This window comes from Procambarus clarkii, chromosome 51, assembly GCF_040958095.1.
Source record: "Procambarus clarkii isolate CNS0578487 chromosome 51, FALCON_Pclarkii_2.0, whole genome shotgun sequence".
In the NCBI taxonomy this organism is placed as follows: domain Eukaryota; kingdom Metazoa; phylum Arthropoda; class Malacostraca; order Decapoda; family Cambaridae; genus Procambarus; species Procambarus clarkii.
In genome coordinates, this window is record NC_091200.1 from 30801993 (window position 1) to 30874081 (window position 72089).

Genomic DNA, 72089 nt, shown 5'->3' on the forward strand with positions numbered 1-72089 from the left:
AGATCCCTTTCGCAATTCGACTTCGCAATCTCAACACCATCTAGCTCGTATCTTGTAACTCTATCATCATTACCTAGCCTCAGAACTTTACATTTATCAGCATTAAACTGCATTTGCCAATCATTTGACCATTTCAAAACCCTATCTAGATCAACTTGAAGTGATAGTGAGTCCTCCTCAGAATTAATTTCCCTACCGATTTTCGTATCATCGGCAAATTTGCAAATGTTGCTACTCAAACCTGAATCTAAATCATTTATATATATTATAAACAACAGAGGTCCCAGGACAGAGCCCTGAGGTACTCCACTAACAAGATTATCCTACTCTGACTTAACCCCAATAATACTAACTCTCTGTTTCCTTTGGAATAGCCATGCCCTAATCGAAGTTAATATAGCACCCCCAATACCATGAGCTTCTATTTTTTTAATTAGCCTTTCATGTGGCACTGTATCAAAAGCTTTGCTAAAGTCAAGGTACACAACATCACAATCCTTACCACTACCAACTGCCTCAACTATGCGGGAATAAAAAGTTAGCAAATTTGTTAAACATGAACGGCCATTTGTAAAACCATGTTGCGACTCATTTATTAATTTATGTTTTTCAAGATGGAGACGAATTGTATTTGCAATTATTGATTCAAGTAACTTTCCCACAATAGACGTTAGGCTAATTGGCCGATAGTTTGACGCAAGTGATCTATCTCCTTTCTTAAAAATTGGTACCACATTAGCTACCTTCCATGACTCTGGCACTCTGCATGACTCTATTGATCTATTAAATATGGTAGACAGTGGCTCGGAAAGCTCTACTTTGCATTCTTTAAGCACCCTGGCAAACACTTCATCCGGCCCTGGAGATTTGTTTGGTTTGAGTTTTTCTAATTGTTTAATTACATCCTTCCTGGTAACTGCTAAACTAGTCAATCTGTTCACATCCCCACCCACATAGACTTGTTCGACTGAAGGCATATTGTTAAGTTCTTCTTTAGTAAATACAGATATAAAATATTTGTTAGAAATACTACTCATCTTGTCATTATCCGTTATTTGACCTACATAAGAACATAAGAACAAAGGTAACTGCAGAAGGCCTATTGGCCCATACGAGGCAGCTCCTATTCTATAACCACCCAATCCCACTCATATACTTGTCCAACCCGTGCTTGAAACAATCGAGGGACCCCACCTCCACAATGTTACGCGGCAATTGGTTCCACAAATCAACAACCCTGTTACTGAACCAGTATTTACCCAAGTCTTTCCTAAATCTAAACTTATCCAATTTATATCCATTGTTTCGTGTTCTGTCCTGTGTTGATACTTTTAATACCCTATTAATATCCCCCCGGTTATGTCCATTCATCCACTTGTAAACCTCTATCATGTCACCCCTAACTCTTCGCCTTTCCAGTGAATGCAACTTAAGCTTTGTTAATCTTTCTTCATATGAAAGATTTCTAATTTGGGGAATTAACTTAGTCATCCTACGCTGGACACGTTCAAGTGAATTTATATCCATTCTATAATATGGCGACCAAAACTGAACTGCATAATCTAAATGGGGCCTAACTAGAGCAAGATATAGCTTGAGAACCACACCAGGTGTCTTGTTACTAACGCTGCGATTAATAAATCCAAGTGTCCGATTTGCCTTATTACGAACATTTATGCATTGATCCTTTTGTTTTAAATTCTTACTAATCATAACTCCCAGATCCCTTTCGCAATCCGACTTCGCAATCACAACACCATCTAGCTCGTATCTTGTAACTCTATCATCATTACCTAACCTCAGAACTTTACATTTATCAGCATTAAACTGCATCTGCCAATCCTTTGACCATTTCAAAACCCTATCTAGATCAACTTGAAGTGATAGTGAGTCCTCCTCCGAATTAATTTCCCTACCGATTTTCGTATCATCGGCAAATTTGCAAATGTTGCTACTCAAACCTGAATCTAAATCATTTATATATATTATAAACAACAGAGGTCCCAGGACAGAGCCTTGAGGCACTCCACTTACAACATTTTCCCACTCTGACTTGATTCCATTTATACTAACTCTCTGTTTCCTTTGGTATAGCCATGCCCTAATCCAGCTTAATATAGCACCCCCAATACCATGAGACTCTATTTTTTTAATCAGTCTTTCATGTGGCACTGTATCAAAAGCTTTGCTAAAGTCAAGGTATACAACATCGCAAACCTTACCACTATCAACTGCCTCAACAATGCTAGAATAAAAAGATAACAAATTTGTTAAACATGAACGGCCATTTATAAAACCATGTTGCGACTCAATTATTAATTTATGTTTTTCAAGATGAAGACGAATTTTATTTGCTATTATAGATTCGAGTAACTTTCCCACAATAGACGTTAGGCTAATTGGTCGATAGTTAGACGCAAGTGATCTATCTCCTTTCTTAAAAACTGGTATCACATTAGCAACTTTCCAAAACTCTGGCACTCTGCCTGACTCTATTGATTTATTAAATATGGTTGACAGTGGGTCACAAAGCTCCTCTTTGCATTCTTTAAGCACCCTGGCAAACACTTCATCCGGCCCTGGGGATTTGTTTGGTTTGAGTTTTACTATTTGTTTAAGAACATCCTCCCTGGTAACTGCTAAACTCGTCAACCTGTCCTCGTCCCCACCCACATAGACTTGTTCGGCTGAAGGCATATTGTTAAGTTCCTCTTTAGTAAATACAGATACAAAATATTTATTAAAAATACTACTCATCTCTTCATCACTATCTGTTATTTGACCTGTGTCAGTTTTTAATGGACCTATCCTTTCCCTAGTCTTAGTACGATATAACTGAAAAAACCCTTTAGGATTTGTCTTTGCTTGCCCTGCTATGCGAACTTCATAGTTTCTTTTTGCTTTCCTTATCTCTTTTTTAACATTTCTAACCAGTTGTACGAATTCCTGTTCTAAAGTGACCTCCCCATTTTTAATCCTTTTGTACCAAGCTCTCTTTTTACCTATAAGGTTCTTCAAATTCTTTGTTATCCCCTTTGGGTCATTAGTATTCGATCTATTCAATTTGTATGGTATACTACGTTCCTGTGCTTTGTTTTGAATATTCTTAAATAAGTTATATATTGAATCCACATCGAAATCCCCATTTAAGTCACCTATCGCTGGGTTCATGTCTCGCTCCAAGACCGGCCCACACCCCATACCCAAGACTTTCCAATCAATTTGACCCAAAAAATTTCTTAGGCTATTAAAATCAGCTTTTCGAAAATCTGGCACTTTAACAGAATTTTCTCCTACTGGTCTATTCCATTCTATGCTAAATCTGATTTCTTTGTGATCACTGCTCCCTAGCTCACTCCCTATTTCGATGTCATTAATTTGCGTTTCCCTGTTAGTTAATACTAAATCTAAAATATTATTTTCCCGTGTTGGTTCCTTAATGTGTTGCGTAAGAAAGCAATCGTCAATTAATTCTAGAAAATCTTCTGCTTCACTATTCCCTGTTTTGTTCAACCAGTTTATTCCGCTAAAATTAAAGTCACCCATGACATAAATACTGTTAGATCTAGATGCTCTAGATATTTCATCCCATAGATGCTTTGCTTCCATTCTGTCTAAATTTGGTGGCCTATATATTACTCCTATTATAATATTATTAGCTTTTTCGTTTAATTCAATCCAAATAGTTTCTGTGTGTGGCTCTGTTTTGATTCCCTCTTTGAGACTACATTTCAAATTGTCCCTAACATATATGGCTACTCCACCTCCTCGTCTAATATATCTATCTGTGTGAAATAGTTTAAATCCATATATTTGATATTCAGCTAATAGTTCTCTATTTTCTACATTCATCCACGTTTCGGTAAGTGCAATAATATCTATTTTTTCTGTGCAGACAAGAGCATTTAATTCGTTAATTTTATTTCTTAGACTTCTACTGTTAGTGTAATATACCCTAAGTGAATTGTTATTTTGCGGACCTTCTCTTTCCCTGATCGTTTTGCCAATTCCTTTCTCCCACAAACACATACTTTTATTACCTCCTTCCTCCAAATCAATTCCCATACCTCTATCTACTAACAGTTTAAACCCAAACAAACACCTCTAACCACTTCTTCTAACGAGTTCGCAACAGCAACAACCCCAGCTCTCGATAGATGCACCCCATCACGAGCATACATTTCATTTCTTCCATAGAAGTGTTCCCAGTTGTCTATGAAAGATATTGCATTTGATTTGCAATATCTTTCCAGCCGGCAATTGACACCAAGTGCCCTCGATATCCATTCATTTCCCACTCCCTTTCTTGGAAGAATGCCACATATGATCGGGATTCCTCCCTTGCTCCTAACTAACTCTATGGCTGTTTTATACCTCTGAATCAGTTCCTCACTCCTGACTCGACCAACATCATTTCCTCCCACGCTAATGCAAATAATGGGATTGTTCCCATTACCAGCCATAATATCATTCATGTTGTTTATAATATCACCAATGCCAGCTCCGGGATAGCAAACCCTTAACCTGTTCCCCCTATCTCTAGCACAAAACGTTCTATCCAAATACCTTATCTGGGAATCTCCCACAACTAATGTTTGCTTAGGTACTTCCTTTACTTTCTGAGGGGCCTGCGCTTCCTTTCTCTTCGTTGCTTTCCCTTTTGCGCGATCCACAGTCTCTCCACAGCACTCGTCCTCCAAAACGTCAAATGAATTAGAAGTTGCTATGGCGTTTGAAGGCGGCTTTATCAAAGTCTTCTTAAGGCCCCTGTCTTTCACAACTCTCCAAGACGAGGTCCCTTTACTGCTGGTCTCCTCCTTCGTTACTTCTCGTTGTTTTTTGAGCTGACGCACCTCCTCCCGCAGAAAGTCCAACTCTGTCCTCAGGGCTCCCACTAGAGTCACCAGGTCCTTAACTACAACTTCCATATTGCAATGATAATAAAACAACACTCAGGAGCTCCGGTTAACACAACCTCTCACTGTGACTTCACCTGACCGACTGGACCTGTCTCAGATTTTAATGGACCTATCCTTTCCCTAGTCTTAGTTCGATATAACTGAAAAAAACCTTAAGGATTTGACTTTGCTTGCTCTGCTATGCGAACTTCATTGCTTCTTTTTGCTTTCCAAATCTCTTTTTTAACATTTCTAACCAGTTGTATGAATTCCTGTTCTAACCTGACTTCCACATTCTTAATCCTTTTGTACCAAGCTCTCTTTTTACCTATAAGGTTTTTTAAATTATTTGTTATCCACTTTGGGTCATTAGTATTCGATCTATTCAATTTGTATGGTATACTACGTTCCTGTGCTTTGTTTAGAATATTCTTAAATAAATTATATATTAAATCCACATCCAAATCCCCTTTTACGTCACCTCTCGCTGGGTTCATGTCTCCCTCCAAGACCGGCCCACACCCCATACCCAAGACTTTCCAATCTATTTGACCCAAAAAATTTCTTAGGCTATTAAAATCAGCTTTTCGAAAATCTGGCACTTGAACAGAATTTTCTCCTACAGGTCTATTCCATTCTATGCTAAATCTGATTACTTTGTGATCACTGTTCCCTAGCTCACTCCCTATTTCGATGTCATTAATTTGTGTTTCCCTGTTAGTTAACACTAAATCTAAAATATTATTTTCCCGCGTTAGTTCCTTAATGTGTTGCGTAAGAAAGCAATCGTCAATTAATTCTAGAAAATCTTCTGCCTCACTATTCCCTGTTTTGTTCACCCAGTTTATTCCACTAAAATTAAAGTCACCCATGACATAAATACTGTTAGATCTAGATGCTCTAGATATTTCATCCCATAGAGGTTTTGCTTCCATTCTGTCTAAATTTGGTGGCCTATATATAACTCCTATTATAATATTATTTGCTTTTTCGTTTAATTCTATCCAAATAGTTTCTGTGTGTGGCTCAGTTTTGATTCCCTCTTTGAGACTACATTTCAAATTGTCCCTAACATATATGGCTACTCCCCCTCCTCGTCTAATATATCTATCTGTGTGAAATAGTTTAAATCCATTTATCTGATATTTAGCTAATAGTCCTCTATTTTCTACATTCATCCACGTTTCTGTAAGTGCAATAATATCTATTTTTTCTGTGCAGACAAGAGCATTTAATTCATTAATTTTATTTCTTAGACTTCTACTGTTAGTGTAATATATCCTAAGTGAATTGTTATTTTGAGGCCCTTTTCATTCCCTATTCATTTTGCCAATTCCTTTCTCCCACGAACACATACTTTTATTACCTCCTTCCTCCAAATCAATTCCCATGCCACTATCTACTAACAGTTTAAACCCAAACAAACACCTCTAACCACTGGTTCCAACGAGTTCGCAACAGCAACAACCCCAGCCCTCGATAGATGCACCCCATCAGGAGCATACATTTCATTTCTTCCATAGAAGCGTTCCCAGTTGTCTATGAAAGATATTGCATTTGATTTGCAATATCTTTCCAGCCGGCAATTGACACCAAGTGCCCTCGACATCCATTCATTTCCCACTCCCTTTCTTGGAAGAATGCCACATATGATCGGGATTCCTCCCTTGCTCCTAACTAATTCATTGGCTGTCCTAAATCTCTGTATTAGTTCCTCACTCCTAACTCGCCCAACATCATTACCCCCTGCACTAATACAAATAATGGGTTTGTTCCCATTTCCCGTCATAATATCATTCATGTTTTCAACAATATCACCAATTCCAGCTCCTGGATAGCAAACCCTTAATCTGTTCCCCCTATCTCTGGCACAAGATGTTCTGTCTAAATACCTCACCTGGGAATCTCCCACAACCAAAATTTCTGAGCAGCCTGAGGGGCCTGCGCTCCGCTGTTCCTCGCTGCAGGCGCACTACAGCACTCGTCCTCCAACACGGCAAATGAATTTGCCGTCCTTAGGGCGTCTGTAGGCGGCCTTGTCAAGGTCTTCTTAAGACCCCTGTCTTTCACTACTCTCCACGATGAGGTCTCGTCAACACTGGTCTCCTCCTTCGTTTCCTCTCGAAGTCTCAGCCGTCGTACCTCCTCCCGCAGGGAATCCATCTCTGCTCTCAGAGCTCTAACCAAACTCTCCAAATCATTCACTAATCCTTCCATTATTGCAATAATAATGTTACTCCAGAGCTCCAGCTAACACAACCTCTCACTGTGACAGCACCTGACTGACTGTCCGATGAATGGACATAACATAGGGGATAATAATAGGGTATTAAATTAAAAGTATCAAAACAAGACAGAACAAGAAACAATGGGTATAAATTACATAAGTTTAGATTTAAGAAAGACTTGGGTAAGTACTGGTTCGTTAACAGTGTTGTTGATTTATCGAACCAATTAGTGCGTAACGTGGTGGAGGTTAGGTCCCTCGATTGTTTCAAACGTGGGTTGGCAATGTATATGAGTGGGATTGGGTGGTTTTAAATAGGTGCTGCCTCGTATTGGCCAATAGGTCCTCTGCAGTTATTTTTGTTCTTATGTTCTTATGTAAGTAATTTTCTTCTTCATATACATAGTGAATTATGTAGCAAAATATATGTAATGGGTTGCACTACAGTATAATTATTATTTTGAGTGCATATTTCTTGTGAATAATGTTACTATAAATGTTGAACATTTATTGTTTCTTAGGTAGACTGGGGAACTTGACACCATTAGTACTACATATTGTATCATAAAATAAAAATATTCTATTTTGTTACACCATACATGAGGTATGGTGTGGGATATGAGTGTTAAATAATGTTTGGATTCATACGTGTGGCTCTTACTATCATTATCTTCAGCGTTGACGTCTGCTCCAGCGTCGAGGAGGACCTTCACAGTGTTGTCGTGACCACCTTCGGCTACCCAGTAAAGGGCTGTCTTGCCTGTTAACAGATACCACAATTGTTATTATTCATTAACCATAACGATTCTAAAGGTTTCTAAAGTGTTGAAGTAAACCGTCGTTGATGAACAACTTTTATACTATTGAAGGGAAATACCAACTTTAAATATTATGCAAATCGATTTTCCATTGTAAGTTTAATAGAGGATAACTGTGTTAAAAAAATCAGAATAGATATCATTAAAGATATCTAACATCTTACCAGTCCTTATTTGATAATTTATTGCTTGTAACGAGAGAGCCAGTGGTAGTATTATTATGTAAATCTATTACCAACTTTATTTTAAAATGGTAGTATATTCATAATTTGAAAAGTTTACATAAAAAGTCAGGTACATTAGTTATATAACAACAAGTAGATATGGTCATTAACTGGATCGGGAACTTAACTGGTAACAACTTTTTCAAATCATTTCAATGCTGGCAATACTAAACAGATGTATAAAAATCTAAATACAAAATTAAATTTGTGACATAAACTAAGTGACAGTTATCTAAATATTGTAAAGATTATATAATGTTAAGATAATATGCATTTTACAAAAATAAGGTGACGAGACAATGTGTCATAGAACTATTATAAATTAATCATACCATGACATTGAATATATTAGCACACCCTCAGTATTTAACATCAACACGTTCTAGGGCATTGCTGCCTCAAAATCACCCCAAATGCACAGAGCAAATAGCCTCGGTCTGACTAAAGTTGGACTAAAAATGCTTGCCAGTAATCCACCTCTCTGTGACATTATTTCTTTAATCATTACATATATCCAGCAGGGGGTCTCCCAGAATGAAGGTATTCAGAACCCCACAATAGATGAACTTACTAGGGTGAGTCGGTAGCTCCAGCCTTGTAAAACGACCTTTATAAGTGTCCTACACCATAAAGGCTCGGCAATACAAGGTTGGTAATACTAGTCTGTAGAAAGAAAAAACATTGTTGCCATTATTTATCCAAAGTAACTATTATTGGAATCTAAAAGTTGCTATTTGACGAAATATGATGGAGGAAAGATAAACATTGTTGCCATCATTAGTTAACAAAGATAAAGGTTATCTTTGTTAAAGATACCCTAAACCTAAACACCAACATTCGTAAATTTGCAATATTAGCTATTTGCACGAACAAAAAGATGTTATCTTTGCCAATTAATATTACTGTAATTTATGATATCCTACTTTACACTAGTTGACATCTAATCATACTGATTTGAGAGGAGAGCAATATTTTCTTACCATTGTCAGTTAGACAAGATGATCGCTGAGGATATCATTCCTCAACCAAGTTGATATATGATCACACAAGCTTGAAGTAGGGAAAACAAGGAGTTGACAATGTTAGGTAAACAATAATACTAACTAAGGTATTATGCATCCCACCAGTTGTTATCTGAACAAAATGGCTTGAGACTGAACCAAACATGTGTTGACTACGTACTCATAATATCATTACATTGTTCTTGAATCTCATCATTGTTAGCTGACCATAATATATGAAGACAAAAACAGGAGGGTTTCACTATTCTTAGTAACATATGACGTAAATATTTTCTACGCAACACCAGTCACTGTACTAACCTGCAACTAGACCATTAAGGTGTTGTTATTGTTGCACTTTCATTTAAATAGATAAATGAAACTCCAGAAGACCTGTTGTCCTTTTATATTCACTCTAGCTGTACCTGGCCTCGCATGGCTGTGGCTCAGCAACGCATGTGTGTTGCTGAGCCACAGTAACCTTCCCCTGTCCCCCCAATCCTCCCCCACCATTTCCCCGTTCCCTCGACCTCCCTACCATAACCCTTTTCCCCGTCCCCTCGTCCTCCCCACTATCCCCGACTCCCCTGTCCCTTTGTCCTCCCCACCATTCTCCATTCCCCGCTCCCCTCGTCTCCACCATCCCCAACTTAACTGTCCTCTCGTCCTCCCCCACCATCTCTCACTCCCGTCCCCTTGTCCTCCCCACCATTCCCCACTTTCTTGTCCGATGCATCCCAAATGATCTGTTCCCATCAGAAAATTGGGAACATCAAATTATCTGATGTTCCCATCATTGAAAAATAAGAACAGTTAATAAACGAAATGAAAAAAAATTAAAAAATTAAAAAATAATCTATACTCACAAAATGAACGGTATGGTAAACAACACAACTCAATTGAAAGGCATGTCACACAAAATAATTAAATAAAAATCTAAATAAATCGAAATCTATGAAAATTCAATTTAACAATGCAATAGGAAGCATAGAAATGGAATCATAGCATATTTAGTATAGGGTTTGTTGCTTCTACGTACAACAGATGGTGCTGTTAAAAAATACAAAAAAAAATTCTCCTGTGGCAGGTGTATCATCTACATAGTAGGTATATAGAAAGACGCGCCTATTTGAATGCAACGTTGTGTCAAAATTTCAAAGCAATCGGTGAAGAACTTTCGGAGATTACAGCGTGTGTTGCTCTTACATCCAACAGATGGCGATGTTTTTAAAAAATGGCATGTTTTTCTTTCCTGTCGCAGATGAGGCATGTATATAGTAGGTTTATAAAAAAAACTCGCCAATTTGAATGTAAAGTTGTGTCAAAATTTCAAAGCAATTGATAAAGAGGTTTCGAAGATTTCCCTCACATGAAAAACGCAGTTTTTCAGAAAAGTATTTTTTTTTTTAGTCACAGACGTAACATGTATATAGTATGTAAATAAAAACCTGGCTGAAGCGAATGGAACGTTGTGTGAAAATTTCAAAGCACTCGGTGAAGAACTTTCGGAGATTAGCGATTATGCACAAACACAAACATTGAAACGGAATTGTAACATATCTAGTATAGCATGTGTATTGCTCTTTTATGCAACAGATGGCGCTGTTTTTCAAGAAAAGCATAGTTTTACGTGTCACAGGTGTGGCATCTAAACTTATACCTATGAAATGAACGGTATGGTAAACAACACAGCTCAATTCCAACACAATGTCACAAAAAATAATAATAATAAAAAATAAAATATATCGAAATCTATGGAAATAAAAATTTTCAATGCAATCGGAAACCTTGAAAAGGAATTCGTGACAAATTTGGTATAACGTGCATGTTGCCATTATGTGCAACAGATGGCACTGTTTTTCAAAAACGCATGTTTTTACCTATTACAGATGTGACATCTATATAGTAGGTATATAAAAAAACGCGCCTATTCGAATGCAACGTTGTGTCAAATTTCAAAGCAATTAGTAAAGAACTTTCTGAGATTACAGCGTGTGTAGCTCTTATGCCCATCAGATGGGGCTGTTTTTCAAAAACGCATGGTTTTTCCTGTCACAGGTGAGGCATGTATATAGTAGATATAGAAAAAGACGCGCCTGTTCGAATGCAACGTTGTGTCAAAATTTCAAAGCAATCGGTAAAGAGGTTTTGAAGATTTCTCTCACATGAAAGACATGAAAAAACACAGTTTTTCAGAAAAAGCATGTTTTTTTTACCGTTGCAGACATGACATCTATATAGTGTCTATATAAAAACCTGGCCGGATGCGAATGGAACGTTGTGTGAACATTTCAAAGCAATCAGTTAAGAATTTTTGGAGATTAGCGATTTTGAACATATGAACATTTCCATTTGTATTTATATAGATATACTAGCTGTACCCGGCCATGCGTTGCTGTGGCTCAGCAACACATGTGCGTTGCTAAGCCATAGCTGCCTCCCCCTGTTCCCCATTCCTCCCCACCATTCTACCCTCCCCCATCCCCTAGTCCTCCCCACCATCACCCCCCCTCCCCTGTCCCCTTGTCCTCCCAACTATATCCCACTCCCTCGTCCGATGCATTCCCAAATGATCTAATGTTCCCATCAGAAAATACGGAACATCAAATGATTTGATGTTCCCATCAGAAAATACGGAACATCAAATGATTTGATGTTTCAATCACTGAAAAATAAGAATAACAGTTAAGAAATTTAAATAAAAAACAATGAAAAAATAAAAAAATAAACAATACCCAGGAAATGAATGGCATGGTAAGCAACACAGCTCAATCTCAAGCAAATATCGCACCAAATAATTCAGTCAAAATAATAATAAATCGAAATCTATGAAAATTCTATTTATCAGTGCAATCCGAAACATTGAAATGGAATCATAACATATTTAGTATAATGTGTGTTGCTCTTACGTGCAAAAGAGGGCGCTGTTTTTTTTTTTAAATTACGGTTTTACCTGTCACAGGTGTGGCATGAATATTTATAGTCACAAATTAAACGGCATGGTAAACTACACAGCTCAATTGCAATGCAATGACACGCAAAATAATTAAATCAAAATGAAAATAAATCGAAATCTATGAAAATTCAATTTATCAATATAAATGTAAACATTGAAATGGAATCATAACATATTTAGCATAGTGTGTGTTGCTCTTACGTGCAGCAGATGGCACTGTTTTTCAAACAAATATGTTTTTATTTGTCACAGGTGTTTCATCTATATAGTAGGTATATAAAAACATATGCATATTCGAATGGAACGTTGTGTCAAAATTTCAACCCAATCGGTAAAAAACTTCAGGAGACCAGAGCTTGTGTTGCTCTTACGTACCACAGATGGCGCTGTTTTAAAAAAATGCATGTTTTTACCTGACACAGGTGTGGCATCTATATATTAAGTATATAAAAACACGCTCCTATTCGTATGCAACGTTTTGTCAAAATTTCAAAGCAATGGGTAGAGGGATTTCGAAGATTTCTCTCACACGAAAAACACAGTTTTTCAAAAAAAAGCATGTTTTTTCTTGTCACAAAAGTGACATCTATATAATATGTATATAAAAACTCGCTCGGATGCGAATGAAAAGTTGTGTGAAAATTTCAAAGCAATCGGTGAAGGACTTTTGGAGATTAGCGATTTTGGACAAACGAACATTTCCATTTTTATTTATATAGATGTATATATATATATATATATATATATATATATATATATATATATATATATATATATATATATATATATATATATATATATATATATATATATATATATGTCGTACCTAATAGCTAGAACGCACTTCTCGGCCTACTATGCAAGGCTCGATTTGCCTAATAGGCCGAGTGATTTTCTTTATTTTCGGTCATATATATATATATATATATATATATATATATATATATATATATATATATATATATATATATATATATATATATATATATATATATATATATATATATATCGTACCTAGTAGCCAGAACGCACTTCTCAGCATACTATGCAAGGCCCGATTTGCCTAATAAGCCAAGTTTTCATGAATTAATTGTTTTTCGACTACCTAACCTACCTAACCAAACCTAACCTAACTTTTTCGGCTACCTAACCTAACCTAACCTATAAAGATAGGTTAGGTTAGGTTAGGTAGGGTTGATTAGGTTCGGTCATATATCTACGTTAATTTTAACTCCAATAAAATAAAATTAACCTCATACATAATGAAAAGGGTAGCTTTATCATTTCATTAGAAAAAATTTAGAGAAAATATATTAATTCAGGAAAACTTGGCTTATTAGGCAAATCGGGCCTTGCATAGTAGGCTGAAAAGTGCGTTCTGGCTACTAGGTACAACATATATATATATATATATATATATATATATATATATATATATATATATATATATATATATATATATATATATATATATATGTTTCATTGAATATGACCGCATATTCTGTATTAATTATTTTCTGGTTTAGGGCTTCTATCCCTCTAACTATTTTCTTAGCATCAGGGCTTAATTGAAATAGGAGTTCTCCAAAACTCATTTTCGTACTTTTAAGGTGAAGAAAAGAAGTGATTTACTACAGAGTGTATTACACTTATTTGTATAATTTGCACGACGTTTCGAACCTCCATGGTTCATTCTCAAGTGAACAGATCTTACAATACTAGTTGATTTTATACCCGCATTAGGTCAGGTGATAATACAATGAAGGTGAAAACATGGGGGGATACATAAGGGATAAACATAGGGGCTGCAGAAGGCTTATTGGCCCATACGAGGCATCTCCTATCTAAACACAAAGATTAATCCAGTGTAATTGGCCTGTTATGTTGGACATTGTCTTCTGTGTTGGCATCGATATGTTCTTGTCTTGTCCTTACTATATATATATATATATATATATATATATATATATAACTTTAGAACACTTTCCCACCAGGAGACTCGAACCCTAGCCAGCACAGAAGCCTTCCAGCAACTGGCATAACAGGTACGCCTTAACCCACTCCACCACCCGCTCAGACTCTTAAAAGAGATGGTAATTTCGGAGTATTTAAATACACCAAAGATCATCACCTCCCAAGAGCACCAGAGCAAGTGAGGGGTCATTTAGACGTTAATTTCATCAAGTCCCTGTTAATATGGGAAGACACAGTGTCTATGCTTAAGGCACAACTCTTCTAAACACGAGAGTGAAGTATACAACTTTAGAACACTTTCCCACCAGGAGACTCGAACCCTAGCCAGCACAGAAGCCTTCCAGCAACTGGCATAACAGGTACGCCTTAACCCACTCCACCACCCGCTCAGACTCTTAAAAGAGATGGTAATTTCGGAGTATTTAAATACACCAAAGATCATCACCTCCCAAGAGCACCAGAGCAAGTGAGGGGTCATTTAGACGTTAATTTCATCAAGTCCCTGTTAATATGGGAAGACACAGTGTCTATGCTTAAGGCACAACTCTTCTAAACACGAGAGTGAAGTATACAACTTTAGAACACTTTCCCACCAGGAGACTCGAACCCTAGCCAGCACAGAAGCCTTCCAGCAACTGGCATAACAGGTACGCCTTAACCCACTCCACCACCCGCTCAGACTCTTAAAAGAGATGGTAATTTCGGAGTATTTAAATACACCAAAGATCATCACCTCCCAAGAGCACCAGAGCAAGTGAGGGGTCATTTAGACGTTAATTTCATCAAGTCCCTGTTAATATGGGAAGACACAGTGTCTATGCTTAAGGCACAACTCTTCTAAACACGAGAGTGAAGTATACAACTTTAGAACACTTTCCCACCAGGAGACTCGAACCCTAGCCAGCACAGAAGCCTTCCAGCAACTGGCATAACAGGTACGCCTTAACCCACTCCACCACCCGCTCAGACTCTTAAAAGAGATGGTAATTTCGGAGTATTTAAATACACCAAAGATCATCACCTCCCAAGAGCACCAGAGCAAGTGAGGGGTCATTTAGACGTTAATTTCATCAAGTCCCTGTTAATATGGGAAGACACAGTGTCTATGCTTAAGGCACAACTCTTCTAAACACGAGAGTGAAGTATACAACTTTAGAACACTTTCCCACCAGGAGACTCGAACCCTAGCCAGCACAGAAGCCTTCCAGCAACTGGCATAACAGGTACGCCTTAACCCACTCCACCACCCGCTCAGACTCTTAAAAGAGATGGTAATTTCGGAGTATTTAAATACACCAAAGATCATCACCTCCCAAGAGCACCAGAGCAAGTGAGGGGTCATTTAGACGTTAATTTCATCAAGTCCCTGTTAATATGGGAAGACACAGTGTCTATGCTTAAGGCACAACTCTTCTAAACACGAGAGTGAAGTATACAACTTTAGAACACTTTCCCACCAGGAGACTCGAACCCTAGCCAGCACAGAAGCCTTCCAGCAACTGGCATAACAGGTACGCCTTAACCCACTCCACCACCCACTCAGACTCTTAAAAGAGATGGTAATTTCGGAGTATTTAAATACACCAAAGATCATCACCTCCCAAGAGCACCAGAGCAAGTGAGGGGTCATTTAGACGTTAATTTCATCAAGTCCCTGTTAATATGGGAAGACACAGTGTCTATGCTTAAGGCACAACTCTTCTAAACACGAGAGTGAAGTATACAACTTTAGAACACTTTCCCACCAGGAGACTCGAACCCTAGCCAGCACAGAAGCCTTCCAGCAACTGGCATAACAGGTACGCCTTAACCCACTCCACCACCCGCTCAGACTCTTAAAAGAGATGGTAATTTCGGAGTATTTAAATACACCAAAGATCATCACCTCCCAAGAGCACCAGAGCAAGTGAGGGGTCATTTAGACGTTAATTTCATCAAGTCCCTGTTAATATGGGAAGACACAGTGTCTATGCTTAAGGCACAACTCTTCTAAACACGAGAGTGAAGTATACAACTTTAGAACACTTTCCCACCAGGAGACTCGAACCCTAGCCAGCACAGAAGCCTTCCAGCAACTGGCATAACAGGTACGCCTTAACCCACTCCACCACCCGCTCAGACTCTTAAAAGAGATGGTAATTTCGGAGTATTTAAATACACCAAAGATCATCACCTCCCAAGAGCACCAGAGCAAGTGAGGGGTCATTTAGACGTTAATTTCATCAAGTCCCTGTTAATATGGGAAGACACAGTGTCTATGCTTAAGGCACAACTCTTCTAAACACGAGAGTGAAGTATACAACTTTAGAACACTTTCCCACCAGGAGACTCGAACCCTAGCCAGCACAGAAGCCTTCCAGCAACTGGCATAACAGGTACGCCTTAACCCACTCCACCACCCGCTCAGACTCTTAAAAGAGATGGTAATTTCGGAGTATTTAAATACACCAAAGATCATCACCTCCCAAGAGCACCAGAGCAAGTGAGGGGTCATTTAGACGTTAATTTCATCAAGTCCCTGTTAATATGGGAAGACACAGTGTCTATGCTTAAGGCACAACTCTTCTAAACACGAGAGTGAAGTATACAACTTTAGAACACTTTCCCACCAGGAGACTCGAACCCTAGCCAGCACAGAAGCCTTCCAGCAACTGGCATAACAGGTACGCCTTAACCCACTCCACCACCCGCTCAGACTCTTAAAAGAGATGGTAATTTCGGAGTATTTAAATACACCAAAGATCATCACCTCCCAAGAGCACCAGAGCAAGTGAGGGGTCATTTAGACGTTAATTTCATCAAGTCCCTGTTAATATGGGAAGACACAGTGTCTATGCTTAAGGCACAACTCTTCTAAACACGAGAGTGAAGTATACAACTTTAGAACACTTTCCCACCAGGAGACTCGAACCCTAGCCAGCACAGAAGCCTTCCAGCAACTGGCATAACAGGTACGCCTTAACCCACTCCACCACCCGCTCAGACTCTTAAAAGAGATGGTAATTTCGGAGTATTTAAATACACCAAAGATCATCACCTCCCAAGAGCACCAGAGCAAGTGAGGGGTCATTTAGACGTTAATTTCATCAAGTCCCTGTTAATATGGGAAGACACAGTGTCTATGCTTAAGGCACAACTCTTCTAAACACGAGAGTGAAGTATACAACTTTAGAACACTTTCCCACCAGGAGACTCGAACTGGTGGGAAAGTGTTCTAAAGTTGTATACTTCACTCTCGTGTTTAGAAGAGTTGTGCCTTAAGCATAGACACTGTGTCTTCCCATATTAACAGGGACTTGATGAAATTAACGTCTAAATGACCCCTCACTTGCTCTGGTGCTCTTGGGAGGTGATGATCTTTGGTGTATTTAAATACTCCGAAATTACCATCTCTTTTAAGAGTCTGAGCGGGTGGTGGAGTGGGTTAAGGCGTACCTGTTATGCCAGTTGCTGGAAGGCTTCTGTGCTGGCTAGGGTTCGAGTCTCCTGGTGGGAAAGTGTTCTAAAGTTGTATACTTCACTCTCGTGTTTAGAAGAGTTGTGCCTTAAGCATAGACACTGTGTCTTCCCATATTAACAGGGACTTGATGAAATTAACGTCTAAATGACCCCTCACTTGCTCTGGTGCTCTTGGGAGGTGATGATCTTTGGTGTATTTAAATACTCCGAAATTACCATCTCTTTTAAGAGTCTGAGCGGGTGGTGGAGTGGGTTAAGGCGTACCTGTTATGCCAGTTGCTGGAAGGCTTCTGTGCTGGCTAGGGTTCGAGTCTCCTGGTGGGAAAGTGTTCTAAAGTTGTATACTTCACTCTCGTGTTTAGAAGAGTTGTGCCTTAAGCATAGACACTGTGTCTTCCCATATTAACAGGGACTTGATGAAATTAACGTCTAAATGACCCCTCACTTGCTCTGGTGCTCTTGGGAGGTGATGATCTTTGGTGTATTTAAATACTCCGAAATTACCATCTCTTTTAAGAGTCTGAGCGGGTGGTGGAGTGGGTTAAGGCGTACCTGTTATGCCAGTTGCTGGAAGGCTTCTGTGCTGGCTAGGGTTCGAGTCTCCTGGTGGGAAAGTGTTCTAAAGTTGTATACTTCACTCTCGTGTTTAGAAGAGTTGTGCCTTAAGCATAGACACTGTGTCTTCCCATATTAACAGGGACTTGATGAAATTAACGTCTAAATGACCCCTCACTTGCTCTGGTGCTCTTGGGAGGTGATGATCTTTGGTGTATTTAAATACTCCGAAATTACCATCTCTTTTAAGAGTCTGAGCGGGTGGTGGAGTGGGTTAAGGCGTACCTGTTATGCCAGTTGCTGGAAGGCTTCTGTGCTGGCTAGGGTTCGAGTCTCCTGGTGGGAAAGTGTTCTAAAGTTGTATACTTCACTCTCGTGTTTAGAAGAGTTGTGCCTTAAGCATAGACACTGTGTCTTCCCATATTAACAGGGACTTGATGAAATTAACGTCTAAATGACCCCTCACTTGCTCTGGTGCTCTTGGGAGGTGATGATCTTTGGTGTATTTAAATACTCCGAAATTACCATCTCTTTTAAGAGTCTGAGCGGGTGGTGGAGTGGGTTAAGGCGTACCTGTTATGCCAGTTGCTGGAAGGCTTCTGTGCTGGCTAGGGTTCGAGTCTCCTGGTGGGAAAGTGTTCTAAAGTTGTATACTTCACTCTCGTGTTTAGAAGAGTTGTGCCTTAAGCATAGACACTGTGTCTTCCCATATTAACAGGGACTTGATGAAATTAACGTCTAAATGACCCCTCACTTGCTCTGGTGCTCTTGGGAGGTGATGATCTTTGGTGTATTTAAATACTCCGAAATTACCATCTCTTTTAAGAGTCTGAGCGGGTGGTGGAGTGGGTTAAGGCGTACCTGTTATGCCAGTTGCTGGAAGGCTTCTGTGCTGGCTAGGGTTCGAGTCTCCTGGTGGGAAAGTGTTCTAAAGTTGTATACTTCACTCTCGTGTTTAGAAGAGTTGTGCCTTAAGCATAGACACTGTGTCTTCCCATATTAACAGGGACTTGATGAAATTAACGTCTAAATGACCCCTCACTTGCTCTGGTGCTCTTGGGAGGTGATGATCTTTGGTGTATTTAAATACTCCGAAATTACCATCTCTTTTAAGAGTCTGAGCGGGTGGTGGAGTGGGTTAAGGCGTACCTGTTATGCCAGTTGCTGGAAGGCTTCTGTGCTGGCTAGGGTTCGAGTCTCCTGGTGGGAAAGTGTTCTAAAGTTGTATACTTCACTCTCGTGTTTAGAAGAGTTGTGCCTTAAGCATAGACACTGTGTCTTCCCATATTAACAGGGACTTGATGAAATTAACGTCAAAATGACCCCTCACTTGCTCTGGTGCTCTTGGGAGGTGATGATCTTTGGTGTATTTAAATACTCCGAAATTACCATCTCTTTTAAGAGTCTGAGCGGGTGGTGGAGTGGGTTAAGGCGTACCTGTTATGCCAGTTGCTGGAAGGCTTCTGTGCTGGCTAGGGTTCGAGTCTCCTGGTGGGAAAGTGTTCTAAAGTTGTATACTTCACTCTCGTGTTTAGAAGAGTTGTGCCTTAAGCATAGACACTGTGTCTTCCCATATTAACAGGGACTTGATGAAATTAACGTCTAAATGACCCCTCACTTGCTCTGGTGCTCTTGGGAGGTGATGATCTTTGGTGTATTTAAATACTCCGAAATTACCATCTCTTTTAAGAGTCTGAGCGGGTGGTGGAGTGGGTTAAGGCGTACCTGTTATGCCAGTTGCTGGAAGGCTTCTGTGCTGGCTAGGGTTCGAGTCTCCTGGTGGGAAAGTGTTCTAAAGTTGTATACTTCACTCTCGTGTTTAGAAGAGTTGTGCCTTATATATATATATATATATATATATATATATATATATATATATATATATATATATATATATATATATATATATATATATATATATATATATATATATATATATATATATATATATATATATATATATACCTGGTTGATGGGGTTCTGGGAGTTCTTCTACTCCCCAAGCCCGGCCCGAGGCCAGGCTCGACTTGTGAGAGTTTGGTCCACCAGGCTGTTGCTTGGAGCGGCCCGCAGGCCCACATACCCACCACAGCCCGGTTGGTCCAGCACTCCTTGGAGGAATAAATCTAGTTTCCTCTTGAAAATGTCCACGGTTGTTCCGGCAATATTTCTTATGCTTGCTGGGAGGACGTTGAACAACCGCGGACCTCTGATGTTTATACAGTGTTCTCTGATTGTGCCTTTGGCACCTCTGCTCTTCATTGGTTCTATTCTACATTTTCTTCCATGTCGTTCACTCCAGTACGTTGTTATTTTACTGTGTAGATTTGGTACTTGGCCCTCCAGTATCTTCCAGGTGTATATTATTTGATATCTCTCTCGTCTTCTTTCTAGTGAGTACATTTGGAGGGCTTTGAGACGATCCCAATAATTTAGGTGCTTTATTGCATCTATGCGTGCCGTATATATATATATAACAATATATTTAACTGAAAACTGAAAGAATTTACCCCAGAAATGACTCGAACCTATACTGCCAGGAGCAACGCAACTGGTATATACAGGACACCTTAATCCACTCGACTATCACGACCAGACAAAACCTGATGGTAGCCGAGGCTATTTTGTCCATCAGCCCGCCGGCACTCGGATGGTAATCTTGGGCATAGTATTTTATCATCTTCACCTCATTCTTTGGGCCACATGTGAGGAACACAAATGCGAACAAGCCTGAATGGTCCTCAGGACTATATGCAACTGAAAACTCACACCCCAGAAGTGACTCGAACCCATACTGCCAGGAGCAACGCAACTGGTATGTACAGAACACCTTAATCCACTCGACCATCACGACCGGACAAAAACTGATGGTAGCCGAGGCTATTTTGTTTATTTGTCCAAGGAACAGTCTCTGCACCTCTGCTTTTCCTTATTCTCATATCAGATATAGACAAAAATGCAAGTCACAGCTTCGTATCATCCTTTGCAGATGGCACAAAAATCAGCATGAAAATTACCTCGGCTGACGACATTGAAAATCTTCAAGCTGATATAAATAAAGTTTTCGACTGGGCATCAGAAAATAATATGATGTTTAACAGTGATAAATTCCAGGTACTTAGGTACGGTAAAAATGAGGACCTTAAATATAATGCAGGGTACAAAACACAATCAAATGTGCCCATAGTAGGAAAACAGCATGTGAAGCATTTGGGGATAATGATGTCTGACGACCTAACGTTTAGGGAGCATAACCAAGTAAATATTGCGACAGCCAGAAAAACGACTGGATGGATTACGAGAACTTTCAAATCCAGGGATCCCATCACAATGGTTGTACTCTTCAAATCACTTGTGATGTCCCGTCTTGAGTACGGCTTAGTACCCACTTCCCCCTTCAGAGCAGGAGAGATTGCTGAAATAGAGGGAATACAGAGAACATATACGGCGCACATAGACGAGATAAAGCACCTAAATTATCGGGATCGTCTCAAAGCCCTGCAAATGTACTCACTAGAAAGAAGACGAGAGAGATATCAAATAATATACACGTGGAAGATATTGGAGGGCCAAGTACCAAATCTACACAGTCAAATAACAATAATAAATAATAATAAATAAGTAATAATAATAATAACGTACTGGAGTGAACGATATTGAAGAAAATGCAGAATAGAACCAGTGAAGAGAAGAGGTGCCATAGGCACAATCAGAGAACACTGTATAAACATCAGAGGTCCACGGTTGTTCAACACCTTCCCAGCGAGCATAAGAAATATTGCCAGAACAACCGTGGACATCTTCAAGAGGAGTTTTCTCCAAGGAGTGCCGGACCAACCGGGCTGTGGTGGGAATGTGGGCCTGCGGGCCGCTCAAAGCAACAGCCTGGTGGACCAAACTCTTACAAGTCAGGCCTGGCCTCGGTCCGGCCTTGGGAAGTAAAAGAACTCCAAGAACCCCATCAACCAGGTATCAACCAGGTAACCTTCATAGTGTCATCGTGACCACCTTCGGCTGCCCAGTAAAGGGCTGTACTGCCTGTCAACAGATACCACAATTGTTATTATGCATAATCCATCACGATTCAAGTTGTTTCTGTAATGTATTGAAATACGCTGTTCGAGATGAACATTTCTTTTTACTTTTGTGAAGTGTACGGACTCCAAATATTATGCAAAACTATTTTCCACCCTAAATTTAAGAGAGGAAGATCGTATTAAAATTGTTAACAACAGATCAACATTAAAATGTCCGACATCCCACCTGTACTTATATGAGCATTTATTACTTGCCTCGAGAGCGACAGTGGTGGTGTTGTCCTGCCCGAAACTCTGTGAGTATTATTGGCTTGAAGCATAGTATATACTTGGCCCTAATAAGAAATAAAATATTCTTCTTGTATTCCATTTTATATGTATGTACTGTTTCCCTAATAAATATTATTATTAATATTATTACAATAACTATTATTGTTATAATTTGTATTATTATTATTATTATTACAATTACTGTTATTATTATAATGTGTATTATTATTATTATTATTACTAGCTGTACCCGGCCACGCGTTGCTGTGGCTCAGCAATGCATGTGCGTTTCTGAGCCACAGCAACCTTCCCTGTCTCCCAGTCCTATCCAACATTTCCCCCCTCCCTGGTCCCCTCGTCCTCCAAACCATTCCTCTCTCCTTCGTCCCTTTTTCCTCCCCTTCCTCCTCCACTCCAGCATTCCCTCGTCCTCCAAACCATTCTCTACTCCACCATCCCCTCGTCCTCCCCACAATCTCCTACTCCCCAGTCCCCTCGTCCTCCCTATCATTCTCCCCCCTCCCCCGTCCCCTCGTTCTCCCTACCATTCTCCCCCCTCCCCCATCCCCTCGTCCTCCCCCACTCTCCTGTCCTCTTGTCATCCCATTCATTCTCCATTCCCCTCGCTCCCACCATCCACAATTCCCCTGTCCCCTTGTCCTCCCCACCATTCCCCACTCCCTCGTGTGATGAATGATAAAATGATCTGATGTTCCCATCAAAAAATTGGGAACATCAAATGATCTGGGGCTAGATTCACAAAGAAGTTAAGCAAACACTTACGAACCTGAACATCTCTTCTCAATCTTTGGTAGCTTTGTTTACAATTATTAAACAGTTAATGAGTTCCGAAGCACCAGGAGGCTGTTTATAACAATAACAACAGTTGATTGACAAGTTTTCATGCTTATAAACTGTTTAATAAATGCAACTAAAGCCATCAAAGATTGAGGAACGATGTACACTTTTGTAAGTGCTTGCATAACTGCGTCGTGAATCTCGCCCCAGACGTCCCCATCACTGAAATATAAGAAAAAAAGTTCAAAAAACGAAATGAAAAATAATGAAAAAATAGAAAAATAAACTATACTCAAGAAATGAACAGTATGTTTAACAACACAGCTAAATTCCAACGCAATGTCACACCAAATATTTAAATCAAAATTATAATAAATCGAAATTTATGAAAATTCCATTTATCAATGAAATCGTAACATATTTAGCATAGCATGTGTTGATCTTATGTGTAACAGATGGCGCTGTTTTTCAAAAACGCATGTTTTTACCTGTCATAGGGGTGGCATCTATATAGTAGGTATATGAAAAGACGCGCCTATTCGAATGCAACATTGTGTCAAAATTTCAAAGAAATCAATGAAGACCTTTCGGAGATTACAGCGTGTGTTGCTCTTACCACCAATAGATGGCGCTGTTTTTCAAAATAAGCATGTTTTTTCTTGTCACAGGTGAGGCAGGTATATAGCAGGTACACAAAAAGACGCACCTACTCGAATGCAATGTTGTGTCAAAATTTCAACGCAATCGGTAAAGAGGTTTCGAGGATTTCCCTCACATGAAAAACACAGTTTTCAGAAAAAACATGTGTTTTACCGTCACAGACGTGACATCTATATAGTATGTATATAAAAACCTGCTCGGATGCGAATGGAACGCTGTGGGAAAATTTCAAAACAATCGGTGAAGAAATTCCGGAGATTAGCGATTTCGAACAAACGAATATTTCCATTTTTATTTATATAGATTATTATTATTAAGAGAAGAAGACCATTATGAAGCAATAGCTGACCAACCAACAATAGCTGACTTTACTGGGGTGAACCGATAGCTCCAGTCTTGCCATCGTTAGTTAACCAATATAACCTTTATAAGCATCGTACACCATAAACCTTAGCAGTAAAACGTTGGCAATGCTAGCTCGAGGAAAGAGAAACATTGCTGACATAGCAATTCAACCAATATAACCATAAATGGCAAGTAACTGATGAAATTTGAGAATGAATGATGGAGGCATGAGGAACATCGTTGCCTCATCAGTTAACAATGACCTTCACAAATGCTCTGAACACCACCATAAGTTATCTTATCATGCAAGCTTAAGGCTCAATGAGCAACACTATGTCACGCCTGAAAATAGTATAATAATTTAAGATATCCTGTTTCACATTAGTTGTTATCTAACTATAATGTTATCTTGAGAGGAGAGCAACACTGTGTTATCATTGTTAAATAAAGAATATGAGTCACTGAGGATATCCTTCATCAAACAAGTTGCTATATGATCACACAAGCTTGAGAGAAGGAAAACAAGGAGTTGACAATGTTAGTTAAACAATATTACTAATAAAGATATTATGCAGATGAAATGTCACAATAACGTGGCTGAAAAATGTTGACCAAACCACACACTAGAAAATGAAGAGACGACGACGTTTTAGTCCGCCCTGGACCATTATCAAGTCGATTGTGATGAGACGAGGGAGGTAAGGGCATAAGTAATGCCCAGTGAGGAGGTAGAAAGGTGAGGAGGAGACGGTGAGAGAGAGGTGAGGAGACGGAAATCTTAGAGGAAGAAAAGGGCAAGGTAAAAGGTACGGTTGGTAAGGTGTATTAATAGGTGTAATAATGGGACATGAGAAAAACAAGACAAAGAAAAAGCGAAAGAATAAGAACAGAGAATATGAAGGGTAGGCTTATGTTAGGTCACGTATGTTAGAAAGTTTAAAGCATTTGAGTATATACCGTGAAAGGGAAGAGTCAACTGCAACAAAGCCAGGACTCAGGTTCATGTTGGGCAGGGTGAGTATCAGAGCCGATTCGACAAGACGGCGTCTGTGTAGAGTAGAGGCAGGAAAGATTATTTATGAGGAAGACCAATCAATAGAATGATTAGAATCCCTAACATGACAGAAAAGAGCATTCTTTGTGTCTGCAGACTTAACACTTCTTTTGTGTTCCTTAAGTCTGTCATTAAGTGTACGGCCAGATTCACGAAAGTATTAGAGAAGACAAGATGAACAAGAAATAGAGTAGACACCAGCAGCATTAGAAGCAGGAGGACCAGTGTGAACTAGATATGAAGAGAAGGCGGAGAACATTGCTGCTAGTGCTGGAAGCAGGTTTAGGATGAAAGAAATTTCGTTTAGCTTGAGAATGGACACAGTTCATAAAATGTAAAGGGCAACCAAGGCGAGAGAAAGATTTGTACATAAAGGAAATTTCAGAATCAAGAAACTGTGGGTCACAGATGCGTAGAACACACAGGAAGAGAGAGACGAGGACACTTTTCTTAACAGAAGGAGGATGGTAGGAAAAGAAGTGAATACATATGCCACTATGCATGGGTTTGCGGTAGACAGAGAAAGAGAACCCAGACACAGAGCTGTGAACGTGAACGTCAAGAAAAGGAAGGAGGGAACTAGATTCCCACTCAACTTTGGAATGGATGGATCTAGCCAGATTGTTAAGAGAGGCGAGGAAAAGCTGGAAAAGACTAAGGTTATGAGGCCATAAAGCAAAAATGTTATCAACATATTGAAACCAGAGAGAGGGACAAGTATCAGTAGTGGGAAAAAGAAGTTTCAACGTTGTTGTTGTTGTTTAACAATCGCTACCCGGAACAAAAAGTTCCAAGCAGCACGGGCTATGGTGAGCCCGTTAAGTTTCGACGTATTCCGTGTAGAGATTGGCAAGAACAGGGGAAAGAAGGTAACCCATAGCGACACCGAAAGTTAGAGAGAAGTATTTACCGTTGCAAGAGAATGAGTTAGTCAACACAGAGTCTGATGAGTTGGAGGAAAACGTCAGTGGGAAGCAAGAGAGGAAGAAGGCCCTCAGTCGCCTTCTGTCTAAGGAAAGAGAGAACGTCATTGAGGGGAACATTAGTGAACAGAGAGTCGACATCAAGACTAGGCATCTTACAGGAGGGCTACAGGCGCAGTCTTTCTATGAGTGTCCTGAGAGTGACGAAGGTGGGCAGGGGAAAAAGTACCAAGGTAAAACGTCGGAGTTTTAGCTAGACAGGAGACAAGAGGATAGCCAACAAAGCCCTTTGAAGAAATGATTGGGAGAAGAGGAGCACCAGGTTTATGAGTCTTAGGTAGACCATACAAATAAGGAAAAGAAGGGCAGATGACTCGGAAACGTTTAATAAGATCGAAGTCAGGAGGACAAAGACGAGAGAGCTGTCTTAGTTTGCAACTAAAGGAAGTTTTAATTCGATCCAAAGAGGTAAAAGTTAGGGGAGCAAGACATCTCCTTTCTGGAGGTAGTCCACACGGTCAAAGACAACTACCGAATTGCCTTTGTTGGAAGGAAGGATAAGAATGAAGTTGTTAGATTTCAGGGAGGCAAGGGCAAGCGGGAAGCGAAATTAAGTGGCTAGGAGTTCAAAAAATGTTCGATTATAATGAAAATTACTTAAAATAGTTACACAAATCTCAAATTTTTGGCAACAGCGTCGTGAAAAGTTCATCCCAATACGTTGCAAAATGGATTTTATATGATTATTTACAAAAAAAGTGCTGATAACACAATTAGAAATGAGTAAATATGGTATTATGCTGTATTGTTATATATCATATAATTACTTTGCCCAATGCTAATATTAGTTAATATCACCAATGTCCATTTTTTTTTTGCAGGGGGACAATTTTTTTATAGTTTTGTGGTATTTTATCTCCTTTGTTTATAATCTGATTTTGCTGTAGCTTCTACATCTTCGAGAATGCACACCCATCACTTTATATGTACCCCCCATCACTTTAAATTTATGTTGAATAAAAACGTTTGTATAATATACAAAACTAAAGATGTAAGAAGATTATAAATTTTTGAAGCAATCCACATAAAACTCGAACAACCCACCTTAAATACCCAAATTACGAAACTATTCACTTACCCACCATGAGAGTATGAACAAGACCGGAACTTGAGGATGCCAACATAGAAGACACTGCTCAACATGCTATGCCTACTACACCTGATTAATCTTTGAACGTGCTTCGGACTCTATTTTTGCCTTTTTCTTTAAACTTTGACGCCATACTTTTCTCCCCTTTATTCTTGACCCATTTGTATTGGTCTACTTTGTCTACACCTGACCCCCCCCTAATGGTATAAATCTAATATGCACTGTACTTTCTATCACCTGAGAATGAACTATGTAGGTTCAAAACGTTGGGTAATTTTATAGTAAGTTTAATACATTCTACATTTATTTTTTTCACCTCGAACAAAGATAACTTTTGGAGAACTCTTCTTCCAATTAAACCAAGATGCAAGAGCACTAGTCAGAGGGATAGAAGCCCTAAACAATAAAATAATGAATACAGAATATGCAGTCATATACAATGAAACATCTTTAAATGAAAACCTGCTGCCAGTATACACCAATATAAATCCACATGACCACAGCAGTCCGCAACGCAGAGTTTACCTATTGATATGGGCAAGATCTCATACGGCATCAACTTAATACAAAGAAGGAAGCCCTCCAAACCCTTACAGAGCAGTCTGAACAGCAATTAAATAAATGGATCCAGTATGACATCCCCAACCAACTCAAGCAAACCATCAACAGTGAACTACTCAACCTAAAACAACAACACAAAACTCCTTTAGAAACTTAGACCCTCCGAAAGTTGACAGCCCTAAATGATGGACAGTTAAAGATCCCTCGTCCAAAAGATGGCTACATAAACCTCAAAACTTACGATCTTACTCAGGACCAACAAGACCTCTTGAATCTTGGTCTAAACTATCAATTCTTTTCAAAACCAAAAAAAACATAACAAACGCCTTGAAATCGGAATGCTTTTTGACGACAACCGTAAGTTAAAAGACAACAAAAAAGTGATCACCACCGACTCACTTCAGGCTGAACTACTAACAGAGGCGCGGAAAAAACGAGGAATATACTCATCAACAATATTTACCCCAAGACTCAAAGAAGTAGCAAAAGAACTAAAAAATCTGGAAGGTGAAACAATAATAAAAGCTAACCAAACAATAACATACGTGTTTATGCCTTCTCAAGAATACATGAATAAAATCAGCGACATCCTCAGTGATGACACTAACTTACAACGATTCACGAGGAACCCTGTGGAAGACCTTACGCCCAAAGAGAACAAAACTATTACTGCAATCAATGCAAGGAGAGTTAGTGTTCATTTTGCCAAACTCCAAGTGACTATGGCTTAGTATATGACTATGGCAATGTAAAGGCACATAAACCAGGAAACTCACTACGCCCAGTAATCAGCCAAATACCAACTCCAACCTACCACCTGGCCAAAAGACTTAACGAACTCTTAACTCCATACACTCCAAGCAACTATAGTCTACAATCATCAGCAGATTTCCTAGAAATAATCAAAACTACTCAGGCCGATGGAATTATTATTTCACTGGACGTCGAATCCCTATTTTCCAGCGTCCCAGTCGACACTACCATAGAAATGATACTGGACAGAGAATACGAGACGAGAGCACCCCCAAATTAGACATACCCGAGACACACTTGAAGAGCCTTCACGAGGTATGTACAATGCCCCTTTTATCAGTCCACAAGGAGACACGTATTTACAAATAGACGGAGGAGCAATGGGTTCCTACATAGGAGTGTTATTTGCAAATTTTTACATGGTAACCATCAAAGAGTGAGTCCTCAGTAGTAGGCAAAAACGAATGGTATACTGCCGTTATGTAGATGACATATTCGTCATAGTATAAGACCTAGATGTACTAATAGATCTAAAAAGATATATATATATATATATATATATATATATATATATATATATATATATATATATATATATATATATATATATATATATATATATATATATATTTATATTTATATATATATATATATATTTATATATATATTTTTATATATATAAACTCATCAACAATATTTAGAGAGAGAGAGAGAGAGAGAGAGAGAGAGAGAGAGAGAGAGAGAGAGAGAGAGAGAGAGGGAGAGAGAGAGAGGGAGAGAGAGAGAGGGAGAGAGAGGGAGAGGGAGAGAGAGGGAGAGAGAGAGAGAGAGAGAGAGGGAGAGAGAGAGAGAGAGAGAGAGGGAGAGAGAGAGGGAGAGAGAGAGGGAGAGAGAGAGAGAGAGAGAGAGAGAGAGGGAGAGAGAGGGAGAGAGAGAGAGAGAGAGAGAGAGAGAGAGAGAGAGAGAGAGAGAGAGAGAGAGAGAGAGAGAGAGAGAGGGAGAGAGAGAGAGAGAGAGAGAGAGAGAGAGAGAGGGAGAGAGAGAGGGAGAGAGAGAGAGAGAGAGAGAGAGGGAGAGAGAGAGGGAGAGAGAGAGAGAGAGAGAGAGAGAGAGAGTGAGAGAGAGAGAGAGAGAGAGAGAGAGAGAGAGAGAGAGAGAGAGAGAGAGAGAGAGAGAGAGAGAGAGAGAGAGAGAGAGAGAGAGAGAGAGAGAGAGAGGGAGAGAGAGGGAGAGAGAGAGAGAGAGAGAGAGAGAGAGAGAGAGAGAGAGAGAGAGAGAGAGAGAGAGAGAGAGAGAGAGAGAGAGGGAGAGAGAGAGAGAGAGAGAGAGAGAGAGAGAGAGAGAGAGAGAGAGAGAGAGAGAGAGAGAGAGAGAGAGAGAGAGAGAGAGAGAGAGAGAGAGAGAGAGAGAGAGAGAGAGAGAGAGAGAGAGAGAGAACTGAAAAACTGGAGCATCTGTAAGCACCAGCGTATATACCAAGCCAACCAACATAGGATTATGCCTGAACGGTAGAAGTGAGTGACCCCAAAGATACAAAGCCAGTGTTCTCAACGCTTATATTCAACGAGCGCTTTCCCACTGCTCCGAAGGGAGCAATGTAAGTAGGGAGTTTGAAAGAATAACTCAGGTGATGGTGAACAATGGATATACCAACACATAAATAAAACTACTGTAGGACGACACCTGGACCGATTGTACAATGTTGTAACTGTAAGTGGGGAGGCATCAAAGTGGCGAGATGTCACCAGCGGGGTTCCACTGGGCTCTGTACTTGGATCCATTCTGTTTCTAATATAAGTAAACGACCTTCCAGAGGGTATAGACTCCTTCATCTCAATGTTTGCTGATGATACAAAAATTACTAGTATTTAATATTTATTAAAATTAATAAAAACAGATGAAGATAGGCCGAGACTACAGGAGGACCTGGACAAACTGGTGGAATGGTCTAGAAAATGGCTACTGAAAGTAATCTTTCAGAACGCTGTATACCACATATATCAGACCAATCCTGGAGTATGCGGCTCAAGCATGGAGTCCATATCAAGTCAAGCATAAGACTAAACTGGAAAAGGTTCAAAGGTTTGCCACCAGACTAGTACCCGAGCTGAGAGGTATGAGCTACGAGGAGTGACTACGGGAATTAAACCTCACGTCACTGGGAGACAGAAGAGTTAGAGAGGACATGATCACCACATAAAAAAGCCTCAGAGGAATTAATAGGGATAGAATTGATAAAGACAGACAATTTAACACAAGGAGCCACGCACTAAAGGACAAAGGAGGACATTGAGTGCTCAAATAAGCCATAGAGACGTTAGAAAGATTTTTTTCATTGTCAGAGTAGTAGACAAATGTTATACATAAGGAAGTGATGTGGTGGAGGCTGACTCCAAACACAGTTTCAGGTGTAGATATGATAGAGCAAAGTAGGCTCAGGCACCTGTACATTAGTTGATTGGCAGTTGAGAGGTGGGACCAAAGAGCTAGAGTTTAACCACTACCAGCACAACTAGGTAAGTACAACTAGGTAAGTACAGTAGGCCAGCGAGGCAACACTCACCATCTCACCAAAAAAGTAGGCCAGAGAGGCAACACTCACCCTCTTACCAACACAGTAGGCCACAGTGGCAACACTCTCCCTCTCACCAACACAGTAGGCCACAGTGGCAACACTCTCCCTCTCACCAACACAGTAGGCCAGGGAGGCAACACTCTCCCTCTCACCAACACAGTAGGCCAGGGAGGCAACACTCACCCTCTCACCAACACAGTAGGCCACAGTGGCAACACTCTCCCTCTCACCAACACAGTAGGCCACAGTGGCAACACTCTCCCTCTCACCAACACAGTAGGCCAGGGAGGCAACACTCTCCCTCTCACCAAAATAGAAGGCCAGGGAGGCAACACTCTCCCTCTCACCAACACAGTAGGCCACAGTGGCAACACTCACCCTCTCACCAACACAGTAGGCCAGGGAGGCAACACTCTCCCTCTCACCAAAATAGAAGGCCAGGGAGGCAACACTCTCCCTCTCACCAACACAGTAGGCCACAGTGGCAACACTCTCCCTCTCACCAACACAGTAGGCCAGGGAGGCAACACTCTCCCTCTCACCAACACAGTAGGTCAGAGAGGCAACACTCACCCTCTCATCAACACAGTAGGCCAGGGAAGCAACACTCTCCCTCTCACCAACACAGTAGGCCAGGGAGGCAACACTCACCCTCTCATCAACACAGTAGGCAAGGGAGGCAACACTCACCCTCTCATCAACACAGTAGGCCAGGGAGGCAACACTCTCCCTCTCACTAACACAGTAGGCCAGAGAGGCAACACTCACCCTCTCATCAACACAGTAGGCCAGGGAGGCAACACTCACCCTCTCACCAACACAGTAGGCCAGAGAGGCAACACTCACCATCTTACCAACACAGTACTCACCATCTTACCAACACTCAGAATATCATCAGCGGCATATGCTAGACTGGCCAACATAAGAACTGCCTTCAGAAACTTGTGTAAGGAATCTTTCAGAAACCTGTATACCACTTATGTAAGACCAATCCTGGAGTGTGCAGCTCCAGCCTGGAGTCCATACCTAGTTAAACACAAGACAAAGTTAGAGAAGATTCAGCGGTATGCCACCAGGCTCGTCCCGGAACTGAGAGGTTTGAGCTACGAGGAAAGGTTAAAGGAGCTGAACCTCACATCCCTGGAAAACAGAAGAGTAAGGGGAGACATGATAACCACCTACAAAATTCTCAGGGAATTGACAGGGTGGACAAAGCCAAACTCTTCAGCAAGGGTGGGACACGAACAAGGGGACACAGGTGGAAACTTAGTACCCAGATGAGCCACAGAGGCGTTAGAAAGAATTTTTTCAGTGTCAGCGTAGTTAATAAATGGAATGCACTAGGAAGCAATGTGGTGGAGGCTGACTCCATACACAGTTTCAAATGTAGATATGATAGAGCCCAGTAGGCTCAGGAATCTGTACACCAGTTGATTGACAGTTGAGAGGCGGGACCAAAGAGCCAAAGCTCAACCCCCGCAAGCACAATTAGGTGAGTACAATTAGGTGAGTACAATAGGCCAGAGAGGCAACACTCACCCTCTCACCAACACAGTAGGCCAGAGAGGCAACACTCACCATCTTACCAACACAGTAGGCCAGAGAGGCAACACTCACTCTCTCACCAACACAGTAGGCCAGAGAGGCAACACACACCATCTTACCAACACAGTAGGCCAAAGAGGCCACACTCACCCTCTCACCAACACAGTAGGTTAAGGTGGAACACTCACCCTCTCAACAACACAGTAGGCCAGGGAGGCAACACTCTCCCTCTCACCACCACAAAGTTGGCCAGGGAGGCAACACTCACCCTCTCACCTACACAGTAGGCCAGGGTGGCAATACTCACCCTCTCCACCACAAAGTAGGCCATGATGGCAACACTCACCCTCTCACCAGCACAGTAGGATAGGGAGGCAACACTCACCCTCCCACCAACACATTAAGACAGGGAGGAAACACTCATCCACTCACAAACACAGTAGGCCAGGGAGGCAACACTCACCATCTCACCAACACAGTAGGCCAGAGAGGCAACACTCACCATCTTACCAACACAGTACTCACCATCTTACCAACACTCAGAATATCATCAGCGGCATATGCTAGACTGGCCAACATAAGAACTGCCTTCAGAAACTTGTGTAAGGAATCTTTCAGAAACCTGTATACCACTTATGTAAGACCAATCCTGGAGTATGCAGCTCCAGCCTGGAGTCCATACCTAGTTAAACACAAGACAAAGTTAGAGAAGATTCAGCGGTATGCCACCAGGCTCGTCCCGGAACTGAGAGGTTTGAGCTACGAGGAAAGGCTAAAGGAGCTGAACCTCACATCCCTGGAAAACAGAAGAGTAAGGGGAGACATGATAACCACCTACAAAATTCTCAGGGAATTGACAGGGTGGACAAAGCCAAACTCTTCAGCAAGGGTGGGACACGAACAAGGGGACACAGGTGGAAACTTAGTACCCAGATGAGCCACAGAGGCGTTAGAAAGAATTTTTTCAGTGTCAGCGTAGTTAATAAATGGAATGCACTAGGAAGCAATGTGGTGGAGGCTGACTCCATACACAGTTTCAAATGTAGATATGATAGAGCCCAGTAGGCTCAGGAATCTGTACACCAGTTGATTGACAGTTGAGAGGCGGGACCAAAGAGCCAAAGCTCAACCCCCGCAAGCACAATTAGGTGAGTACAATTAGGTGAGTACAATAGGCCAGAGAGGCAACACTCACCCTCTCACCAACACAGTAGGCCAGAGAGGCAACACTCACCATCTTACCAACACAGTAGGCCAGAGAGGCAACACTCACTCTCTCTCCAACACAGTAGGCCAGAGAGGCAACACACACCATCTTACCAACACAGTAGGCCAAAGAGGCCACACTCACCCTCTCACCAACACAGTAGGTTAAGGTGGAACACTCACCCTCTCAACAACACAGTAGGCCAGGGAGGCAACACTCTCCCTCTCACCACCACAAAGTTGGCCAGGGAGGCAACACTCACCCTCTCACCTACACAGTAGGCCAGGGTGGCAACACTCACCCTCTCCACCACAAAGTAGGCCATGATGGCAACACTCACCCTCTCACCAGCACAGTAGGATAGGGAGGCAACACTCACCCTCACCAACACATTAAGACAGGGAGGAAACACTCATCCACTCACAAACACAGTAGGCCAGAGAGGCAACACTCACCATCTTACCAACACAGTAGGCCAGAGAGGCAACACTCACCCTCTCACCAACACAGTAGGTTAAGGTGGAACACTCACCCTCTCACCAACACAGTAGGACAGGGAGGAAACACTCACCCTCTCACCAACACAGTGGTCCAGGGAGGCAACACTCACCCACTCACCATCACAGTAGGCCAGGGAGGCAACACTCACCCTTAATACAACACAGTAAGTAGGCTTGGGAGGAAACACTCACCCTCTCACCAACATAGTAGGCCAGGGTGGCAACACTCACCCTCTCACCAACACAGTAGGCCAGGGAGGCAACACTCACCCTCTCACCAACACAGTAGGCCAGGGTGACAACACTCACCCTCTCACCAACACAGTAGGCCAGGGAGGCAACACTCTCCCTCTTACCAACACAGTAGGCCAGGGAGGAAACACTCTCCCTCTCACCACCACAAAGTAGGCCAGGGAGGAAACACTCACTCTCTCATCAACACAGTAGGCCAGGGAGGCAACACTCACCCTCTCACCAACTCAGTAGGACAGGGAGGCAACACTCTCCCTCTTACCAACACAGTAGGCCAGGGAGGCAACACTCTCCCTCTCACCAACATAGTAGGCCAGGGAGGCAACACTCACCCTCTCACCAACACAGTATGCCAGGGAGGCAACACTCTCCCTCTTACCAACACAGTAGGCCAGGGAGGCAACACTCTCCCTCTCACCAACATAGTAGGCCAGGGAGGCAACACTCTCCCTCTTACCAACACAGTAGGCCAGGGAGGCAACACTCTCCCTCTCACCAACATAGTAGGCCAGGGAGGCAACACTCTCCCTCTCACCAACAGAGTAAGCCAGGGTAGTAACACTAACCCTCTCATCAACACAGTAGGCCAGGGAGGCAACACTCACCCTCTCACCAACTCAGTAGGACAGGGAGGCAACACTCACCCTCTCACTAACACAGTAGGCCAGGGAGGAAACACTCACCCTCTCACCAACACAGTATGCCAGGGAGGCAACACTCACCCTCTCACCAACACAGTAGGCCAGGGAGGCAACACTCACCCACTCACCAACACAGTAGGCCACGGAGGCAACACTCTCCCTCTCACCAACACAGTAGGCCAGGGAGGCAACACTCTCCCTCTCACCATCACAGTAGGCCAGGGAGGCAACACTCACCCTCTCACCAACACAGTAGGAGTGGGAGCAAACACTCACCTTCTCACCAACACAGTAGGCCACAGTGGCAACACTCTCCCTCTCACCAACAAAGTAGGCCAGGGAGGCAAAACTCACCCTCTCACAAACACAGTAGGCCAGGGAGGAAACACTCACCCTCTCACCACCACAGTACGCCAGGGAGGAAACACTCACCCTCTTACCAACACAGTACGCCAGGGAGGAAACACTCACCCTCTCACCAACACAGTAGGCCAGAGAGGCAACAGTCTCTCTCTCACCAACAGAGTAGGCCAGGGAGGCAAAACTCACCCTCTCACAAACACAGTAGGCCAGGGAGGAAACACTCACCCTCTCACCACGACAGTATGCCAGGGAGGAAACACTCACCCTCTCACCAAAACAGAAGGCCAGGGAGGCAACACTCACCCTCTCACAAACACAGTACGCCAGGGAGGAAACACTCACCCTCTCACCAACACAGTAGGCAAGAGAGGCAACAGTCTCTCTTTCACCAACACAGTAGGCCAGAGAGGCAACAGTCTCTCTCTCACCAACAGAGTAGGCCAGGGAGGCAAAACTCACCCTCTCACAAACACAGTAGGCCAGGGAGGAAACACTCACCCTCTCACCACGACAGTATGCCAGGGAGGAAACACTCACCCTCTCACCAAAACAGAAGGCCAGGGAGGCAACACTCACCCTCTCACAAACACAGTACGCCAGGGAGGAAACACTCACCCTCTCACCAACACAGTAGGCCAGAGAGGCAAAACTCACCCTCTCACCAACACAGTAGGCCACGGAGGCAATACTCACCCTCTCACCAACACAGTAGGCCACGGAGGCAATACTCACCCTCTCACCAACACAGTAGACCAGGGAGGCAACACTTACCATCTCACCAACACAGTAGGCCATGGAGGCAACACTCTCCCTCCCACCAACACAGTAGGCCAGAGAGGCAACACTCACCCTCTCACCAACACAGTAGGCCAGGGAGGCAACACTCACTCTCTCACCAACACAGTTGGCAAGAGAGGCAACACTCACCCTCTCACCAACACAGTAGGCCAGAGAGGCAACATTCACCATCTTACCAACACAGTAGGCCAGAGAGGCAACACTCACCCTCTCACCAACACAGTAGGTTAAGGTGGAACACTCACCTTTTCACCAACACAGTAGACCAGAGAGGCAACACTCACCCACTCACCAAACACAGTAGAACAGGGAGGCAACACTCTCCCTCTCACCAACGCAGTAGGCCAGGGGAGGAAACACTCACCCTCTCACCAACTCAGTAGACCAGGGAGGGAACACTCACCCTCTTACAAACAAAGTAGGCCAGGGAGGCAACACTCTCCCTCTCACCACCACAAAGTTGGCCAGGGAGGCAACACTCACCCTCTCACCAGCACAGTAGGCCAGGGTGGCAACACTCTCCCTCTCACCACCACAAAGTTGGCCAGGGAGGCAACACTCACCCTCTCACCAACACAGTAGGCCAGGGAGGCAACACTCTCCCTCTCACCACCACAAAGTTGGCCAGGGAGGCAACACTCACCCTCTCACCAGCACAGTAGGCCAGGGTGGCAACACTCACCCTCTCCACCACAAAGTAGGCCAGGATGGTAACACTCACCCTCTCACCAACACAGTAGGACAGGGAGGCAACACTCACCCTCTCACCAACACATTAAGACAGGGAGGCAACACACACTCTCTCTCACAAACACAGAAGGCCAGGGAGGCAACACTCACCCCTCACCAACACAGTAGGCCAGGGAGGAAACACTCACCTTCTCACCAACACTGTGGTCCAGGGAGGCAACACTCACCCCCTCACCATCACAGTAGGCCAGGGAGGGAACACTCACCAACTCACCAACAAAGTAGGCCAGAGAGGCAACACTCGCCCACTCACCAACACAGAAGGCCAGGGTGGCAACATTCACCCACTCACCAATACAGTAGGCCAGGGTGGCAACACTCACCCTCTCACTAATACAGTAGGCCAGGGTGGCAACACTCACCCTCTCAACTACAAATTAGGCCAGGGAGGAAACACTCACCCACTAACCAACACAGTAGGTCAGGGTGGCAACACTTACACTCTCACCAACACAGTAGGCCAGGGAGGCAACACGTACCCTCTCACCAACACAGTAGGCCTGGGAGACAATACTCACCCTCTAACCGTCACAGTAGTCCAGTGAGGAAACACTCACCCTCTCACTTACACAGTAGTCCAGGGAGGAACCACTCACCCTCCCACCAATAAAGTAGGCCAGGGAGGAAGCACTCACCCTCTCACAAACACAGTAGTCCAGGGAGGCAACACTCTCCCTCTCACCAACAGAGTAGGCCACGGAGGCAACACTCTCCCTCTCACCAACAAAGTAGGCCAGAGAGGCAACACTCTCCCTCTCACCAACACAGTAGGCCAGGGAGGCAACACTCACCCTCTCACCAACACAGTTGGCCAGGGAGGCAACAGTCACCCTCTCACCAACACAGTAGGCCAAAGAGGTAACAATGACCCTCTCACCATCACAGTAGGCCAGGGAGGCAACACTCTCCCTCTCACGATCACAGTAGGCCAGGGAGGCAACACTCACCCTCTCACCAACACTGTAGGCCAGGGAGGCAACACTCTCCCTCTCACCATCACAGTTGGCCAGGGAGGCAACACTCACCCTCTCACCAACACAGTAGGCCAGGGAGGAAACACTCAACCTCTAACAAACACAGTAGGCCAAAGAGGTAACATTGACCCTCTCACCATCACAGTAGGCCAGGGAGGCAACACTCACCCTCTTACCAACACTGTAGGCTAGGGAGGCAACACTCACCCTCTCACCAACACAGGAATGCCAGGAAGGATACACTCACCCTCCCACCAACACAGTAGGACAGGGAGGAAACACTCTCCCTCTCACCAACACAGTAGGCCAGCGAGGCAACACTCACCCTCTCACCAACACAGTAGGCCAGGGAGGAAACACTCACCCTCTCACCAACACAGTAGGCCAGGGTGGCAACATTCACCCTCTCACCAACACAATAGACCAGCGAGGCCACACACACCCTCTCACCAACACAGTAGGCCAGAAAGGCAACACTCACTCTCCCACCAACACAGTAGGACAGGGAGGCAACACTCTCCCTCTCACAAACACAGTAGGCCAGGGAAGCAACACTCACCCTCACACAACCATAGTAGGACAGGGAGGCAACACACACCATCTCACAAACAGAGTAGGCCAGAAAGGCAACACTCACTCTTACACCAACACAGTAGGCCAGGGAGGCAACACTCACCCTCTCACCAACACACTAGGCCAGAGAGGCAACACTCACCATCTCACCAACACAGTAGGCCAGGGATGCAACACTCACCCTCTCACCAACACAGTAGGCCAGGGAGGCAACACTCACCCTCTCACCAACACAGTAGGCCAGGGTGGCAACACTCACCCTCTCACCAACACAATAAGCCAGGGAGGCAACACTCACTCTTTCACCAACACAATAAGCCAGAGAGGCAACACTCACCCCCTCACCAACACAGTAGGCCAGGGTGGCAACACTCACCCCCTCACCAACACAGTAGGCCAGGGAGGCAACACTCATCCTCTCATTAATACAGTAGGCCAGGGAGGCAACACTCACCCCCTCACCAACACAGTAGGCCAGGGTGGCAACACTCACCCCCTCACCAACACAGTAGGCCAGGGAGGCAACACTCATCCTCTCACCAATACAGTAGGCCAGGGAGGAAACACGCACCCTCTCACCAACACAATAGTCCCTGGAGGTAACACAGACCCTCTCACCAACACACTAGGCCAGGGAGGAAATACTCACCCTCTCACCAACACAGTAGGTTAGGGACGCAACACTTACACTCTCACCAACACAGTATGCCAGGGAGGAATCAATCACTCTCTCGATAACACAGTTGGAAAGGGGAGCAACACTTACTCTCTCACCAACACAGTAGGCCAGGGAGGCAACACTCAACCTCTCACCAACACAGTAGGCCAGGGAAGCAACACTCACCCTCTCACCTAGACAGTAGGCCAGAAAGGCAATACTCACCCTCCCACCAATACAGTAGGCCAGGGAGGCAACACTCACCCTCTAACCAACACAGTAGGCCAGGGTGGCAACACTCACCCTCTCACCAACACAGTTGGCCAGGGAGGAAATACTCACTCTCTCATCAACACAGTAGGCCATTGAGGCAACACTCACCTTCTCAGTAGGACATGAAGGCAACACTCTCCCTCTCACCAACAAAGTGGGCAAGAGAGGTAACACTCTCCCTCTCACCAACACAGTAGGCCAGGGAGGCAACACTCTCCCTCCCACCAACACAGTAGGCCAGAGAGGCAACACTCACCCTCTCACCAACACAGTAGGCCAGGGAGGCAACACTCACTCTCTCACCAACACAGTTGGCAAGAGAGGCAACACTCACCCTCTCACCAACACAGTAGGCCAGAGAGGCAACATTCACCATCTTACCAACACAGTAGGCCAGAGAGGCAACACTCACCCTCTCACCAACACAGTAGGTTAAGGTGGAACACTCACCTTTTCACCAACACAGTAGACCAGAGAGGCAACACTCACCCACTCACCAAACACAGTAGAACAGGGAGGCAACACTCTCCCTCTCACCAACGCAGTAGGCCAGGGGAGGAAACACTCACCCTCTCACCAACTCAGTAGACCAGGGAGGGAACACTCACCCTCTTACAAACAAAGTAGGCCAGGGAGGCAACACTCTCCCTCTCACCACCACAAAGTTGGCCAGGGAGGCAACACTCACCCTCTCACCAGCACAGTAGGCCAGGGTGGCAACACTCTCCCTCTCACCACCACAAAGTTGGCCAGGGAGGCAACACTCACCCTCTCACCAACACAGTAGGCCAGGGAGGCAACACTCTCCCTCTCACCACCACAAAGTTGGCCAGGGAGGCAACACTCACCCTCTCACCAGCACAGTAGGCCAGGGTGGCAACACTCACCCTCTCCACCACAAAGTAGGCCAGGATGGTAACACTCACCCTCTCACCAACACAGTAGGACAGGGAGGCAACACTCACCCTCTCACCAACACATTAAGACAGGGAGGCAACACACACTCTCTCTCACAAACACAGAAGGCCAGGGAGGCAACACTCACCCCTCACCAACACAGTAGGCCAGGGAGGAAACACTCACCTTCTCACCAACACTGTGGTCCAGGGAGGCAACACTCACCCCCTCACCATCACAGTAGGCCAGGGAGGGAACACTCACCAACTCACCAACAAAGTAGGCCAGAGAGGCAACACTCGCCCACTCACCAACACAGAAGGCCAGGGTGGCAACATTCACCCACTCACCAATACAGTAGGCCAGGGTGGCAACACTCACCCTCTCACTAATACAGTAGGCCAGGGTGGCAACACTCACCCTCTCAACTACAAATTAGGCCAGGGAGGAAACACTCACCCACTAACCAACACAGTAGGTCAGGGAGGCAACACTTACACTCTCACCAACACAGTAGGCCAGGGAGGCAACACGTACCCTCTCACCAACACAGTAGGCCTGGGAGACAATACTCACCCTCTAACCGTCACAGTAGTCCAGTGAGGAAACACTCACCCTCTCACTTACACAGTAGTCCAGGGAGGAACCACTCACCCTCCCACCAATAAAGTAGGCCAGGGAGGAAGCACTCACCCTCTCACAAACACAGTAGTCCAGGGAGGCAACACTCTCCCTCTCACCAACAGAGTAGGCCACGGAGGCAACACTCTCCCTCTCACCAACAAAGTAGGCCAGAGAGGCAACACTCTCCCTCTCACCAACACAGTAGGCCAGGGAGGCAACACTCACCCTCTCACCAACACAGTTGGCCAGGGAGGCAACAGTCACCCTCTCACCAACACAGTAGGCCAAAGAGGTAACAATGACCCTCTCACCATCACAGTAGGCCAGGGAGGCAACACTCTCCCTCTCACCATCACAGTAGGCCAGGGAGGCAACACTCACCCTCTCACCAACACTGTAGGCCAGGGAGGCAACACTCCCTCTCACCATCACAGTTGGCCAGGGAGGCAACACTCACCCTCTCACCAACACAGTAGGCCAGGGAGGAAACACTCAACCTCTAACAAACACAGTAGGCCAAAGAGGTAACATTGACCCTCTCACCATCACAGTAGGCCAGGGAGGCAACACTCACCCTCTTACCAACACTGTAGGCTAGGGAGGCAACACTCACCCTCTCACCAACACAGGAATGCCAGGAAGGATACACTCACCCTCCCACCAACACAGTAGGACAGGGAGGAAACACTCTCCCTCTCACCAACACAGTAGGCCAGCGAGGCAACACTCACCCTCTCACTAACACAGTAGGCCAGGGAGGAAACACTCACCCTCTCACCAACACAGTAGGCCAGGGTGGCAACATTCACCCTCTCACCAACACAATAGACCAGCGAGGCAACACACACCCTCTCACCAACACAGTAGGCCAGAAAGGCAACACTCACTCTCCCACCAACACAGTAGGACAGGGAGGCAACACTCTCCCTCTCACAAACACAGTAGGCCAGGGAAGCAACACTCACCCTCACACAACCATAGTAGGACAGGGAGGCAACACACACCATCTCACAAACAGAGTAGGCCAGAAAGGCAACACTCACTCTTACACCAACACAGTAGGCCAGGGAGGCAACACTCACCCTCTCACCAACACACTAGGCCAGAGAGGCAACACTCACCATCTCACCAACACAGTAGGCCAGGGATGCAACACTCACCCTCTCACCAACACAGTAGGCCAGGGAGGCAACACTCACCCTCTCACCAACACAGTAGGCCAGGGTGGCAACACTCACCCTCTCACCAACACAATAAGCCAGGGAGGCAACACTCACTCTTTCACCAACACAATAAGCCAGAGAGGCAACACTCACCCCCTCACCAACACAGTAGGCCAGGGTGGCAACACTCACCCCCTCACCAACACAGTAGGCCAGGGAGGCAACACTCATCCTCTCATTAATACAGTAGGCCAGGGAGGCAACACTCACCCCCTCACCAACACAGTAGGCCAGGGTGGCAACACTCACCCCCTCACCAACACAGTAGGCCAGGGAGGCAACACTCATCCTCTCACCAATACAGTAGGCCAGGGAGGAAACACGCACCCTCTCACCAACACAATAGTTCCTGGAGGTAACACAGACCCTCTCACCAACACACTAGGCCAGGGAGGAAATACTCACCCTTTCACCAACACAGTAGGTTAGGGACGCAACACTTACACTCTCACCAACACAGTATGCCAGGGAGGAATCAATCACTCTCTCGATAACACAGTTGGAAAGGGGAGCAACACTTACTCTCTCACCAACACAGTAGGCCAGGGAGGCAACACTCAACCTCTCACCAACACAGTAGGCCAGGGAAGCAACACTCACCCTCTCACCTAGACAGTAGGCCAGAAAGGCAATACTCACCCTCCCACCAATACAGTAGGCCAGGGAGGCAACACTCACCCTCTAACCAACACAGTAGGCCAGGGTGGCAACACTCACCCTCTCACCAACACAGTTGGCCAGGGAGGAAATACTCACTCTCTCATCAACACAGTAGGCCATTGAGGCAACACTCACCTTCTCAGTAGGACATGAAGGCAACACTCTCCCTCTCACCAACAAAGTGGGCAAGAGAGGTAACACTCTCCCTCTCACCAACAAAGTAGGCAAGAGAGGCAACACTCTCCCTCTCACCAACACAGTACGCCAGGGAGGCAACACTCTCCCTCTCACCAACAAAGTAGGCCAGGGAGGCCACACTCACCCTCTCACGAACACATTAGGCCAGGGAGGCAACACTCACCCCTCTCACCAACACAGTAGGTTAAGGTGGAACACTCACCCTCTCCCTATACACAATAGGCCAGGAAGGCAACACTCACTCTCTCACCAACACAGTAGGCCAGGGAGGCAACACTCTCCCTCTCACTAACACAGTAAGCCATGGTAGCAACACTCACCCTCTCACCAACACAGTAGGCCAGGGAGGCAACACTCTCCCTCTTACCAACAGAGTAGGCCAGAGAGGCAACACTCACCCCCTCACCAACACAGTAGGCCAGGGTGGCAACACTCACCCCCTCACCAACACAGTAGGCCAGGGAGGCAACACTCACACTTTCAACAACACAGTAGGCCAGTGAGGCAACACTCACCCCTCTCACCAACACAGTAGGTTAAGGTGGAACACTCACCCTCTCCCTATACACAGTAGGCCATGGAGGTAACACTCACCCTCTCACCAACACAGTAGGCCAGGGACGCAACATTCACCCTCTCACCAACACATTAGGCCAGGGAGGTAAATTTCACCCTCTCACCAACACAGTAGGCCAGTGAGGCAACACTCACCCTCTCACCAACACAGTAGGTTAAGGTGGAACACTCACCCTCTCCCTATACACAGTAGGCCAGGGAGGCAACACTCACTCTCTCACCAACACAGTTGGCAAGGGAGGCAACACTCACCCTCTCACCAACACGGTAGGCCTGGGAGGCAACACTCACCCTCTCACCAACACGGTAGTCCAGTGAGGCAACACTCACCCTCTCACCAACACAGTAGGTTAAGGTGGAACACTCACCCTCTCCCTATACACAGTAGGCCAGGGAGGCAACACTCACTCTCTCACCAACACAGTTGGCAAGGGAGGCAACACTCACCTTCTCACCAACACATTAGGCCAGGGTGGCAACACTCACCCTCTCACCAACACAGTAGGACAGGGAGTCAACACTCACCTTCTCACCAACACATTAGGCCAGGGAGGCAACTTTCACCCTCTCACCAACACAGTAGGACAAAGAGGCAACACTCACCGTCTCACCAACACATTAGGCCTGGGAGGAAACACACACTCTCTCACCAACACAGTTGGCCAGGGAGGAAACACTCACCCTCTCTCCAACACAGTGACAGCCTTAGAAGAAGAACGGCCTTTAGAAACTTGTGTAAGGAATCTTTCAGAACATTATATACCACATATGTCAGACCAATCCCGGAGTATGCGGCTCCAGCATGGAGTCCATATCCTAGTCAAGCATAAGACTAAACTGGAAAAGGTTTAAAGGTTTGCCACCAGACTAGTACCCGAGCTGAGAGGCATGGGCTACGAGGAGAGACTACGGGAATTGAACCTCACCTCGTTGGAAGACAGAAGTGTTAGGGGGGACATGATCACCACATTCAAGATTCTCAAGGGAATCGACAGGGTTGATAAAGACAGGCTATTTAACACACGGGGAACACGCACTAGGGGACACAGGTGAAAACTGAGTGCCCAAATGAGCCACAGAGATATTAGAAAGAACTTTTTTAGTGTCAGAGTGGTTGACAAATGGAATGTATTAGGAAGCAATGTGGTGAAGGCTGACTCCATACACAGTTTCAAGTGTAGATATGATAGAGCCCAGTAGGCTCAGGAACCTGTACACTTTTTGATTGACGGTTGAGAGGCGGGACCAAAGAGCCAGAACTCAACCCCCACAAACACAACTAGGTGAGTACAACTAGGTGAGTACAGTAGGCCAGGGAGGAAACACTCACTCTCTCATCAACACTGAAGGCCAGAGAGACAACACTCGCCCTCTCACCAACATCTTTGTTTTCTCTACTGAGATGACTAAGCATATTTCCTGACATGTGTACAATACAGAGTTCAGAACATTTTGGGTGTTGGTATACCCATTGGTGTGCATCAGTTTATCATCCACATAGCTAATTATGTGTTCGCTGGACCTTCTAGTTACTAAGTTTAAAAGTGCATTGATTAACACATTGAACAGAGTACGACTGAGGACACCTCCCTGTGGAGTGCCAAGTTCAAAATCTCTCGTTACACGCCTATGCCCTTGGAACAGTACAGATGACTTCCTGTTGGATAGATAGCCTCTTATCCACCGTAGAAGCCATCCTCCAACATTCATTTTTAGCATTCGCTCAGAATGACGTGTGGGTTAGCAATGTCAAAGGCTGACTTAAGATCTAGGAAAGTAGTATATGACCTATCAGTATGCAGGGTGAGGAATGTGGTAATACAGTGATATACACTCTTTTCATGCGTAAAGCCATATATCTGGGGAGACAACATATTACTAATTTTGTAAAGGAAACGGTTGAGAACCATCCTCTCAAGACACTTATAGAGACAACTAGTGAGGGAGATTGGGCGAAAAGCACTCGGCTGGTGAGGTTTAGGAAAGGGAATAATAACACTGTTGGTCCATGACTTAGGAAGCTCCCCAGTTACATTGCTCATATTATACAATTCAAGTAAGGGATTCCCTGGAACTAGCAGAAGTATACGCAGTATGCCGTAAGTAACTCCATCCTCCCCGGGTGATGTAGCTTTGCCTTTATGTAGAGCAGAATCTAGTTCGTATTTAGAAAAATCATGTCACAGTCATCCTCTTGCTGAAGCATGAAGTCAAGGATCCTTGCTCTGTCAACATATCTATTATATAATTCAATCTGTGTGGGTAGAGGAAGACTGTCAAAGCTGGAAGTCGTGGCCCAAGCATCAACAAGCTCATTTGCTCTGTGCAGAGGAGTAAGGTGTAAAATCTCTGCAGCATTTTTTACTTTGATCTTCTTGATATCCTTCCATGCCCCACTTAGTGGTGTGTGAGAATTGAGACTACGGACAAAAGTTTCCCAATCTGTCTGCTTCAGCTCTACGATACTGTTACGGACCCGAGCCCAGCGTCCGAGCACGGAGCAGTGACTGACTGCCATCTGTGGGTCAGCTCCCGAAACCCCCTCCAAATGGAGGACGCCACCTAGTGAGGACAAGGTATACTGGCCACAAGGGCTAGTTTCCCGTCTTGATCAGCTCATAACACAGCCGCTGCTGACCTCTGGTGAGGTGGAGCTTAGACAGCAACGCCATCTATGGAGTGGATACGTTGGGCGTTTGTGTCTAAGCCTGTAAGTGAGGTGCCCTAGAGTGTCCCTATTACTGATGACATGTCTGATTACAGAGTCGACCTGGGACTGCTGTAATGGAAGTTGGATCAGTCTACCCAAGGCAGCCGTCTTGTCTCCAAGTATTTGCTGCAGCAGCTGTGAGTCACCCCCCAGATGAACACTGAGGTGTTAGCCTGCCTGTGACGTGGCAGCTGAGGGATTGTCGTACCCGGGACTGACTGGTGGAGACGCTTAACCACTGGGGTGTTGTGGTGAGGAGAGTGACCTGTGGGATCACACGAGGCTCCTGACTAGGGCTCGCTACCCTAGTATCGGTCGTGGAGTGGCCTAACCAGCGTTGCTGATTGGAACCTGCTAACTACAGGCTGGATTTGTGGCTGAAGGCCTCCACGACGGTGCCCCCTGTGGAACTGTGATTTGGCTGGCCTGTGGCCAGGGTAGACTCAAGAGAATCGAAGGATTCGTCCTGAGGCCACAAGAGGACCAAGAGTTTAGCATCGTCGAGCACCGTGGAACACTCCGCGTCTTCAGAGAAAGACCACATTGTATATAATAGTGTTAATACCTCCCCCGTGCAATAAGATATATATTATTTATGGTGATGGTGACAATTATATTAAGTTTTTGCCTTTGTCTCCCTTCCCCTTTTATTTTCTTGCATTACGGATCACATCCCTTGAAAGCTACTACTAGCTTGGGGCCGGATACCCTACCTCTAACGACATCAGAGAAAGAACCCGGTTGCGACCCGAGAGGGCCGTAACATAATTGGCATCCCCAGCGGGATCCAACCCCTTGTCAAGTATGTTTGACAGGGGTGGTGAAGTGGCGTAATCCCTGTAAATAATTCCCCCTGTGTGTGACTATTAGGACGTTATACGTCCGGTGCGGTGCTCTGAGTGACTAAGTGCAATATTGTGCAGTGCGGTGCTCGCTGTGATTAAGTGCAATATTGTGTAGTGCGGTGCTCGCTGTGATTCAGTGCAATATTGTAGAGCGATGTGCTTGCTGTGATTAAGTGCAATATTGTGTAGCGCGGTGCCCGGTGTAATTACGTGCAATATTGGCAAGTGCAGTGTTTGGCGTGATAAAGTGCAATATTGACGTAGAACAGTGCTCGGTGCGTTAAGTGCTAAAGTGAAAGCGGTGTGTTAAGTGCTAGTGTTCCATCTCGGTGACAATGGCAGAAAAATCGACCATCGACGATCTGGACGATGTTCAGGCTTTTCTGAACAGGGAGGACTGTCTTGCCAGATTGAAATATCTGGGCAAACAGGAACTCGTACTGGTGAGTGCCTACCTGGAGATCAAGATACGTGCCAGTGATTCCCGTGTGGAGATCTTGTCCAAGGTTCACCGGCATTTGAAGGCCGAGGAGAAACAAGAAAGTGAGGCACTAGGTACAAAAGAAAGTGAAGAAGTAGCTTCCACTGAAAAGGAAGATAAAGGCAGTGACATGACAGCGATGCAGGTGAGCTGAATATAAGTTTACTTACAGTAAAAATGCGTGCCTTGGAAATTAATCGTGAGATAGAATGGAAGAAATTAGAAATAGAAAGAGAGAGACAAGATAAAGAATTAGAGATGAGGCGTTTAGAATTAGAAGAAAGGAAAGCAGAAAGAGAAAGAGAAGAGAAACGAGAAAGAGAAAGAGAAGAACGAGAAAGAGAAAGAGAAGAACGAGAAAAGGAACGAGAAAGAGAAGAGAAACGAGAGCGAGAAGAACGCGAAAGAGAAGAACGAGAAAAGGAACGAGAAAGAGAAGAGAAACGAGAGAGAGAAGAACGAGAAAGAGAAAGAGAAGAGCGAGAAAGGGAAGAGAAACAGCGAGAGAGAGAAGAAAAAGAAAGACAGAGACAACATGAGCTAGAAGTATTGAGGTTAGGTGGTGGGAGGCAAAGAATGGAAACAAGATGGTGACAATTATATTATTAAGTTTTTTGCCTTTGTCTCCCTTCCCCTTTTATTTACTTGCGTTACGGATCACATCCCTTGAAAGCCACTACTAGCTTGGGGCCGGATACCCTACCTCTAACGACATCAGAGAAAGAACCCGGTTGCGACCCGAGAGGGCCGTAACAGATACGGTCCCTGGCCTCAGCCAGAGCCGCTTGATAGAGCTTAAGCATTTCAGCAGTGCAGGTCCTTCTATAAACAAGTCCAATTATTCTGGCGGTGCGATTTAGTGCATGTAATTTGGAATCATTATAATAGGCATAATTGCTATGACCAATGTAATTTGAGATACGTGTCCTGGTCGATGGATCAAGTGATTCTATAAACTGTTCGACAGTACCTGTGAGTTCATTGTTACAATCTTCAACAGATGAAGGCTCAGCTGAACTGTATCATTCTGGCACATGAGCAACAAAATTGTCTCTTTGGTCGATGGACACAGCCAGCCTCTTCCGCTTGAACACTCCACCAGGGAGGATAGAGCTGCCAATGCTGACAGTGGCTAATATGGCCAGATGATCAGACGCCATATCTGGCACTATTGACGAGGCACACACGGTGTGGGAGACGTTGACACCGAGACATAGATCAAGAATACCTCCATTGACATGTGCCGGTTCAAGGTCCCCCACAATCTGTGCATCATCGTTACTACCTAATAGTGACACCAGTTGGTTGCCGTTACGATTACTGAACTGTGAATTACCAATATTTCTATGCCTAGCGTTATAATCACCTATAATGATGGTAGGCTCAGTCTGATTACAGATAGGAAGGTCAGCATAATTAAAGTTACAAGGAGTAAGTTACAAGGAGAAAGTACGAGGTTACTTTCAGAGGAGTAACTGCAGAAGGCCAATAGGCCCTCTGCAGTTACTTCCATTCTTACCTTCAATACCCATTGTTTTGTGTTCTATCCTGTGTTTAAAGTTTTATTCACCTCATCCAAAACTGTTGTAACATATCACCTCACCAAAAAAACGCGGGTATAAAATGAAAAAATGAAAGCTGTTTAAATCATTGCACAGTAAGAACTCTGTTTAGTGTTTGCAGGTTATATATGTGTGTGTGTAAACTAAAAGTCTTTGAAAATGTAATAAGTTATTAAGAAACACGTTCAAGTGTCGTGTCAGACTAGAAATAAAAATAAATTTTGGAGAACTGATTTTTCAATTACCATCAACAGTGAAAAGAAACATAAGAAATATCGAGAAAATTCGTGTTGGAATTATTAATCTTACTTTTTCTGTCATATTTAAAAATATATGTCTACAGGAAAGACTGCTACCAATATATATTGTGACGGTAAAGCGTTGGTGTTCGGCTGTTTCAAAAGCTAGGGGCAGGGCCTCGTCACATAATCAAAAAAAAAGAGAAAAGTTGGTCCTTCCGTCTGTGGTAAGGTGATGGGAAGACACACAAAACACAAGTATATACACAATGAAATTTTAATTACTCTAGAAAAACAAGACATGAATAAAGTTAATCACATAAAAATATGCAAAATAAGGCAATAAACAAAATAACATGAATAATCACTGGCAAATGAAAAGTTACGGTAAGACAAGTAAGTTACAGTGATAGCAAAATAAAATATTAGTGGTGCTGGAATACTGGCTTCGAGCTGACACCTCCCTTAGTACACGAAAGCCAAGGCTTAGTCTACCAGCGAGAGATGTCAACTGCTTGGAGCACTGAGATATTCTAACGAGACTGCCGCACTGCAGCCCAGACGTCGACTTGTGGTGGCGGCGGAGGGCAGGTGCGACAGGACACCAGCCAATCAGCGACAGGCAGGCAGAGGATTAGCAGTTAGCTGGTTACGGCGGTGGTAGCAGGTGTCACGGTGTGCTGGGTACGATTTGCTCTCTGGGCAAAACGTTTGGTGATATTTGGTGGACGTATCTTCTATATTATCTTGTATATTGACGTATTTATGTAGGGAAGAGCAGGCTCAATCTCTCTTGAAAGAGATTATCGTCACAACTCTCCCCCGAAGCCTGCGGTTCTGGAAGAAGTTACGTCTTCATGTGGTGGAGTTGCTTCTACTTCATAAACTCTGGAGAGGGCGTCGGCTATGATGTTGTCAGAACCCTTGATATAGCAGATCTCCAGGTTGAAATCTTGTAGATATAAAGCCCATCGTAGAAGACGCTGGTTAGTGAATTGGGCTTGATGTAAGAAGCGGAGAGGATTGTGGTCTGAGAAGATGGTGGTAGACCTGGCACCTTGTAGGTATGGAGCAAAGTGCTGGAGATTCAGGACGATGGATAGTAGCTCCTTTTCAATAGTGCTGTAGTTCCTCTGGTAGGGTTTCAACTTGTAGCTGTAGTAGCTGACAGGTAGAACCTCCTCGCCTCGTTGCTGCATCAGGACACCACCAATGCCGGTACCACTGGCGTCGACATGAAGGACGAAAGGCTTGGTGATATCTGGCGAGGCGAGAATGGGATTAGAACAGAGGAGGAATTTGAGTTGTTCGAAAGCAACGGTTTGCTGCATGGCCCAATTATACCGTTGCTTAGGACTGGTTAAAATGATTAATGGCGTGGCTACTGTACTAAAATTTCTCACAAACCTACGGTAGTAGGAGGCAAGACCAAGGAAGCGCATGAGCTGCTTCCTGGTGGTAGGCTGTGGATAATGCTGGATGGCTTGAGTGTGTGTGTCTAACGGAGCTAGGCTGCCACTCCCAATTACATGACCCAGATAACGCACTTTACCTTTGGCGAAGGTGGACTTGCCCAGGTTGATGGTGAGGCCGGCTGTCAGGAGCTTGGCAAACAGTCGTTGCAGCTGGAGCAGATGTTCGCTCCAGGTGTTGGATGCTACGACGATATCATCCAAATAGGCGTACGTGTTATCCAAGCCCTGGATAACGCGGTTGACAGCTCTCTGAAAGGTGGCCGGGGCATTACATAGTCTGAAAGGAAGGCGTTCATATCTGAAAAGTCCAAAGGGAGTGATAAAGGAAGATATTTCTTTGGCTCGCTCTGTTAGACACACTTGGTAATACCCCTTAAGCAAGTCCACTTGGGACAAGTACTGGGCATTACCAATGGCGTCAAGAATGTCATCTATCCTTGGCAAGGGGTATGCATCCTTGACAGTCACATTATTTAACTAACGGTAGTCAGTGCAAAGTCTCACCTTACCTTGGGGTTTTGGCACCAAGATACAGGGTGAGGCCCAGGGGAACTCACAAGGTGTAGCCAGTCCATGATCCAAGAGGTACTGCACCTCAGCACGCATGACTTCCTTCTTGCTAGGGCTGATTCGGTAGAAGGGTTGACGAATCGGCCGGGTGTCAGGGAGCAGTTGGATGTCATGCTGGGTAGCATTACACTCTTGGGGGTCATCTCGGAACAACTCCTGATGTTCTTTGAAGATCTTGACGAGAGGTGCACTATGATTGTCCTGAAAATAGTTGGGAAGATCAGTAAGGATTTCCGAATTAGAAAGCGCTGACTCCTTGTCAGTGCTTTCGGGAGGAGAAGCAGGGAAGGTCTCACTATGGATGTATGGCTCTTTAAATGAAGAGTAATTAGTCATGACAGTGGGAGGAGTACCGTTATATAGCTTCAGGAGGTTGACGTGGCACAGCTGGGTCTTCCGCCGCCTATCTGGAGTCTCTAGAACGTAGTTATGGTTGTTTCTGCACTTTTTGATGCGGTAGGGTCCTGAAAACCTGTTTTGTAAAGGAGAACCTGGGATAGGGAAATAAGCAAGTACGAAGTCTCATGGCTTAAATTTCCTTACTTTGCTGGTCTGGTCGTAATGAGTCTTCATCCTCTCCTGTGCTTTCAATAGATTATCTTGGGCAAAACTGTGGACTCTCTCTAGAATGGGTTGTAGGTTTTGAAGAAACTGGGGCACATTCTGATGCTCACTGAAGGTGGCATCACGTAGAGAGTCTTTGAAAGCCTTGAGGGGAGTACGGCACTTACGTCCGTAGAGCATCTCATAAGGAGATACTCTTAGGGACTCATTGGGAAGACTTCTATATATACACATTATAAGGTCGATTTGCTTATCCCAATCCTTAGAGGTTTCATTACAAAACTTCTTCAGGAGTGCTTTAATAGTCTGATGACTACGCTCAAGAGAACCCTGTGAAGCAGGATGATAGAGGCTGGACAATACCTGTTTGATGTTGAACTCCTCCAGTGTCCTCTTGAAGAAATCACTGGTGAAGTTGGTGCCACAGTCGCTCTGAACCTCCCTTGGAAATCCATACTGGGTGAAGATCTTCGATAAGTGTTTCACAACCATAGCAGCCGTAATGTTCATTACTGGAACTGCTATGGGGAATCTGGTGGTAGGACACAGGATGGTTAAGATAAAGGCGTTACCTGAACTGGTCCGAGGTAAAGGACCAACACAGTCTATAATAAGTGTGTGGAAAGGTTCCGCAGGCACCTGTATGGGAATCAGTGGCGCTCTGGGAATAGAGATGTTCGGTTTACCTGCCATCTGACATGTATGACACTGTTTGACGTACTGTTTGACGCTATTTACCATACCTGGCCAGTAGTAGTCTTGACGGATTCCATGGTAAGTCTTGTTAAATCCGTAGTGTGAGAGTGCTCCGTGGGCCAGGTGTCGAATAGTGGGCCGCAGGCTGGCAGGAATCACTAGTTGTTCGACGTTGGCCCAATCGTCCTCCTCCTTCAGTTTACTGGGTCTATATCTGCGGTAGAGCAACTCGTTCTCTAGGAAGAACCCAGGAATACTGTCGGGTTGAGTCTCAGCCTGGATAAATAATGGTGTCAAGGTAAGATCTTCCCTCTGTAACTTACGGAACTCCAACTTGGTCAGATTCGGGGGTAGTTTCTGAGGGTCTTGAGGGACAGCGGTAACAGTAGTCAGCTGGCTGTGGTCGTGCGGCTTGTGCACGGGTGGTCACTAAAACCGGAGGAGAAACTTCATCACTCTCTTGATCCTTTGCTGGAACATACTCAAAAATGGGATTATCCATCACAGAGGTACACACCTGGGGTTTGTCCATGACGATCAGGTTGGTCGGTTGCAGGTCTTCTGCCAAGTCGTTGCCCAGGAGAAGATGCACTCCAGGCATGGGAAAAGGCTTTTCCCTGATGGCGACTTGGACTTCTCCGCTCACGAAGGGACAATCCAGGTGGACTCTGGCGAGAGGATAAGGAGTGGTAGCAGTGAGGTCAGTGATGAAGACAGTTTCTCCGGTGTAGGCGATGTTGGGCACAGCCGACTTCAAAATAATCGATTGAAGAGCCGGTGTGTCCCTCAAGATCTTCAGTTTGAAACGTCCCTCCGGATTTGAACCGTTGGCAGAGACAGTTCCAGTATACAGGTGTTTACTGAAAAGAGAAAGATTATTAACATGAACACCAACATTCATCACAGGCTTACCGGACTTAGGAGGAGTCTGTTTGGGTTTTGGCGTTTCGGTGGTTCCTTTGTATTGAGACTTACCACATTTATCTATGGTATGTCCATAGAGTCTACAATACTTACAGTACAATTGCGAGCCAGCTTGATCGGTACTCACTTTCTCGTAACTGAACCACGACTTCTTACTGGAAGATGGGTCTGGTGTCAGCCGATGGATGAGGCTGTAAATGTCAGCCGACTTAGCACACTTTAGGTAGTCGGTTTCTTCTTTATCTGCTAAATATAGACGGACAGGAGGCGGCACACGCCTCAAGAATTCTTCAACTAGCATGAGGTTGACAAGTTCTGCAAAGGTAGAGACATGTGCTGCTTCCAGCCATTTCATAAACTATCTCCTTTTGGTATTAGCAAATTCGAGAAAGGTAGTGGTACTTGCCTTCAGGTGGTCACGGAATTTCCTTCTATAACTTTCGGTGGAGAGAAGGTAGGCGTCCAACACTGCTTGTTTCAGAGTCTGGTAGTCATTCTCAGATGCCAAAGTACTGAGTGTAACTGCAGCTCTACCTGTAAGATGTACTCTGAGAAGGGTTGCCCATTGGTCGGCAGGCCAACTAAGTTGATTAGCAAGGGTTTCAAAGGTGGTGAAAAACACATCAACTTCTGTTTCTACGAATGGTGGCATTAACTTACTTGCATGTGATATATTGAAACTGACGGGAAGATTGGCGGTAGCTTGCTGGCGTTGAGCGAGGTGTGAAGTTTCCAACGCGAATTCTCGTTGACGACATTCCATAGCCAGAGTTGCTTGTTGTTTGTCATATTCGTGTTGCATCTCCAATTGGCGTTGTTTTGTTTCAAGCTGTACTCTTTCCCGCTCACGGAGTATTGCAACCTCACGTTCCTTGAGGGCGATTTCTTCCTTCCTCAAGGCAGCTTCTAGTTCCTTTTCTTCCTTTCGTATGGCAGCTGCTTCCCTTTGTTGCTCGAGGGCTTCTCTTTGCATGGCAGCTGCTTCCCTTTGCTGCTCGGGTTCGATCTTGGCCAGCTCTAGTCTGAGTTTCATCGTTGCCAAATCAGTTTTATTTGCAATACAGTAAGTTTCGTGAGTTTCAGAGTCTATCTTACCTTCCTCTAAGAGATGATCCAGTAACAGGTTATGTATTTCATTTTTGTTGGCTTGGTAGGGAACTTCTAGTTGATACTCATGGGCAAGAGTTTGTAATTCAGTCTTCTTGGCACGACTTAAACCCTGTGAAGCAGGGTTTAAGTCGTGCCAAGTGCTATTGCTATTGCACCTGCTGGATCTGCACGGAAAGCTTGGAGACGAAACATGGTGAAATTAGCAAATAAATGCACAACGAATATACTGTTGTGATATGGTGAATGTCAGAAACAGGATAACGTGGCAACTGGTACCTATCGTGTGGAATCTTTAACAATTAATGTTAATTTCAAGATGATAAATGATTAATAAATCAAGGTCGCAGGAAATCTTGTACCCGGTACTCATGTAAGAGGATAAGGGCAAGAAAATCCTACTAAACAAGCGAAACTGAGTTTCTAAAACAAATGAAACAGTAAATTGCCTCAAAAGTAAAATTGGTAGTCCAAGAATGTAGGCATACCATGCCGAGTCTCTATAGGACATAAGCAAGCTTTCCCACTGAAATTAATATGATACTTACAGAATTAGCGAACTTTTGTGCTCTGAAAAAGAAGGCTAATTCCCTACCAATGTAAATATCATCATCTCTGACTGACGTGTAGGGGTGCGAGGTGTCAACTGGTGACGAGAACTGCTGCTGAGGTCCCAATTCAGCAACTAAAGTTCGTGCGAGAGGAACTATGGCCCTCTTTATCCTCCCACTGTCAGATTGCAGAAGTTTAGGTGCACTTGACCCGGGGACAGACCACAGTACCAGGGTACCAATACAATGATCTGTCGAAAATATGAGAAATATCCTAGGGACAAAAGATGGTAAACATGAGTAATAACACGGAGGGAGAGATGACCAATTAAGAGAATGACTGAGGCCTACAGTCACCACGTAATCCAAAGTTGTCTCACCTTCACCATATGCTACTCTCGGAATGCACAATACACACAGCACCATATGAAAATAAAATTGAAAATTGAAAATAGTAAAAAGCTACGTTACCAAAGCCAAATACGCTTACCATAAATTTACTACTTGGCACCAGTACCTGAGTGAAGATCCCGGACAGGCCCCCACATTATGTGACGGTAAAGCGTTGGTGTTCGTCTGTTTCAAAAGCTAGGGGCAGGGCCTCGTCACATAATCAAAAAAAAAATAAAAGTTGGTCCTTTCGTCTGTGGTAAGGTAATGGGAAGACACACAAAACACAAGTATATAAACAATGAAATTTTAATTACTCTAGAAAAACAAGGCATGAATAAAGGTAATCACATAAAAATATGCAAGATAAGTCAACAAACAAAATAATATGAATAATCACTGGCAAATGAAAAGTTACGTTAAGACAAGTAAGTTACAGTGTTAGCAAAATAAAATATAAGTGGTGCTGGAATAGTGGCTTCGAGCTGCCACCTCCCTTAGTACACGAAAGCCAAGGCTTAGTCTACTAGCGAGAGATGTCAACTGCATGGAGCACTGAGATATTCTAACGAGACTGGAGGACTGCAGCCCAGACGTCGACTTGTGGTGGTGGCGGAGGGACGGTGCGACGAGACACCAGTCAATCAGCGACAGGCAGGCAGAGGATGAGCAGTTAGCTGGTTACCGCGGTGGTAGCAGGTGTGCTGGGTACGATTTGCTCTCTGGGCAAAACGTTTGGCGACACTTGGTGAACGTATCTTCTATAGTATCTTGTATATTGACGTACTTATGGAGGGAAGAGCAGGCTCAATCTCTCTTGAAAGAGATTATCGTCACAATATATATATATATATATATATATATATATATATATATATATATATATATATATATATATATATATATATATATATATATATATATATATATATATATATATATACATATATATATATTTATATATATATATATATATATATATATATATATATATATATATATATATATACATATATATATATTTATATATATATATATATATATATATATATATATATATATATATATATATATATATATATATATATATGTATATATATATATATTATTAAATATGACCGAAAAAATAAAATTAATAATTCTAACACGAATTTTCTCAATCTTTCGTACATTTCTTTTCACTGTTGGAGGTAATTCAAAAATCAATTCTCCAAAATTCATTTTTATTTCTAGTCTGACACGACACGAGCGCGTTTCGTAAAACTTATTACATTTTCAAAGACTTTAGTTTAAAAATACACAACTGAATAGAACTTACACATCTCCGATTTTTGTTTATATCTACATTTGAGTGAGGTGGATGGGGTGAGGTGGCATTAATAGGGTATTAATTTCATCAACACAAGACAGAACAAGAGGTGGCATTAATAGGGTATTAATTTCATCAACACAGGACAGAACAAGAGGTGGCATTAATAGGGTATTAATTTCATCAACACAAGACAGAACAAGAGGTGGCATTAATAGGGTATTAATTTCATGAACACAAGACAGAACAAGAGGTGGCATTAATAGGATATTAATTTCATCAACACAAGACAGAACACGAAACAATGGGTATTGAAATGGAAGTGATTGTAGAAAGCCTATTGGTTTATATTTCTTGATGCTTCTATATTGGAGCGGAGTCTTGAGGTGGGTAGAATATAGTTGTGCATTAATTGGCTGTTGATTGCTGGTGTTGACTTCTTAATGTGTAGTGCCTCGCAAACGTCAAGCCGCCTGCTATCGCTGTATCTATCGATGATTTCTGTGTTGTTTACTAGGATTTCTCTGGCGATGGTTTGGTTGTGGGAAGAGATTATATGTTCCTTAATGGAGCCCTGTTGTTTATGCATCGTTAAACGCCTAGAAAGAGATGTTGTTGTCTTGCCTATATACTGGGTATTTTGGAGCTTACAGTCCCCAAGTGGGCATTTGAAGGCATAGACGACGTTGGTCTCTTTTAAAGCGTTCTGCTTTGTTTCTGGAGAGTTTCTCATGAGTAGGCTGGCCGTTTTTCTGGTTTTATAGTAATTTATAGTAAAGTGTCGTCAAATGTTGACGACATTTTTACACAGGTACCTGATGTCAGACATCTGCAGGAGCTGAAGGAGGCATTTGAGCAGAGTTCCGTGCTGCGTTTCACTTACGAGATGGAAAAGGATGGGAAGCTGCTTTTTCTAGATGTAACAGTCATGGAAAAGAGCGGAGGTTTCCACACTGCAGTCTACACTAAGGAAACGAACATAGGAATGTGCCTAAATGCCAACAGCAACTGCCCAGACAGGTACAAGAGGAGTGTTGTTAACGCATATGTCGACCGTGCTCTAAGCCACAGCTCAGAATGGAAGCAAGTCTATGAAGAACTCTGTAGGGTTAGGCAGGTCCTAGTCAACAACGGCTTCTCCAATGGTTTCGTCGAAGACATCATAAGAAGGAAAGTGAAACGCCATGCAACCTCTGAAGAGACAACTAACACAACACCTATACCCCCTATTAGACTATTTTACAGGAACTTCTTTTCCACAGCTCATAAAACAGAGGAAAGGGTCCTGAAAGATATTGGTAATAGAAACGTTATCCCTACAGACAAAAATCAGAGGATACAACTGACGATTTACTATAAAACCAGAAAAACGGCCAGCCTACTCATGAGAAACTCTCCAGACACAAAGCAGAACGCTTTAAAAGAGACCAACGTCGTCTATGCCTTCAAATGCCCACTTGGGGACTGTAAGCTCCAAAAAACCCATTATATAGGCAAGACAACAACATCTCTTTCTAGGCGTTTAACGATGCATAAACAACAGGGCTCCATTAAGGAACATATAATCTCTTCCCACAACCAAACCATCGCCAGAGAAATCCTAGTAAACAACACAGAAATCATCGATAGATACAGCGATAGCAGGCGGCTTGACGTTTGCGAGGCACTACACATTAAGAAGTCAACACCAGCAATCAACAGCCAATTAATGCACAACTATATTCTACCCACCTCAAGACTCCGCTCCAATATAGAAGCATCAAGAAATATGGACCAATAGGCTTTCTACAATCACTTCCATTTCAATACCCATTGTTTCGTGTTCTGTCTTGTGTTGATGAAATTAATACCCTATTAATGCCACCTCTTGTTCTGTCTTGTGTTGATGAAACTAATACCGTATTAATGCCACCTCTTGTTCTGTCTTGTTTTGATGAAATTAATACCCTATTAATGCCACCTCACCCCATCCACCTCACTCAAATGTAGATATAAACAAAAATCGGAGATGTGTAAGTTCTATTCAGTTGTGTATTTGTAAACTAAAGTCTTTGAAAATGTAATAAGTTTTACGAAACGCGCTCATGTCGCGTCAGACTAGAAATAAAAATGAATTTTGGAGAATTGATTTTTGAATTACCTCCAACAGTGAAAAGAAATGTACGAAAGATTGAGAAAATTCGTGTTAGAATTATTAATCTTACTTTTTGGGTCATATTTAATAATATATGTCTACAGGAAAGACTGCTACCAAAATATACTAATATATATATATCTATATATATATATATATATATATATATATATATATATATATATATATATATATATATATATATATATATATATATACATATATATATATATATATATATATATATATATATATATATATATATATATATATTTATATATATATACATATATATATATATATATATATATATATATATATATATATATATATATATATATATATATATATATATATATATATATGCCTATACTTGCATAAACCACAAGTGAAGATTACTAATCTTTGGACAACACCCACCAGTGGGACTCGAACCCAGAAAGCACAACTACCTTCCAGTAGCTACCATAACTAGTATGCTTTAACCCACTACACCATCAGACCCTACAAAAGAAGTAGAGACTTCGAGATATATATACATCTCAAATATCTCCACTTCCCGAGGGCACCAGATGAGTGTGAGGTTAGTCTGCATTTTTCCTCAAGCCACTGTCAATGTGAGAGAACTCGTGTCCAGCTTATAAGCCTATACTTGCATAAACCACTAGTGAAGATTAATAATCTTTGAACAACACCCACCAGTGGGACTCGAACCCAGAAAGCACAACTACCTTCCAGTAGCTACCTTCCTTCCAGTATATATATATATATATGTCGTACCTAGTAGCCAGAACGCACTTCTCGGCCTACTATGCAAGGCCCGATTTGCCTAATAAGCCAAGTTTTCCTGAATTAATATATTTTCTCTAATTTTTTTCTTACGAAATGATAAAGCTACCCATTTCTTTATGTATGAGGTCAATATTTTTTTATTGGAGTTAAAATTAACGTAGATATATGAACGAACCTAACAAACCCTACCTAACCTAACCTAATCTATCTTTATAGGTTAGGTTACGTTAGGTAGCCGAAAAAGTTAGGTTAGGTAGGTTAGGTAGTCGAAAAACAATTAATTCAGGAAAACTTGGCTTATTAGGCAAATTGGGCCTTGCATAGTAGGTCGAGAAGTGCATTCTGGCTACTAGGTACGACATATATATATATATATATATATATATATATATATATATATATATATATATTAGTATATTTTGGTAGCAGTCTTTCCTGTAGACATATTTTATTAAATATGACCGAAAAAGTAAGATTAATAATTCTAACACGAATTTTCTCAATCTTTCGTACATTATGCTTCACTGTTGGAGGTAAATCAAAAATCACTTCTCCAAAATTCATTTTTATTTCTAGTCTGACGCGACACGGGCGCGTTTCGTAAAACTTATTACATTTTCAAAGACTTCACAAATACACAACTGATTAGAACTTGCGTTTCCCTGATTTTATATCTACATTTGAGTGAGGTGGGAAGGGTGATGTGGCATTACATTTGAGTAAGGTGGGAAGGATGATGTGGCATTAGAGGATATTAATAGGGTATTAAAAGTATCAACACAAGACAGAACACGAAACAATGGATATTGAATAGAAGTGTTTGTAGAAAGCCTATTGGTCCATATTTCTTGATGCTTCTATATTGGAGCGGAGTCTTGAGGTGGGTAGAATATAGTTGTGCAATATAGAATATAGTTGTGCACAACTATATTCTACCCACCTCAAGACTCCGCTCCAATATAGAAGCATCAAGAAATATGGACCAATAGGCTTTCTACAAACACTTCTATTCAATATCCATTGTTTCGTGTTCTGTCTTGTGTTGATACTTTTAATACCCTATTAATATCCTCTAATGCCACATCATCCTTCCCACCTTACTCAAATGTAATGCCACATCACCCTTCCCACCTCACTCAAATGTAGATATAAAATCAGGGAAACGCAAGTTCTAATCAGTTGTGTATTTGTGAAGTCTTTGAAAATGTAATAAGTTTTACGAAACGCGCCCGTGTCGCGTCAGACTAGAAATAAAAATGAATTTTGGAGAAGTGATTTTTGATTTACCTCCAACAGTGAAGCATAATGTACGAAAGATTGAGAAAATTCGTGTTAGAATTATTAATCTTACTTTTTCGGTCATATTTAATAAAATATATATATATATATATATATATATATATATATATATATATATATATATATATATATTCTATATATATATTTATAAATATATATAATATATATATATATTTATAAATATATATAATATATATATATTTATATATATATATTATATATATTTATGTCGTACCTATTAGCCAGAACGCACTTCTCAGCCTACTATGCAAGGCCCAATTTGCCTAATGAGCCAAGTTTTCACGAAATAATTGTTTTTCGACTACCTAACCTAACTTAACTTAACTTTTTCGGTTACCTAACCTAACCTAACCTATAAAGATAGGTTAGGTTAGGTTAGGTAGGGTTGGTTAGGTTCGGTCATATATCTACGTTAATTTTAACTCCAATAAAAAAAAATTGACCTACATAATGAAATGGGTAGCTTTATCATTTCACAAGAAAAAAACTCGTGAAAATATATTAATTCAGGAAAACTTGGCTTATTAGGCAAATCGGGCCTTGCATAGTAGGCTGAGAAGTGCGTTCTGGCTACTAGGTACGACATTTTTATATATATATATATATATATATATATATATATATATATATATATATATATATATATATATATATATTTATATATATATATATATATATATATATATATATATATATATATATATATATATATATATATATATATAATATATATATAATATATATATATATATATATATATATAATAATATATAATATATATATATATAATATATATATATATATATATATATATATATATATATATATATATATATATATATATATATATATATATATATATATATATATATATATATATATATATATATATATATATAACTGAAAACTCACACCCCAGAAGTGACTCGAACCCATACTCCCAGGAGCAACGCAACTGGTATGTACAAGACACCTTAATCCACTTGACCATCACGACCGGACATAATGAGGTGATAGCCGAGGCTATTTGAACAGCTATCACCTCATTATGTCCGGTCGTGATGGTCAAGTGGATTAAGGCGTCTTGTACATACCAGTTGCGTTGCTCCTGGGAGTATGGGTTCGAGTCACTTCTGGGGTGTGAGTTTTCACTTGCATATTGTCCTGGGGACCATTCAGGCTTGTTCGCTTGTTCGCATATATATATATATATATATATATATATATATATATATATATATATGTCGTACCTAGTAGCCAGAACTCACTTCTCAGCCTACTATTCAAGGCCCGATTTGCCTAATAAGCCAAGTTTTCCTGAATTAATATATTTACTATAATTTTTTTCTTATGAAATGATAGAGCAACCCTTTTCTCTATGTATGAGGTCAATTTTTTTTTATTGGAGTTAAAATTAACGTAGATATATGACCGAACCTAACCAACCCTACCTAACCTAACCTAACCTATATTTATAGGTAAGGTTAGGTTAGGTAGCCAAAAAAAGCTAGGTTAGGTTAGGTTAGGTAGGTTAGGTTAGGTAGGTTAGGTAGACGAAAAAACATTAATTCATGAAAACTTGGCTTATTAGGCAAATCGGGCCTTGAATAGTAGGCTGAGAAGTGCGTTCTGGCTATTAGGTACGACATATATATATATATATATATATATATATATATATATATATATATATATATATATATATATATATATATATATATATATATGTCGTACCTAGTAGCCAGAACGCACTTCTCAGCCTACTATGCAAGGCCCGATTTGCCTAATAAGCCAAGTTTTCCTGAATTAATATATTTTCTCTAATTTTTTTCTTATGAAATGATAAAGCTACCCATTTCATTATGTATGAGGTCAATTTTTTTTAATTGGGTTTAAAATTAACGTAGATATATGACCGAACCTAACCAACCCTACCTAACCTAACCTAACCTAGCTTTATAGGTTAAGTTTGGTTAGGTAGCCGAAAAAGTTAGGTTAGGTTAGGTTAGGTAGGTTAGGTAGTCGAAAACACATTAATTCAGGAAAACTTGGCTTATTAGGCAAATCGGGCCTTGCATAGTAAGCTGACAAGTGCGTTCTGGCTACTAGGTACGACATATATATATATATATATATATATATATATATATATATATATATATATGTCGTACCTAGTAGCCAGAACTCACTTCTCAGCCTACTATGCGAGGCCCGATTTGCCTAATAAGCCAAGTTTTACTGAATTAATATATTTTACTATAATTTTTTTCTTATGAAATGATAAAGCAACCCTTTTCTCTATGTATGAGGTCAATTTTTTTTATTGGAGTTAAAATTAACGTAGATATATGACCGAACCTAACCAACCCTACCTAACCTAACCTAACCTATATTTATAGGTAAGGTTAGGTTAGGTAGCCAAAAAAAGCTAGGTTAGGTTAGGTTAGGTAGGTTAGGTAGACGAAAAAACATTAATTCATGAAAACTTGGCTTATTAGGCAAATCGGGCCTTGAATAGTAGGCTGAGAAGTGCGTTCTGGCTATTAGGTACGACATATATATATATATATATATATATATATATATATATATATATATATATATATATATATATATATATATATATATATATATATATATATATATATATATATGTCGTACCTAGTAGCCAGAACTCACTTCTCAGCCTACTATTCAAGGCCCGATTTGCCTAATAAGCCAAGTTTTCCTGAATTAATATATTTACTATAATTTTTTTCTTATGAAATGATAAAGTAACCCTTTTCACTATGTATGAGGTCAATTTTTTTTATTGAAGTTAAAATTAACGTAGATATATGACCGAACCTAACCAACCCTACCTAACCTAACCTAACCTATATTTATAGGTAAGGTTAGGTTAGGTAGCCAAAAAAAGCTAGGTTAGGTTAGGTTAGGTAGGTTAGGTAGACGAAAAAACATTAATTCATGAAAACTTGGCTTATTAGGCAAATCGGGCCTTGAATAGTAGGCTGAGAAGTGCGTTCTGGCTATTAGGTACGACATATATATATATATATATATATATATATATATATATATATATATATATATATATATATATATATATATATATATATATATATATATATATATATATATATATATATATATATATATATATATATATATATATATATATATATATATATATATATATATATATATATATATATATATATATATATATATATATATATATATATATATATATATATATATATATATATATATATATATATATAACAGTCTCCGTGGTGTAGTGGTAAGACACTCGCCTGGCGTTCCGCGAGCGCTATGTCATGGGTTCGTATCCTGGCCGGGGAGGATTTACTGGGCGCAATTCCTTAACTGTAGCCTCTGTTTAACGCAACAGTAAAATGTGTACTTGGATGAAAAAACGATTCTTCGCGGCAGGGGATCGTATTCCAGGGACCTGCCCGAAACGCTACGCGTACTAGTGGCTGTACAAGAATGTAACAACTCTTGTATATATCTCAAAAAAAAAAAAAAATATATATATATATATATATATATATATATATATATATATATATATATATATATATATATTTATATATATATGTATATAAAGATAGGCTAGGTTAGGTTAGGTAGGGTTGGTTAGGTTCGGTCACGTTAATTTCAACTCCAATAAAAAAGAATTGACCTCACACATAATGAAATGGGTAGCTTTATCATTTCATAAGAAAAAAATTAGAGAAAATATGTTAATTCAGGAAAACTCTTGCTTATTAGGCAAATATATATATATATCTTTATATATATATATATATATATATATATATATATATATATATATATATATATATATATATATATATATATATATATATATATATATATATATGTCGTACCTAATAGCCAGAACGCACTTCTCAGCCTACTATTCAAGGCCCAATTTGCCTAATAAGCCAAGTTTTCATGAATTAATGTTTTTTCGTCTACCTAACCTACCTAACCTAACCTAACCTAGCTTTTTTTGGCTACCTAACCTAACCTTACCTATAAATATAGGTTAGGTTAGGTTAGGTAGGGTTGGTTAGGTTCGGTCATATATCTACGTTAATTTTAACTCCAATAAAAAAAAATTGACCTCATACATAGAGAAAAGGGTTGCTTTATCATTTCATAAGAAAAAAATTATAGTAAATATATTAATTCAGGAAAACTTGGCTTATTAGGCAAATCGGGCCTTGAATAGTAGGCTGAGAAGTGAGTTCTGGCTACTGGGTACGACATATATATATATATATATATATATATATATATATATATATATATATATATATATATATATATATATATATATATGACAATGTCAGACCACGGAGGAAAAATGAAACAGGAATTTCCTTAAGTACTTTCGTATATTAAATACATCTTCAGAAGGTCCTTCTGAAGATGTATTTAATATACGAAAGTACTTATTGAAATTCCTGTTTCATTTTTCCTCCGTAGTCTGACATTGTCACATTCTTAATCACGTGTTTATTTTCGTGATATACACACACACATATATATATATATATATATATATATATATATATATATATATATATATATATATATATATATATATATATATATATATATATATATATATATATATATATATATATATATATGTCGTGCCTAGTAACCAGAACGCACTTCTCTTTATAGGTTAGGTTAGGTTAGGTAGCAGAAAAAGTTAGGTTAGGTAGTCGAAATATATGATATACCCATCCTGTCGGTGGTAGTTAACCATATACCCATTCCGAGGATGGACTGGACCCTATACTCATGCTGTGGGCGGCAATGGCGGCCATACCCATCCTATGGGCGGTAGTAGACACAATTTTCATCTGGTGGGTGATTGTGGACCCCATACCCATCCTGTGGGCGGTATAGTGGACGCCTCACACATCCTATGGGCGGAAGTGGAATATATACCCATCCAGTGGAAAGTAGTGGACCTCTTACTCATCCTGCAGGTGGTAATGGCCCCCCAAACCCATCCTGTGGGCAGTAGTGAACCCCATACCCATCCTGCAGGGGTTAGTGGACGCCATACACATCCTGTGTGTATTAGTGGACCATATACCCATCCTGTAGGCGGTAGTGAACCCCATACCCATCCTATGGGTAGTTATTGGGTCCAGACCCATCCTACAAGTGATATGGACCCCTTATGCACCTAACAGGTGGTAGTGGACAGTATACTAATCCTACAGTAGATAGTAGACACTATACCATCCTGTTTGCAGTAGTTTACCACATAGGCATTCCACCGTAACATCGTTTTCTGTTAACGTTCCTACAATACATTCTTTAAAGATTTTTTAAGCATAAACTAGTGTATATAATGTTGATTGGTGAAGCACTATTATTCTATGTAATAATTTTTAGTGCTTATTATAATTTACTGAGAACAACTAATATTTCTCGAAAGAAAACTACAAAACTTCAATAGGATGTAGCTGATCTGTAATATTCTAAGAGCATGGACAAAACCAGGTAAATTTCACAACCCATATGGGACCTGAAAACTAAAATTTTCATTATAAGTGAACCAATCCCGACTATTCTGCTGTTTACGGCGATGGACGGGTACTGTGAGACGTAAATTGATACGTGAGGAAGAGTTTGGGCCTTGGAAAAAATGTAACTGGGAATATACCACATATGTACTAATTCATATTCAACATATTGATTTTAAGCATTAAGTCATATATGTGCTGTCTTGTGTGAGAGCGGGTTACTTATACCTCTCAGCTCAAATACTAGTCTGGTGGTAAACCTTTGAACCTTTTCCAGTTTAGTCTTAAGCTTGACTAAATATGTACTCCATGCTGGAGCCGCATACTCGAGGACTGGTCTGACATATGTGGTATATAATGTTCTGAAAGATTTCTTATACAAGTTTCTAAAGGCCATTCTTATGTTAGCCAACTTGGCATATGCCGCTGATGTTATCCTCTTGATATGAGCTTGAGGGAAAGCTGTACTCACCTAGTTGTGTCTGCAGGATCGAGCATTGACTCTTGGATCCTTCCTTTCGAGCATCGGTTGTTTACAGCAATGACTCCTGTCCCATTTCCCTATCATACCTGGTTTTAAAATTATGAATAGTATTTGCTTCCACAACCTGTTCCTGAATTGCATTCCATTTTCCCACTACTCTCACGCTAAAAGAAAACTTCCTAACATCTCAGTGACTCATCTGAGTTTCAAGCTTCCATCCATGTCCCCTCGTTCTGTTACTATTCCATGTGAACATTTCGTCTATGTCCACTTTGTCAATCCCTCTCAGTATTTTATACGTTCCTATCATATCCCCCCCTCTCCCTTCTTCTTTCTAGTGTCATAAGGCACAGTTCCCTCAGGCGCTCCTCATACCCCATCCCTCGTAGCTCTGCGACGAGTCTCGTTGCAAACCTCTGAACCTTTTCCAGTTTCATTATATGCTTCTTCAGATGGGGACTCCATGATGAGGCGGCATACTCTAAGACTGGCCTCACGTAGGCAGTGTAAAGCGCCCTAAATGCCTCCTTACTTAGGTTTCTGAGTGATGTTCTAACTTTTGCCAGTGTAGAGTACGTTGCTGTTGTTATCCTATTTATATGTGCCTCAGGAGATAGAGTAGGTGTTACGTCCACACCCAGGTCTCTTTCGCGCGTCGTCACAGGTAGGCTGTTCCCCTTCATTGTGTACTGTCCCATTGGTCTCCTATCTCCTAGTCCCATTTCCATAACTTTACATTTGCTCGTGTTGAATTCCAGTAGCCATTTCTCTGACCATCTCTGCAACCTGTTCAGGTCCTCTTGGAGGATCCTGCAATCCTCATCTGTCACAACTCTTCTCATCATCTTTGCGTCATCCGCAAACATCGACATGTAGGACTCTATGCCTGTAAACATGTCGTTAACATATACAAGAAATAGAATTGGTCCCAGCACCGATATTTGTGGTACTCCACTTGTTACTGTTCGCCAGTCCGACTTCTCGCCCCTTACCGTAACTTTTTGGCTCCTTCCTGTTAGGTAGTTCCTTATCCATGCTAGGACCTTTCCCCCCACCCCCGCCTGCCTCTCGAGCTTGAACAGCAGTCTCATGTGCGGTACTGTATCAAAGGCTTTTTGGCAGTCCAGAAATATGCAGTCTGCCCAACCATTTCTGTCCTGTCTTATCCTCGTTATTTTATCATAGAATTCCAGAAGGTTTGTTAGGCACGATTTCCCTGTCCAGAACCCATGTCGATGTTTGTTCACAAACCTAATGTTCTCCAGGTGTGCAACCAGTTGTAGCCTAATTATTCTTTCCAGTATTTTACAGGGGATGCTTGTCAGTGATACAGGTCTATAGTTAAGTGCCTCCTCCCTATCACCTTTTTTGAAGATCGGCACGACATTTGCCTTCTTCCAGCAACTCTCCCGACATAAGTGACTCATTAAAGATCATTGCCAGAGGCACTCTGAGGGCCTGCGCTGCTTCTCTTAGTATCCACGGTGATACTTTGTCTGGTCCAACTGCTTTAGTTGCATCTAGAGTTGTCAACTGTTTCATTACCTCCTCTGCTGTCACCTCTATATCTGATAGTCTTTCATCTAGGGTAACCCCTTCCAACAATGGGAGCTGTTTAGGCTTGGTAGTGAACACTCCATGGAAACTGGCATTCAGTGCCTCGCAGATTTCCTTGTCACTTTCAGTGTAGGACCCATCTGTCTTCCTAAGTCTTGTCACTTGGTCGTTCACCGACATTTTTCTTCTTATATGACTGTGTAGTAACTTAGGTTGTTTTTTTGCTTTGATTGCAATATCGTTCTCATAGTCCCTTTCCGATGTTTGTCTTATGTTAATGTAATCGTTCCTAGCTCTGTTGTATCTGATCCTGTTGTCCTCTGTCCTTTGTCTTCTGTACTTCCTCCACTCCCGCCTGCTGGCCATTTTTGCTTCCTGACACTGTCTATTAAACCATGGGTTATTATATTCCTTCTTATGTTTTCCCTTTACTGTTGGTATAAATCTCTCTTAGGCCTCCTGGCATTTCTGTGTGTGTGAGTGTGTGTACTCACCTAGTTGTGCTTGAGGGGGTTGAGCTCTGGCTCTTTGGTCCCGCCTCTCAACCGTCCATCAACAGGTGTACAGGTTCTTGAGTCTATTGGGCTCTATCATATCTACACTTGAAACTGTGTATGGAGTCAGCCTCCACCACATCACTTCCTAATGCATTCCATTTGTCAACCACTCTGACACTAAAAAAGTTCTTTCTAATATCTCTTTGGCTCATTTTGCACTCAGTTTCCACCTGTGTACACTAGTGTGTGTGTGTGTACTCACCTATTTGTACTCTGCTATTTGTGCCTGCAAGATCGAGCATTGACGCGTGCTTTCTGATCATCGGTTGCTTACAGCAATGACTCCTGTCCCATTGCCCTATCAAATCTAGTTTTAAATTATGAATAGAGTTTGCTTCCACAACTTGTTCCTTAAGTGCATTCAATTTTTCCACTACTCTCACGCTAAAAGAAAACTTCCTAACATCTCTGTGACTCATCTAAGGTTCCGCTTCCATCCATGTCCCCTCATTCTGTTATTATTACGTGTGAACATTTTATCTATTTCCACTTTGTCAATTCTCCTGAGTATTTTATACGTTCCTATTATATCGCCTCTCTCCCTTCTTTTTTTTTTAGTGTCGTAAGGTTCAGTTCCTTTGGGCGTTATTCATATCCCATCCCTCGTAACTCTTGGACGAGCCTCGTCACAAATTTCTGAACCTTTTCCAGTTTCCTTATCTGTTTCTCCAGGTGGGGACTCCATGATGTTGCGGCATTCTCTAAAACTGTTCTCACGTAGGCGGTGTACAGCACCCTAAAAGCCTCCTCACTTAGATTTCTGAATGATGTTCTAACTTTTGCCAGTGTAGAGTACGCTGCTGTCGTTATCCTATTTATATGTACCTCAGGAGTTAGCTTAGGAGTTACGTCCATTCCCAGGTCTCTTTCTCAAATCGTTACACGTAGGCAGTTCCCCTTCAATCACCTGATTCCATTTCAATAACTTTACATTTGTTCGTGTTGAACTTCAGTAGCCATTTCTCTGACCATCTCTGCAACCTGTTCAGGTCCTCTTGGAGGATCCTACATTTCTCATCTAACACAACTCTTCTTATTAATTTTGCGTCATCCGCAAACATCGACATGTTGGATTCTACTCCTGTAAACATGTCATTTACGTAAATTACAAAAAGAATTGGTCCCAGCACCGATCCTTGAGGTACTGCACTTGTTACTGTTTGCCAGTCCGACTTAACGCCTCTTACCAATACTCTTTGGCTCCTTCCTGTTAGGTAGTTCTTTATCCATGCTAGGGCCTTTCCGCTTATTCCTGCCTGCCTCTTATGTTCGAGTAGCAGCCTCATGTGCGGTACTGTATCAAAGGCCTTTTGGCAGTCTAGAAATATGCAATCTACCCAACCTTTTCTGTCTTGCCTTATCCTTATTATTTTATCATAGAATTCCAAAAGGTTTGTTAGGCATGATTTCCCTGTCCAGAACCCATGCCCATGCTTGTATACAAACCTAATGCTCTCCAAGTGTGCAACAAATCTTAGCCTAATTATTCTTTCAAGTATTTTGCAGGGGATGCTTGTCAGTGATACAGGTCTGTAGTTAAGTGCCTCCTTCCTATCACCTTTCTTGAAAATCGGTATAATGGCATTCAGTGCCTCGCAGATTTTTGTCACTTTCTGTATATGCCCCCCTTTTTTTCCTTAGTCTTGTCACGTGGTCGTTCACCGACATTTATCGTTTTATATGGGTATGCAGTAATTTAGGATGCTTTCTCGCTTTGATTGTAATATCATTCTTATAATTTTTTGTCCGATACTCTTCTTATGTTAATGTATTTGTACCTAGCTCTGTTACATCTAATCCTGTTGTCCTATGTCCTTTGTCTTCTGTACTTCCTCCACTCCCTCCTACTTCTCATTTTTGCTTTCTGATACTGCCTATTAAACCATGGGTTATTATATTCCCTCCTACGTTTTTCCTTTACTGTTGGTATAAATCTCTCTTCGGCCTCCTTGCAATTCCATATGACTAGGTTCATCATATTTTGCACAGTTTTTCCTCTAATTTCTTTCTCCCACTGCACTTCCCCAAGATAGTCCCTTATCCTCCTGTAACACGGGACGGGGTATTAAACTCTCTCTCATCCTTTACCCTGCCTGTAAACAAACTTAATTCCAAGAACCTCAGAGCTAACTCTCAACTGAGTCCCAGGCCACGTGATTTTAGACGTTCGACCGTCTAAGATCCTACAGCCACGTGATGACGTCGTTCTAGGAGTTCTTGTAAACTCAAGGATCTTAATCACACTGCCACCACCAAACCAATTAAAACGAACCAAACAAATGAATTAATC